Raw genomic sequence first — 72,089 nt, 5'->3', positions numbered from 1 at the left:
TAGCCCTACAAACTGACATCAGCAACCAGGACTGGTGAGTTTTCTTTCCCAGGGAAAATGGCCAAAGGATGTTCCCTGGGGCCCCTGGCACTCGGCTGGGACCTGACTGCAAAGAATCCCTCTATCGAAGGATGGATCGCAGACCAAACTGGTCCGCTCCTCAAATTTCTGCTGCCCAGATAGACCCAAGGGAGCCCTACAAACTGACATCAGGAACCTGGACTGGTGAGTTTTCTTTCCCAGGGAAAATGGCCAAAGGATGTTCCCTGGGGCCCCTGGCACTGGGCTGGGACCTGACTGCAAAGAATCCCTCTATCGAAGGGTGGATCGCAGACCAAATTGGTCCGCTCCTCAAATTTCTGCTGCCCAGATAGACCCAAGGGAGCCCTACAAACTGACATCAGGAACCTGGACTGCTGAGTGTTCTTTCCCAGGGAAAATGGCCAAAGGATGTGCCCGGGGGCCCCTGGCCCTGACTTCAAAAAATCCTTATATCGAAGGATGGACCCCACACCGAAGTTGTCCCCACCTCAAACTTGTGCTGCCCTGATAGACCCAAGGGAGCCCTACAAACTGACATCAGGAACCTGGACTGGTGAGTTTTCTTTCCCAGGGAAAATGGAAAAAGGATGTGCCCAGGGGCCCCTGGCCCTGGGCTGGGTCCTCACTGCAAAAAATCCTTATATCGAAGGAGGGACCCCACACCGAAGTTGTCCCCACCTCAAACTTGTGCTGCCCTGATAGACCCAAGGGAGCCCTACAAACTGACATCAGCAACCTGGACTGGTGAGTTTTCTTTCCTAGGGAAAATGGAAAAAGGATGTGCCCAGGGGCCCCTGGCCCTGGGCAGGGTCCTCACTGCAAAAAATCCTTATATCGAAGGATGGACCCCACACCGAAGTTGTCCCCACCTCAAACTTGTGCTGCCCTGATAGACCCAAGGGAGCCCTACAAACTGACATCCGGAACCTGGTCTGGTGAGTGTTCTTTTCCAGGGAAAATGGCCAAAGGATGTGCCCTGGGGACCCTGGCACTGGGCTGGGACCTGACTGCTAAAAATCCTTATATCGAAGGATGGACCCCAGACCGAAGTGGTCCGCTCCTGAAAGTTGTGCTACCCAGATAGACCCAAGGGAGCCCTACAAACTGGCATCAGCAACCTGGACTGGTGAGTTTTCTTTCCCAGGGAAAATGGCCAAAGGATGTGCCCAGGGGCCCCTGGCCCCTGGCTGGGGCCTGACTGTAAAGAATCCCTATATCGAAGGCTGGATTACAGATCAAAATTTTCCCCTCCTCGAAGTTGTGCTGCCCAGGTAGACCCAAGGTAGCCCTACAAACTGACATCAGCAACCTGGACTGGTGAGTTTTCTTTCCCAGGGAAAATGGCCAAAGGATGTTCCCTGGGGCCCCTGGCACTCGGCTGGGACCTGACTGCAAAGAATCCCTCTATCGAAGGATGGATCGCAGACCAAACTGGTCCGCTCCTCAAATTTCTGCTGCCCAGATAGACCCAAGGGAGCCCTACAAACTGACATCAGCAACCTGGACTGGTGAGTTTTCTTTCCCAGGGAAAATGGCCAAAGGATGTTCCCTGGGGCCACTGGCACTCGGCTGGGACCTGACTGCAAAGAATCCCTCTATCGAAGGATGGATCGCAGACCAAATTGTTCCGCTCCTCAAATTTCTGCTGCCCAGATAGACCCAAGGGAGCCCTACAAACTGACATCAGGTACCTGGACTGCTGAGTGTTCTTTCCCAGGGAAAATGGCCAAAGGATGTGCCCAGGGGCCCCTAGCCCTGGGCTGGGCCCTGAATGCAAAAAATACTTATATCGAAGGATGGACCCCAGACCGAAGTTGTCCCCATCTCATACTTGTGCTGCCCTGATAGACCCAAGGGAGCCCTACAAACTGACATCAGGAACCTGGACTGCTGAGTTTTCTTTCCTAGGAAAAATGGCCAAAGGATGTGCCCAGGGGCCCCTGGACCTGGGCTGGGACCTGTCTGCAAAGAATCCTTATATCGAAGGATGGATAACAGACCAAAATTGTCCGCTCCTCAAATTTCTGCTGCCCAGATAGACCCAAGGGAGCCCTACAAACTGACATCAGGAACCTGCACTGGTGAGTTTTCTTTTCCAGGGAAAATGGCCAAAGGATGTTCCCTGGGGACCTTGGCACTGGGCTCGGACCTGACTGCTAAAAATCCTTATATCGAAGGATGGACCCCACACCGAAGTTGTCCCCACCTCAAACTTGTGCTGCCCAGATAGACCCAAGGGAGCCCTACAAACTGACATCAGGAACCTGGACTGGTGAGTTTTCTTTCCCAGGGAAAATGGCCAAAGGTTGTGCCCGGGGGCCCCTGGCCCTGACTTCAAAAAATCCTTATATCGAAGGATGGACCCCACACCGAAGTTGTCCCCACCTCAAAATTGTGCTGCCCTGATAGACCCAAGGGAGCCCTACAAACTGACATCAGCAACCTGGACTGGTGAGTTTTCTTTCCCAGGGAAAATGGCCAAAGGATGTGCCCAGGGGCCCCTGGCCCCTGGCTGGGGCCTGACTGTAAAGAATCCATATATCGAAGGATGGATTACAGACCAAAATTATCCCCTCCTGAAAGTTGTGCTGCCCAGATAGACCCAAGGGAGCCCTACAAACTGACATCAGGAACCTGGATTGGTGAGTTTTCTTTCCCAGGGAAAATGGCCAAAGGATGTTCCCTGGGGCCCCTGGCACTCGGCTGTGACCTGACTGTAAAGAATCCTTATATCGAAGGATGGATAACAGACCAAAATTGTCCGCTCCTCAAATTTGTGCTGCCCAGATAGATCCAAGGGAGCCCTACAAACTGACATCAGGAACCTGGACTGGTGAGTTTTCTTTTCCAGGGAAAATGGCCAAAGGATGTGCCCTGGGGACCCTGGCACTGGGCTGGGACCTGACTGCTAAAAATCCTTATATCGAAGGATGGACCCCACACCGAAGTTGTCCCCACCTCAAAATTGTGCTTCCCAGATAGACCCAAGGGAGCCCTACAAACTGACATCATCAACATGGACTGCTGAGTTTTCTTTCCCAGGGAAAATGGAAAAAGGATGTGGCCAGGGGCCCCTGGCCCTGGGCAGGGTCCTCACTGCAAAAAATCCTTATATCGAAGGATGCACCCCACACCGAAGTTGTCCCCACCTCAAACTTGTGCTGCCCTGATAGACCCAAGGGAGCCCTACAAACTGACATCAGGAACCTGGACTGGTGAGTTTTCTTTCCCAGGGAAAATGGAAAAAGGATGTGCCCAGGGGCCCCTGGCCCTGGGCAGGGTCCTCACTGCAAAAAATCCTTATATCGAAGGATGCACCCCACACCGAAGTTGTCCCCACCTCAAACATGTGCTGCCCTGAGAGACCAAAGGGAGCCCTACAAAGTGACATCCGGAACCTGGACTGGTGCGTTTTCTTTCACAGGGAAAATAGCCAAAGGATGTGCCCAGGGGCCCCTGGCCCCTGGCTGGGGCCTGACTGTAAAGAATCCCTATATCGATGGCTGGATTACAGACCAGAATTGTCCCCTCCTCAAATTTCTGCTGCCCAGATAGACCCAAGGGAGCCCTACAAACTGACATCAGGAACCTGGACTGGTGAGTTTTCTTTCCCAGGGAAAATGGCCAAAGAATGTGCCCAGGGGCCCCTGGCCTTGGGCTGGGCTCTGAATGCAAAAAATACTTATATCGAAGGATGGACCCCAGACCGAAGTTGTCCCCATCTTATACTTGTGGTGCCCTGATAGACCCAAGGGAGCCCTACAAACTGACATCAGGAACCTGGACTGGTGAATTTTCTTTCCTAGGAAAAATGGCCAAAGGATGTGACCTGGGGCCCCTGGACCTGGGCGGGGTCCTGACTGTAAAGAATCCCTATATCGAAGGATGGACCCCAGACCGAAGTTGTCCCCTCCTAAAATTTCTGCTGCCCTGATAGACCCAAGGGAGCTTTACAAACTGACATCAGGAACCTGGACTGGTGAGTGTTCTTTCCCAGGGAAAATGGCCAAAGAATGTGCCCAGGGGCCCATGGCCCTCGGCTGGGCCTTGACGGCAAACAATCCTTATATCGAAGAATGGACCCCAGACTGAAGTTGTCCCCATCTCATACTTGTGCTGCCCAGATAGACCCAAGGGAGCCCTACAAACTGACATCAGCAACCTGGACTGGTGAGTTTTCTTTCCCAGGGAAAATGGCCAAAGGATGTGCCCAGGGGCCCCTGGCCCCTGGCTGGGGCCTGACTGTAAAGAATCCCTATATCGAAGGATTGATTACAGACCAAAATTGTCCCCTCCTCAAAGTTGTGCTGCCCAGATAGACCCAAGGGAGCCCTACAAACTGACATCAGCAACCTGGACTGGTGAGTTTTCTTTCCCAGGGGAAATGGCCAAAGGATGTTCCCTGGGGACTCTGGCACTCGGCTGGGACCTGTATGCAAAGAATCCTTATATCGAAGGATGGATAACAGACCAAAATTGTCCGCTCCTCAAATTTCTCCTGCCCAGATAGACCCAAGGGATCCCTACAAGCTGACATCAGGAACCTGGACTGCTGAGTTTTCTTTCCCAGGGAAAATGGCCAAAGGATGTGCCCGGGGGCCCCTGGCCCTGACTTCAAAAAATCCTTATATCGAAGGATGGACCCCACACCGAAGAGTTCCCCACCTCAAACTTGTGCTGCCCTGATAGACCCAAGGGAGCCCTACAAACTGACATAAGCAACCTGGACTGGTGAGTGTTCTTTCCCAGGGAAAATGGCCAAAGGTTGTGCCCAGGGGCCCCTGGCCCTGACTGCAAAAAATCCTTATATCGAAGGATGGACCCCATCCCAAAATTGTCCCCACCTCAAACTTGTGCTGCCCTGATAGACCCAAGGGAGCCCTACAAACTGACATCTGGAACCTGGACTGGTGAGTGTTCTTTTCCAGGGAAAATGGCCAAAGGTTGTGCCCTGGGGACCCTGGCACTGGGCTGGGACCTGACTGCTAAAAATCCTTATATCGAAGGATGGACCCCAGACCGAAGTGGTCCGCTCCTGAAAGTTGTGCTGCCCTGATAGACCCAAGGGAGCCCTACAAACTGGCATCAGCAACCTGGACTGGTGAGTTTTCTTTCCCAGGGAAAATGGCCAAAGGATGTGCCCAGGGGCCCCTGGGCCCTGGCTGGGGCCTGACTGTAAAGAATCCCTATATCGAAGGCTGGATTACAGATCAAAATTGTCCCCTCCTCGAAGTTGTGCTGCCCAGGTAGACCCAAGGTAGCCCTACAAACTGACATCAGCAACCTGGACTGGTGAGTTTTCTTTCCCAGGGAAAATGGCCAAAGGATGTTCCCTGGGGCCCCTGGCACTCGGCTGGGACCTGACTGCAAAAAATCCCTCTATCGAATGATGGATCGCAGACCAAACTGGTCCGCTCCTCAAATTTCTGCTGCCCAGATAGACCCAAGGGAGCCCTAGAAACTGACATCAGGAACCTGGACTGGTGAGTTTTCTTTCCCAGGGGAAATGGAAAAAGGATGTGCCCAGGGGCCCCTGGCCCTGGGCAGGGTCCTCACTGCAAAGAATCCTTATATCGATGGATGGACCCCACACCGAAGTTGTCCCAACCTCAAACTTGTGCTGCCCTGATAGACCTAAGGGAGCCCTACAAACTGACATCAGGAACCTGGACTGGTGAGTGTTCTTTCTCAGGGAAAATGGCCAAAGAATGTGCCCAGGGGCCCATGGCTCTCGGCTGGGCCTTGACTTCAAAGAATCCTTATATCGAAGGATGGACACCAGACTGAAGTTGTCCCCATCTCATACTTGTGGTGCCCTGATAGACACACGGGAGCCCTACAAACTGACATCAGCAACCTGGACTGGTGAATTTTCTTTCCCAGGGAAAATGGCCAAAGGATGTTCCCCGGGGCCCCTGGCACTCGGCTGACACCTGACTGCAAAGAATCCCAATATCGAAGGATGGATTGCAGACTAAAATTGTCCGCTCCTCAAATTTCTGCTGCCCAGATAGACCCAAGGGAGCCCTACAAACTGACATCAGGAACCTGGACTGGTGAGTTTTCTTTCCCAGGGAAAATGGAAAAAGGATGTGCCCAGGGGCCCCTGGCCCTGGGCAGGGTCCTCACTGAAAAAAATCCTTATATCGAAGGATGGACCCCACACCGAAGTTGTCCCCACCTCAAAATTGTGCTGCCCTGATAGACCTAAGGGAGCCCTAAAAACTGACATCAGGAACCTGGACTGGTGAGTTTTCTTTCCCAGGGAAAATGGAAAAAGGATGTGCCCAGGGGCCCCTGGCCCTGGGCTGGGTCCTCACTGCAAAGAATCCTAATATCGAAGGAGGGACCCCACACCGAAGTTGTCCCCACCTCAAACTTGTGCTGCCCTGATAGACCCAAGGGTGCCCTACAAACTTACATCAGGAACCTGGACTGGTGAGTTTTCTTTCCCAGGGAAAATGGAAAAAGGATGTGCCCAGGGGCCCCTGGCCCTGGGCAGGGTCCTCACTGCAAAAAATCCTTATATCGAAGGATGGACCCCACACCGAAGTTGTCCCCACCTCAAACTTGTGCTGCCCTGATAGACCCAAGGGAGCCCTACAAACTGACATCCGGAACCTGGACTGGTGAGTGTTCTTTTCCAGGGAAAATGGCCAAAGGTTGTGCCCTGGGGACCCTGGCACTGGGCTGGGACCTGACTGCTAAAAATCCTTATATCGAAGGATGGACCCCAGACAGAAGTGGTCCGCTCCTGAAAGTTGTGCTACCCAGATAGACCCAAGTGAGCCCTACAAACTGGCATCAGCAACCTGGACTGGTGAGTTTTCTTTCCCAGGGAAAATGGCCAAAGGATGTGCCCAGGGGCCCCTGGCCCCTGGCTGGGGCCTGACTGTAAAGATTCCCTATATCGAAGGCTGGATTACAGATCAAAATTGTCCCCTCCTCGAAGTTGTGCTGCCCAGGTAGACCCAAGGTAGCCCTACAAACTGACATCAGCAACCTGGACTGGTGAGTTTTCTTTCCCAGGGAAAATGGCCAAAGGATGTTCCCTGGGGCCCCTGGCACTCGGCTGGGACCTGACTGCAAAGAATCCCTCTATCGAAGGATGGATCACAGACCAAATTGGTCCGCTCCTCAAATTTCTGCTGCCCAGATAGACCCAAGGGAGCCCTACAAACTGACATCAGGAACCTGGACTGGTGAGTTTTCTTTTCCAGGGAAAATGGCCAAAGGATGTGCCCTGGGGACCCTGGCACTGGTCTGGGACCTGACTGCTAAAAATCCTTATATCGGAGGATGGACCCCACACCGAAGTTGTCCCCACCTCAAACTTGTGCTGCCCTGATAGACCCAAGGGAGCCCTACAAACTGACATCATCAACATGGACTGCTGAGTTTTCTTTCCCAGGGAAAATGGAAAAAGGATGTGTCCAGGGGCCCCTGGCCCTGGGCTGGGCCCTGAATGCAAAAAATACTTATATCGAAGGATGGACCCCACACCGAAGTTGTCCCCATCTCATACTTGTGCTGCCCTGATAGACCGAAGGGAGCCCTAAAAACTGACATCAGCAACCTGGACTGGTGAGTTTTCTTTCCCAGGGAAAATGGCCAAAGGATGTGCCCGGGGGCCCCTGGCCCTGACTTCAAAAAATCCTTATATCGAAGGATGGATCCCACACCGAAGTTGTCCCCACCTCAAACTTGTGCTGCCCTGATAGACCCAAGGGAGCCCTACAAACTGACATCAGGAACCTGGACTGCTGAGTTTTATTTCCCAGGGAAAATGGCCAAAGGATGTGCCCAGGGGCCCCTGGCCCTGACTGCAAAAAATCCTTATATCGAAGGATGGACCCCACCCCGAAATTGTCCCTACCTCAAACTTGTGCTGCCCTGATAGACCCAAGGGAGCCCTACAAACTGACATCAGCAACCTGGACTGGTGAGTTTTCTTTCCCAGGCAAAATGGCCAAAGGCTGTGCCCAGGGGCCCCTGGCACCGGGCTGGGGCCTGACTGTAAAGAATCCCTATATCGAAGGATGGATTACAGACCAAAATTATCCCCTCCTGAAAGTTGTGCTGCCCAGATAGACCCAAGGGAGCCCTACAAACTGACATCAGCAACCTGGACTGGTGAGTTTTCTTTCCCAGGGAAAATGGCCAAAGGATGTTCCCTGGGGCCCCTGGCACTCGGCTGGGACCTGACTGCAAAGAATCCCTCTATCGAAGGATGGATCGCGGACCAAATTGGTCCGCTCCTCAAACTTGTGGTGCCCTGATAGACCCAAGGGAGCCCTACAAACTGACATCAGGAACCTGGACTGGTGAGTTTTCTTTCCCAGGGTAAATGGCCAAAGGATATGCCCAGGGGCCCCTGGCCTTGGGCTGGGCCCTGAATCCAAAAAATACTTATATCGAAGGATGGACCCCAGACCGAAGTTGTCCCCATCTCATACTTGTGCTGCCCTGATAGACCCAAGGGAGCCCTACAAACTGACATCAGGAACCTGGACTGGTGAGTTTTCTTTCCCAGGGAAAATAGAAAAAGGATGTGCCCAGGGGCCCCTGGACCTGGGCGGGGTCCTGACTGTAAAGAATCCCTATATCGAAGGATGGACCCCAGACCGAAGTTGTCCCCTCCTAAAATTTCTGCTGCCCTGATAGACCCAAGGGAGCTTTACAAACTGACATCAGGAACCTGGACTGGTGAGTGTTCTTTCCCAGGGAACATGGCCAAAGAATGTGCCCAGGGGCCCATGGCCCTCGGCTGGGCCTTGACTGCAAACAATCCTTATATCGAAGGATGGACCCCAGACTGAAGTTGTCCCCATCTCATACTTGTGCTGCCCAGATAGACCCAAGGGAGCCCTACAAACTGACATCAGCAACCTGGACTGGTGAGTTTTCTTTCCCAGGGAAAATGGCCAAAGGTTGTGCCCAGGGGCCCCTGGCCCCTGGCTGGGGCCTGACTGTAAAGAATCCCTATATCGAAGGATGGATTACAGACCAAAATTGTCCCCTCCTCAAAGTTGTGCTGCCCAGATAGACCCAAGGGAGCCCTACAAACTGACATCAGGAACCTGGACTGGTGAGTTTTCTTTCCCAGGGGAAATGGCCAAAGGATGTTCCCTGGGGACTCTGGCACTCGGCTGGGACCTGTCTGCAAAGAATCCTTATATCGAAGGATGGATAACAGACCAAAATTGTCCGCTCCTCAAATTTCTTCTGCCCAGATAGACCCAAGGGAGCCCTACAAGCTGACATCAGGAACCTGGACTGCTGAGTTTTCTTTCCCAGGGAAAATGGCCAAAGGATGTGCCCAGGGGCCCCTGGCCCTGACTGCTAAAAATCCCTATATCGAAGGATGGAGCCCACCCCGAAATTGTCCCCACCTCACACTTGTGCTGCCCTGATAGACCCAAGGGAGCCCTACAAACTGACATCAGGAACCTGGACTGCTGAGTTTTCTTTCCCAGGGAAAATGGCCAAAGGATGTGCCCAGGGGCCCCTGGCCCTGGGCAGGGTCCTCACTGAAAAAAATCCTTATATCGAAGGATGCACCCCACACCGAAGTTGTCCCCACCTCAAACTTGTGCTGCCCTGATAGACCCAAGGGAGCCCTACAAACTGACATCAGCAACCTGGACTGCTGAGTTTTCTTTCCCAGGGAAAATGGAAAAAGGATGTGCCCAGGGGCCCCTGGCCCTGGGCAGGGTCCTCACTGCAAAGAATCCTTATATCGAAGGATGGACCCCACACCGAAGTTGTCCCCACCTCAAACTTGTGCTGCCCTGATAGACCTAAGGGAGCCCTACAAACTGACATCAGGAACCTGGACTGGTGAGTTTTCTTTCCCAGGGAAAATGGCCAAAGAATGTGCCCAGGGGCCCAAGGTTCTCGGCTGGGCCTTGACTTCAAAGAATCCTTATATCGAAGGATGGACACCAGACTGAAGTTGTCCCCATCTCATACTTGTGCTGCCCTGATAGACACACGGGAGCCCTACAAACTGACATCAGCAACCTGGACAGGTGAATTTTCTTTCCCAGGGAAAATGGCCAAAGGATGTTCTCTGGGGCCCCTGGCACTCGGCTGACACCTGACTGCAAAGAATCCCAATATCGAAGGATGGATCGCAGACTAAAATTGTCCGCTCCTCAAATTTCTGCTGCCCAGATAGACCCAAGGGAGCCCTACAAAGTGACATCAGGAACCTGGACTGCTGAGTTTTCTTTTCCAGGGAAAATGGCCAAAGGATGTGCCCTCGGGACCCTGGCACTGGGCTGGGACCTGAATGCAAAAAATCCTTATATCGAAGGATGGACCCCACACCGAAGTTGTCCCCACCTCAAATTTGTGCTGCCCTGATAGACCCAAGGGAGCCCTACAAACTGACATCATCAACCTCGACTGCTGACTTTTCTTTCCCAGGGAAAATGGCCAAAGGATGTGCCCGGGGGCCCCTGGCCCTGACTGCAAAAAATCCCTATATCGAAGGATGGACCCCACACCGAAGTTGTCCCCACCTCAAAGTTGTGCTGCCCAGATAGACCCAAGGGAGCCTTACAAACTGACATCAGGAACCTGGACTGGTGAGTTTTCTTTCCCAGGGGAAATGGCCGAAGGATGTTCCCTGGGGCCCCTGGCACTCGGCTGGGACCTGTCTGCAAAGAATCCTTATACCGAAGGATGGATAACAGACCAAAATTTTCTGCTCCTCAAATTTCTGCTGCCCAGATAGACCCAAGGGAGCCCTACAAACTGACATCAGGAACCTGGACTGGTGAGTTTTCTTTTCCAGGGAAAATGGCCAAAGGATGTGCCCTGGGGACCCTGGCACTGGACTGGGACCTGACTGCTAAAAATCCTTATATCGAAGGATGGACCCCACCCCGAAATTGTCCCCACCTCAAACTTGTGCTGCCCTGATAGACCCAAGGGAGCCCTACAAACTGACATCAGGAACCTGGACTGGTGAGTTTTCTTTCCCAGGGAAAATAGAAAAAGGATGTGCCCAGGGGCCCCTGGCCCTGGGCAGGGTCCTCACTGAAAAATATCCTTATATCGAAGGATGCACCCCACACCGAAGTTGTCCCCACCTCAAACTTGTGCTGCCCTGATAGACCCAAGGGAGCCCTACAAACTGACATCAGGAACATGGACTGGTGAGTTTTCTTTCCCAGGGAAAATGGAAAAAGGATGTGCCCAGGCGCCCCTGGCCCTGGGCAGGGTCCTCACTGCAAAGAATCCTTATATCGAAGGATGGACCCCACCCCGAAATTGTCCCCACCTCAAACTTGTGCTGCCCTGATAGACCCAAGGGAGCCCTACAAACTGACATCAGGAACCTGGACTGGTGAGTTTTCTTTCCCAGGGAAAATAGAAAAAGGATGTGCCCAGGGGCCCCTGGCCCTGGGCAGGGTCCTCACTGAAAAATATCCTTATATCGAAGGATGCACCCCACACCGAAGTTGTCCCCACCTCAAACTTGTGCTGCCCTGATAGACCCAAGGGAGCCCTACAAACTGACATCAGCAACCTGGACTGCTGAGTTTTCTTTCCCAGGGAAAATGGAAAAAGGATGTGCCCAGGGGCCCCTGGCCCTGGGCAGGGTCCTCACTGCAAAGAATCCTTATATCGAAGGATGCACCCCACCCCGAAATTGTCCCCACCTCAAACTTGTGCTGCCCTGATAGACCCAAGGGAGCCCTACAAACTGACATCAGGAACCTGGACTGGTGAGTTTTCTTTCCCAGGGAAAATGGAAAAAGGATGTGCCCAGGGGCCCCTGGCCCTGGGCAGGGTCCTCACTGCAAAAAATCCTTATATCGAAGGATGGACCCCACACCGAAATTGTCCCCACCTCAAACTTCTGCTGCCCTGATAGACCTAAGGGAGCCCTACAAACTGACATCAGGAACCTGGACTGGTGAGTTTTCTTTCCCAGGGAAAATGGCCAAAGAATGTGCCCAGGGGCCCATGGCTCTCGGCTGGGCCTTGACTTCAAAGAATCCTTATATCGAAGGATGGACACCAGACTGAAGTTGTCCCCATCTCATACTTGTGCTGCCCTGATAGACCCAAGGGAGCCCTACAAACTGACATCAGCAACCTGGACTGGTGAATTTTCTTTCCCAGGGAAAATGTCCAAAGGATGTTCCCTGGGGCCCCTGGCACTCGGCTGGGACCTGTCTGCAAAGAATCCTTATATCGAAGGATGGATAACAGACCAAAATTGTCCGCTCCTCAAATTTCTGCTGCCCAGATAGACCCAAGGGAGCCCTACAAACTGACATCAGGAACCTGGACTGGTGAGTTTTCTTTCCTAGGAAAAATGGCCAAACGATGTGCCCAGGGGCCCCTGGACCTGGGCGGGGTCCTGACTGTAAAGAATCCCTATATCGAAGGATGGACCGCAGACCGAAGTTGTCCCCTCCTAAAATTTCTGCTGCCCTGATAGACCCAAGGGAGCTTTACAAACTGACATCAGGAACCTGGACTGGTGAGTGTTCTTTCCCAGGGAAAATGGCCAAAGAATGTGCCCAGGGGCCCATGGCCCTCGGCTGGGCCTTGACTGCAAACAATCCTTATATCGAAGGATGGACACCAGACTGAAGTTGTCCCCATCTCATACTTGTGCTGCCCTGATAGACACACGGGAGCCCTACAAACTGACATCAGCAACCTGGACAGGTGAATTTTCTTTCCCAGGGAAAATGGCCAAAGGATGTTCTCTGGGGCCCCTGGCACTCGGCTGACACCTGACTGCAAAGAATCCCAATATCGAAGGATGGATCGCAGACTAAAATTGTCCGCTCCTCAAATTTCTGCTGCCCAGATAGACCCAAGGGAGCCCTACAAGCTGACATCAGGAACCTGGACTGCTGAGTTTTCTTTCCCAGGGAAAATGGCCAAAGGATGTGCCCAGGGGCCCCTGGCCCTGACTGCTAAAAATCCCTATATCGAAGGATGGAGCCCACCCCGAAATTGTCCCCACCTCAAACTTGTGCTGCCCTGATAGACCCAAGGGAGCCCTACAAACTGACATCAGGAACCTGGACTGCTGAGTTTTCTTTCCCAGGGAAAATGGCCAAAGGATGTGCCCAGGGGCCCCTGGCCCTGGGCAGGGTCCTCACTGAAAAAAATCCTTATATCGAAGGATGCACCCCACACCGAAGTTGTCCCCACCTCAAACTTGTGCTGCCCTGATAGACCCAAGGGAGCCCTACAAACTGACATCAGCAACCTGGACTGCTGAGTTTTCTTTCCCAGGGAAAATGGAAAAAGGATGTGCCCAGGGGCCCCTGGCCCTGGGCAGGGTCCTCACTGCAAAGAATCCTTATATCGAAGGATGGACCCCACACCGAAGTTGTCCCCACCTCAAACTTGTGCTGCCCTGATAGACCTAAGGGAGCCCTACAAACTGACATCAGGAACCTGGACTGGTGAGTTTTCTTTCCCAGGGAAAATGGCCAAAGAATGTGCCCAGGGGCCCAAGGTTCTCGGCTGGGCCTTGACTTCAAAGAATCCTTATATCGAAGGATGGACACCAGACTGAAGTTGTCCCCATCTCATACTTGTGCTGCCCTGATAGACACACGGGAGCCCTACAAACTGACATCAGCAACCTGGACAGGTGAATTTTCTTTCCCAGGGAAAATGGCCAAAGGATGTTCTCTGGGGCCCCTGGCACTCGGCTGACACCTGACTGCAAAGAATCCCAATATCGAAGGATGGATCGCAGACTAAAATTGTCCGCTCCTCAAATTTCTGCTGCCCAGATAGACCCAAGGGAGCCCTACAAACTGACATCAGCAACCTGGACTGCTGAGTTTTCTTTCCCAGGGAAAATGGAAAAAGGATGTGCCCTCGGGACCCTGGCACTGGGCTGGGACCTGAATGCAAAAAATCCTTATATCGAAGGATGGACCCCACACCGAAGTTGTCCCCACCTCAAATTTGTGCTGCCCTGATAGACCCAAGGGAGCCCTACAAACTGACATCATCAACCTCGACTGCTGACTTTTCTTTCCCAGGGAAAATGGCCAAAGGATGTGCCCGGGGGCCCCTGGCCCTGACTGCAAAAAATCCCTATATCGAAGGATGGACCCCACACCGAAGTTGTCCCCACCTCAAAGTTGTGCTGCCCAGATAGACCCAAGGGAGCCTTACAAACTGACATCAGGAACCTGGACTGGTGAGTTTTCTTTCCCAGGGGAAATGGCCGAAGGATGTTCCCTGGGGCCCCTGGCACTCGGCTGGGACCTGTCTGCAAAGAATCCTTATACCGAAGGATGGATAACAGACCAAAATTTTCTGCTCCTCAAATTTCTGCTGCCCAGATAGACCCAAGGGAGCCCTACAAACTGACATCAGGAACCTGGACTGGTGAGTTTTCTTTTCCAGGGAAAATGGCCAAAGGATGTGCCCTGGGGACCCTGGCACTGGACTGGGACCTGACTGCTAAAAATCCTTATATCGAAGGATGGACCCCACCCCGAAATTGTCCCCACCTCAAACTTGTGCTGCCCTGATAGACCCAAGGGAGCCCTACAAACTGACATCAGGAACCTGGACTGGTGAGTTTTCTTTCCCAGGGAAAATAGAAAAAGGATGTGCCCAGGGGCCCCTGGCCCTGGGCAGGGTCCTCACTGAAAAATATCCTTATATCGAAGGATGCACCCCACACCGAAGTTGTCCCCACCTCAAACTTGTGCTGCCCTGATAGACCCAAGGGAGCCCTACAAACTGACATCAGGAACATGGACTGGTGAGTTTTCTTTCCCAGGGAAAATGGAAAAAGGATGTGCCCAGGCGCCCCTGGCCCTGGGCAGGGTCCTCACTGCAAAGAATCCTTATATCGAAGGATGGACCCCACCCCGAAATTGTCCCCACCTCAAACTTGTGCTGCCCTGATAGACCCAAGGGAGCCCTACAAACTGACATCAGGAACCTGGACTGGTGAGTTTTCTTTCCCAGGGAAAATAGAAAAAGGATGTGCCCAGGGGCCCCTGGCCCTGGGCAGGGTCCTCACTGAAAAATATCCTTATATCGAAGGATGCACCCCACACCGAAGTTGTCCCCACCTCAAACTTGTGCTGCCCTGATAGACCCAAGGGAGCCCTACAAACTGACATCAGCAACCTGGACTGCTGAGTTTTCTTTCCCAGGGAAAATGGAAAAAGGATGTGCCCAGGGGCCCCTGGCCCTGGGCAGGGTCCTCACTGCAAAGAATCCTTATATCGAAGGATGCACCCCACCCCGAAATTGTCCCCACCTCAAACTTGTGCTGCCCTGATAGACCCAAGGGAGCCCTACAAACTGACATCAGGAACCTGGACTGGTGAGTTTTCTTTCCCAGGGAAAATGGAAAAAGGATGTGCCCAGGGGCCCCTGGCCCTGGGCAGGGTCCTCACTGCAAAAAATCCTTATATCGAAGGATGGACCCCACACCGAAATTGTCCCCACCTCAAACTTCTGCTGCCCTGATAGACCTAAGGGAGCCCTACAAACTGACATCAGGAACCTGGACTGGTGAGTTTTCTTTCCCAGGGAAAATGGCCAAAGAATGTGCCCAGGGGCCCATGGCTCTCGGCTGGGCCTTGACTTCAAAGAATCCTTATATCGAAGGATGGACACCAGACTGAAGTTGTCCCCATCTCATACTTGTGCTGCCCTGATAGACCCAAGGGAGCCCTACAAACTGACATCAGCAACCTGGACTGGTGAATTTTCTTTCCCAGGGAAAATGTCCAAAGGATGTTCCCTGGGGCCCCTGGCACTCGGCTGGGACCTGTCTGCAAAGAATCCTTATATCGAAGGATGGATAACAGACCAAAATTGTCCGCTCCTCAAATTTCTGCTGCCCAGATAGACCCAAGGGAGCCCTACAAACTGACATCAGGAACCTGGACTGGTGAGTTTTCTTTCCTAGGAAAAATGGCCAAACGATGTGCCCAGGGGCCCCTGGACCTGGGCGGGGTCCTGACTGTAAAGAATCCCTATATCGAAGGATGGACCGCAGACCGAAGTTGTCCCCTCCTAAAATTTCTGCTGCCCTGATAGACCCAAGGGAGCTTTACAAACTGACATCAGGAACCTGGACTGGTGAGTGTTCTTTCCCAGGGAAAATGGCCAAAGAATGTGCCCAGGGGCCCATGGCCCTCGGCTGGGCCTTGACTGCAAACAATCCTTATATCGAAGGATGGACCCCAGACTGAAGTTGTCCCCATCTCATACTTGTGCTGCCCAGATAGACCCAAGGGAGCCCTACAAACTGACATCAGCAACCTGGACTGGTGAGTTTTCTTTCCCAGGGAAAATGGCCAAAGGTTGTGCCCAGGGGCCCCTGGCCCCTGGCTGGGGCCTGACTGTAAAGAATCCCTATATCGAAGGATGGATTACAGACCAAAATTGTCCCCTCCTCAAAGTTGTGCTGCCCAGATAGACCCAAGGGAGCCCTACAAACTGACATCAGGAACCTGGACTGGTGAGTTTTCTTTCCCAGGGGAAATGGCCAAAGGATGTTCCCTGGGGACTCTGGCACTCGGCTGGGACCAGTCTGCAAAGTATCCTTATATCGAAGGATGGATAACAGACCAAAATTGTCCGCTCCTCAAATTTCTTCTGCCCAGATAGACCCAAGGGAGCCCTACAAACTGACATCAGTAACCTGGACTGGTGAGTTTTCTTTCCCAGGGAAAATGGCCAAAGGATGTGCCCAGGGGCCCCTGGCCCTGATTTCAAAAAATCCTTATATCGAAGGATGGACCCCACACCGAAGTTGTCCGCTCCTCAAACTTGTGCTGCCCTGATAGACCCAAGGGAGCCCTACAAACTGACATCAGGAACCTGGACTGCTGAGTTTTCTTTCCCAGGGAAAATGGCCAAAGGATGTGCCCAGGGGCCCCTGGCCCTGACTGCTAAAAATCCCTATATCGAAGGATGGAGCCCACCCCGAAATTGTCCCCACCTCAAACTTGTGCTGCCCTGATAGACCCAAGGGAGCCCTACAAACTGACATCAGGGACCTGGACTGCTGAGTTTTCTTTCCCAGGGAAAATGGCCAAAGGATGTGCCCAGGGGACCCTGGCACTGGGCAGGGTCCTCACTGAAAAAAATCCTTATATCGAAGGATGCACCCCACACCGAAGTTGTCCCCACCTCAAACTTGTGCTGCCCTGATAGACCCAAGGGAGCCCTACAAACTGACATCAGCAACCTGGACTGCTGAGTTTTCTTTCCCAGGGAAAATGGAAAAAGGATGTGCCCAGGGGCCCCTGGCCCTGGGCAGGGTCCTCACTGCAAAGAATCCTTATATCGAAGGATGGACCCCACACCGAAGTTGTCCCCACCTCAAACTTGTGCTGCCCTGATAGACCTAAGGGAGCCCTACAAACTGACATCAGGTACCTGGACTGGTGAGTGTTCTTTCCCAGGGAAAATGGCCAAAGAATGTGCCCAGGGGCCCATGGCTCTCGGCTGGGCCTTGACTTCAAAGAATCCTTATATCGAAGGATGGACACCAGACTGAAGTTGTCCCCATCTCATACTTGTGGTGCCCTGATAGACACACGGGAGCCCTACAAACTGACATCAGCAACCTGGACTGGTGAATTTTCTTTCCCAGGGAAAATGGCCAAAGGATGTTCCCTGGGGCCCCTGGCACTCGGCTGACACCTGACTGCAAAGAATCCCAATATCGAAGGATGGATCGCAGACTAAAATTGTCCGCTCCTCAAATTTCTGCTGCCCAGATAGACCCAAGGGAGCCCTACAAACTGACATCAGGAACCTGGACTGCTGAGTTTTCTTTTCCAGGGAAAATGGCCAAAGGATGTGCCCTCGGGACCCTGGCACTGGGCTGGCCCCTGACTGCAAAAAATCCTTATATTGAAGGATGGACCCCACACCGAAGTTGTCCCCACCTCAAAGTTGTGCTGCCCAGATAGACCCAAGGGAGCCTTACAAACTGACATCAGGAACCTGGACTGGTGAGTTTTCTTTCCCAGGGAAAATGGAAAAAGGATGTTCCCTGGGGCCCCTGGCACTCGGCTGGGACCTGTCTGCAAAGAATCCTTATACCGAAGGATGGATAACAGACCAAAATTTTCTGCTCCTCAAATTTCTGCTGCCCAGATAGACCCAAGGGAGCCCTACAAACTGACATCAGGAACCTGGACTGGTGAGTTTTCTTTTCCAGGGAAAATGGCCAAAGGATGTGCCCTGGGGACCCTGGCACTGGACTGGGACCTGACTGCTAAAAATCCTTATATCGAAGGATGGACCCCACCCCGAAATTGTCCCCACCTCAAACTTGTGCTGCCCTGATAGACCCAAGGGAGCCCTACAAACTGACATCAGGAACCTGGACTGGTGAGTTTTCTTTCCCAGGGAAAATAGAAAAAGGATGTGCCCAGGGGCCCCTGGCCCTGGGCAGGGTCCTCACTGAAAAATATCCTTATATCGAAGGATGCACCCCACACCGAAGTTGTCCCCACCTCAAACTTGTGCTGCCCTGATAGACCCAAGGGAGCCCTACAAACTGACATCAGCAACCTGGACTGCTGAGTTTTCTTTCCCAGGGAAAATGGAAAAAGGATGTGCCCAGGGGCCCCTGGCCCTGGGCAGGGTCCTCACTGCAAAGAATCCTTATATCGAAGGATGGACCCCACACCGAAGTTGTCCCCACCTAAAGTTGTGGTGCCCTGATAGACCCAAGGGAGCCCTACAAACTGACATCAGGAACCTGGACTGGTGAGTTTTCTTTCCCAGGGAAAATGGAAAAAGGATGTGCCCAGGGGCCCCTGGCCCTGGGCAGGGTCCTCACTGCAAAAAATCCTTATATCGAAGGATGGACACCACACCGAAATTGTCCCCACCTCAAACTTCTGCTGCCCTGATAGACCTAAGGGAGCCTTACAAACTGACATCAGGAACCTGGACTGGTGAGTTTTCTTTCCCAGGGAAAATGGCCAAAGAATGTGCCCAGGGGCCCATGGCTCTCGGCTGGGCCTTGACTTCAAAGAATCCTTATATCGAAGGATGGACACCAGACTGAAGTTGTCCCCATCTCATACTTGTGCTGCCCTTATAGACCCAAGGGAGCCCTACAAACTGACATCAGCAACCTGGACTGGTGAATTTTCTTTCCCAGGGAAAATGGCCAAAGGATGTTCCCTGGGGCCCCTGGCACTCGGCTGGGACCTGTCTGCAAAGAATCCTTATATCGAAGGATGGATAACAGACCAAAATTGTCCGCTCCTCAAATTTCTGCTGCCCAGATAGACCCAAGGGAGCCCTACAAACTGACATCAGCAACCTGGACTGGTGAGTTTTCTTTACCAGGGAAAATGGCCAAAGGTTGTGCCCAGGGGCCCCTGGCCCCTGGCTGGGGCCTGACTGTAAAGAATCCCTATATCGAAGGATGGATTACAGACCAAAATTGTCCCCTCCTCAAAGTTGTGCTGCCCAGATAGACCCAAGGGAGCCCTACAAACTGACATCAGGAACCTGGACTGGTGAGTTTTCTTTCCCAGGGAAAATGGCCAAAGGATGTTCCCTGGGGACTCTGGCACTCGGCTGGGACCTGTCTGCAAAGTATCCTTATATCGAAGGATGGATAACAGACCAAAATTGTCCGCTCCTCAAATTTCTTCTGCCCAGATAGACCCAAGGGAGCCCTACAAACTGACATCAGTAACCTGGACTGGTGAGTTTTCTTTCCCAGGGAAAATGGCCAAAGGATGTGCCCAGGGGCCCCTGGCCCTGATTTCAAAAAATCCTTATATCGAAGGATGGACCCCACACCGAAGTTGTCCGCTCCTCAAACTTGTGCTGCCCTGATAGACCCAAGGGAGCCCTACAAACTGACATCAGGAACCTGGACTGCTGAGTTTTCTTTCCCAGGGAAAATGGCCAAAGGATGTGCCCAGGGGCCCCTGGCCCTGACTGCTAAAAATCCCTATATCGAAGGATGGAGCCCACCCCGAAATTGTCCCCACCTCAAACTTGTGCTGCCCTGATAGACCCAAGGGAGCCCTACAAACTGACATCAGGGACCTGGACTGCTGAGTTTTCTTTCCCAGGGAAAATGGCCAAAGGATGTGCCCAGGGGACCCTGGCACTGGGCAGGGTCCTCACTGAAAAAAATCCTTATATCGAAGGATGCACCCCACACCGAAGTTGTCCCCACCTCAAACTTGTGCTGCCCTGATAGACCCAAGGGAGCCCTACAAACTGACATCAGCAACCTGGACTGCTGAGTTTTCTTTCCCAGGGAAAATGGAAAAAGGATGTGCCCAGGGGCCCCTGGCCCTGGGCAGGGTCCTCACTGCAAAGAATCCTTATATCGAAGGATGGACCCCACACCGAAGTTGTCCCCACCTCAAACTTGTGCTGCCCTGATAGACCTAAGGGAGCCCTACAAACTGACATCAGGAACCTGGACTGGTGAGTGTTCTTTCCCAGGGAAAATGGCCAAAGAATGTGCCCAGGGGCCCATGGCTCTCGGCTGGGCCTTGACTTCAAAGAATCCTTATATCGAAGGATGGACACCAGACTGAAGTTGTCCCCATCTCATACTTGTGGTGCCCTGATAGACACACGGGAGCCCTACAAACTGACATCAGCAACCTGGACTGGTGAATTTTCTTTCCCAGGGAAAATGGCCAAAGGATGTTCCCTGGGGCCCCTGGCACTCGGCTGACACCTGACTGCAAAGAATCCCAATATCGAAGGATGGATCGCAGACTAAAATTGTCCGCTCCTCAAATTTCTGCTGCCCAGATAGACCCAAGGGAGCCCTACAAACTGACATCAGGAACCTGGACTGGTGAGTTTTCTTTTCCAGGGAAAATGGCCAAAGGATGTGCCCTCGGGACCCTGGCACTGGGCTGGGACCTGAATGCAAAAAATCCTTATATTGAAGGATGGACCCCACACCGAAGTTGTCCCCACCTCAAATTTGTGCTGCCCTGATAGACCCAAGGGAGCCCTACAAACTGACATCATCAACCTCGACTGCTGACTTTTCTTTCCCAGGGAAAATGGCCAAAGGATGTGCCCGGGGGCCCCTGGCCCTGACTGCAAAAAATCCTTATATCGAAGGATGGACCCCACACCGAAGTTGTCCCCACCTCAAAGTTGTGCTGCCCAGATAGACCCAAGGGAGCCTTACAAACTGACATCAGGAACCTGGACTGGTGAGTTTTCTTTCCCAGGGGAAATGGCCGAAGGATGTTCCCTGGGGCCCCTGGCACTCGGCTGGGACCTGTCTGCAAAGAATCCTTATACCGAAGGATGGATAACAGACCAAAATTTTCTGCTCCTCAAATTTCTGCTGCCCAGATAGACCCAAGGGAGCCCTACAAACTGACATCAGGAACCTGGACTGGTGAGTTTTCTTTTCCAGGGAAAATGGCCAAAGGATGTGCCCTGGGGACCCTGGCACTGGACTGGGACCTGACTGCTAAAAATCCTTATATCGAAGGATGGACCCCACCCCGAAATTGTCCCCACCTCAAACTTGTGCTGCCCTGATAGACCCAAGGGAGCCCTACAAACTGACATCAGGAACCTGGACTGGTGAGTTTTCTTTCCCAGGGAAAATAGAAAAAGGATGTGCCCAGGGGCCCCTGGCCCTGGGCAGGGTCCTCACTGAAAAATATCCTTATATTGAAGGATGCACCCCACACCGAAGTTGTCCCCACCTCAAACTTGTGCTGCCCTGATAGACCCAAGGGAGCCCTACAAACTGACATCAGGAACCTGGACTGGTGAGTTTTCTTTCCCAGGGAAAATGGAAAAAGGATGTGCCCAGGGGCCCCTGGCCCTGGGCAGGGTCCTCACTGCAAAGAATCCTTATATCGAAGGATGGACCCCACCCCGAAATTGTCCCCACCTCAAACTTGTGCTGCCCTGATAGACCCAAGGGAGCCCTACAAACTGACATCAGGAACCTGGACTGGTGAGTTTTCTTTCCCAGGGAAAATAGAAAAAGGATGTGCCCAGGGGCCCCTGGCCCTGGGCAGGGTCCTCACTGAAAAAAATCCTTATATCGAAGGATGCACCCCACACCGAAGTTGTCCCCACCTCAAACTTGTGCTGCCCTGATAGACCCAAGGGAGCCCTACAAACTGACATCAGGAACCTGGACTGGTGAGTGTTCTTTCCCAGGGAAAATGGAAAAAGGATGTGCCCAGGGGCCCCTGGCACTGGGCAGGGTCCTCACTGCAAAGAATCCTTATATCGAAGGATGGACCCCACACCGAAGTTGTCCCCACCTCAAGTTGTGGTGCCCTGATAGACCCAAGGGAGCCCTACAAACTGACATCAGCAACCTGGACTGGTGAGTTTTCTTTCCCAGGGAAAATGGAAAAAGGATGTGCCCAGGGGCCCCTGGCCCTGGGCAGGATCCTCACTGCAAAAATTCCTTATATCGAAGGATGGAACCCACAACGAAATTGTCCCCACCTCAAACTTCTGCTGCCCTGATAGACCTAAGGGAGCCCTACAAACTGACATCAGGAACCTGGACTGGTGAGTTTTCTTTCCCAGGGAAAATGGCCAAAGAATGTGCCCAGGGGCCCATGGCTCTCGGCTGGGCCTTGACTTCAAAGAATCCTTATATCGAAGGATGGACACCAGACTGAAGTTGTCCCCATCTCATACTTGTGCTGCCCTGATAGACCCAAGGGAGCCCTACAAACTGACATCAGGAACCTGGACTGGTGAGTTTTCTTTCCCAGGGAAAATGGCCAAAGGATGTGCCCAGGGGCCCCTGGACCTGGGCGGGGTCCTGACTGTAAAGAATCCCTATATCGAAGGATGGACCCCAGACCGAAGTTGTCCCCTCCTAAAATTTCTGCTGCCCTGATAGACCCAAGGGAGCTTTACAAACTGACATCAGGAACCTGGACTGGTGAGTGTTCTTTCCCAGGGAAAATGGCCAAAGAATGTGCCCAGGGGCCCATGGCCCTCGGCTGGGCCTTGACTGCAAACAATCCTTATATCGAAGGATGGACCCCAGACTGAAGTTGTCCCCATCTCATACTTGTGCTGCCCTGATAGACCCAAGGGAGCCCTACAAACTGACATCAGCAACCTGGACTGGTGAGTTTTCTTTCCCAGGGTAAATGGCCAAAGGTTGTGCCCAGGGGCCCCTGGCCCCTGGCTGGGACCTGACTGTAAAGAATCCCTATATCGAAGGATGGATTACATACCAAAATTGTCCCCTCCTCAAAGTTGTGCTGCCCAGATAGACCCAAGGGAGCCCTACAAACTGACATCAGGAACCTGGACTGGTGAGTTTTCTTTCCCAGGGGAAATGGCCAAAGGATGTTCCCTGGGGACTCTGGCACTCGGCTGGGACCTGTCTGCAAAGTATCCTTATATCGAAGGATGGATAACAGACCAAAATTGTCCGCTCCTCAAATTTCTTCTGCCCAGATAGACCCAAGGGAGCCCTACAAACTGACATCAGTAACCTGGACTGGTGAGTTTTCTTTCCCAGGGAAAATGGCCAAAGGATGTGCCCAGGGGCCCCTGGCCCTGATTTCAAAAAATCCTTATATCGAAGGATGGACCCCACACCGAAGTTGTCCGCTCCTCAAACTTGTGCTGCCCTGATAGACCCAAGGGAGCCCTACAAACTGACATCAGGAACCTGGACTGCTGAGTTTTCTTTCCCAGGGAAAATGGCCAAAGGATGTGCCCAGGGGCCCCTGGCCCTGACTGCTAAAAATCCCTATATCGAAGGATGGAGCCCACCCCGAAATTGTCCCCACCTCAAACTTGTGCTGCCCTGATAGACCCAAGGGAGCCCTACAAACTGACATCAGGGACCTGGACTGCTGAGTTTTCTTTCCCAGGGAAAATGGCCAAAGGATGTGCCCAGGGGACCCTGGCACTGGGCAGGGTCCTCACTGAAAAAAATCCTTATATCGAAGGATGCACCCCACACCGAAGTTGTCCCCACCTCAAACTTGTGCTGCCCTGATAGACCCAAGGGAGCCCTACAAACTGACATCAGCAACCTGGACTGCTGAGTTTTCTTTCCCAGGGAAAATGGAAAAAGGATGTGCCCAGGGGCCCCTGGCCCTGGGCAGGGTCCTCACTGCAAAGAATCCTTATATCGAAGGATGGACCCCACACCGAAGTTGTCCCCACCTCAAACTTGTGCTGCCCTGATAGACCTAAGGGAGCCCTACAAACTGACATCAGGAACCTGGACTGGTGAGTGTTCTTTCCCAGGGAAAATGGCCAAAGAATGTGCCCAGGGGCCCATGGCTCTCGGCTGGGCCTTGACTTCAAAGAATCCTTATATCGAAGGATGGACACCAGACTGAAGTTGTCCCCATCTCATACTTGTGGTGCCCTGATAGACACACGGGAGCCCTACAAACTGACATCAGCAACCTGGACTGGTGAATTTTCTTTCCCAGGGAAAATGGCCAAAGGATGTTCCCTGGGGCCCCTGGCACTCGGCTGACACCTGACTGCAAAGAATCCCAATATCGAAGGATGGATCGCAGACTAAAATTGTCCGCTCCTCAAATTTCTGCTGCCCAGATAGACCCAAGGGAGCCCTACAAACTGACATCAGGAACCTGGACTGGTGAGTTTTCTTTTCCAGGGAAAATGGCCAAAGGATGTGCCCTCGGGACCCTGGCACTGGGCTGGGACCTGAATGCAAAAAATCCTTATATCGAAGGATGGACCCCACACCGAAGTTGTCCCCACCTCAAATTTGTGCTGCCCTGATAGACCCAAGGGAGCCCTACAAACTGACATCATCAACCTCGACTGCTGACTTTTCTTTCCCAGGGAAAATGGCCAAAGGATGTGCCCGGGGGCCCCTGGCCCTGACTGCAAAAAATCCTTATATCGAAGGATGGACCCCACACCGAAGTTGTCCCCACCTCAAAGTTGTGCTGCCCAGATAGACCCAAGGGAGCCTTACAAACTGACATCAGGAACCTGGACTGGTGAGTTTTCTTTCCCAGGGAAAATGGAAAAAGGATGTTCCCTGGGGCCCCTGGCACTCGGCTGGGACCTGTCTGCAAAGAATCCTTATACCGAAGGATGGATAACAGACCAAAATTTTCTGCTCCTCAAATTTCTGCTGCCCAGATAGACCCAAGGGAGCCCTACAAACTGACATCAGGAACCTGGACTGGTGAGTTTTCTTTTCCAGGGAAAATGGCCAAAGGATGTGCCCTGGGGACCTTGGCACTGGACTGGGACCTGACTGCTAAAAATCCTTATATCGAAGGATGGACCCCACCCCGAAATTGTCCCCACCTCAAACTTGTGCTGCCCTGATAGACCCAAGGGAGCCCTACAAACTGACATCAGGAACCTGGACTGGTGAGTTTTCTTTCCCAGGGAAAATAGAAAAAGGATGTGCCCAGGGGCCCCTGGCCCTGGGCTGGGTCCTCACTGAAAAATATCCTTATATCCAAGGATGCACCCCACACCGAAGTTGTCCCCACCTCAAACTTGTGCTGCCCTGATAGACCCAAGGGAGCCCTACAAACTGACATCAGGAACCTGGACTGGTGAGTTTTCTTTCCCAGGGAAAATGGAAAAAGGATGTGCCCAGGGGCCCCTGGCCCTGGGCAGGGTCCTCACTGCAAAGAATCCTTATATCGAAGGATGGACCCCACACCGAAGTTGTCCCCACCTCAAGTTGTGGTGCCCTGATAGACCCAAGGGAGCCCTACAAACTGACATCAGGAACCTGGACTGGTGAGTTTTCTTTCCCAGGGAAAATGGAAAAAGGATGTGCCCAGGGGCCCCTGGCCCTGGGCAGGGTCCTCACTGCAAAAAATCCTTATATCGAAGGATGGACCCCACACCGAAATTGTCCCCACCTCAAACTTCTGCTGCCCTGATAGACCTAAGGGAGCCCTACAAACTGACATCAGGAACCTGGACTGGTGAGTTTTCTTTCCCAGGGAAAATGGCCAAAGAATGTGCCCAGGGGCCCCTGGACCTGGGCGGGGTCCTGACTGTAAAGAATCCCTATATCGAAGGATGGACCCCAGACCGAAGTTGTCCCCTCCTAAAATTTCTGCTGCCCTGATAGACCCAAGGGAGCTTTACAAACTGACATCAGGAACCTGGACTGGTGAGTGTTCTTTCCCAGGGAAAATGGCCAAAGAATGTGCCCAGGGGCCCATGGCCCTCGGCTGGGCCTTGACTGCAAACAATCCTTATATCGAAGGATGGACCCCAGACTGAAGTTGTCCCCATCTCATACTTGTGCTGCCCTGATAGACCCAAGGGAGCCCTACAAACTGACATCAGCAACCTGGACTGGTGAGTTTTCTTTCCCAGGGTAAATGGCCAAAGGTTGTGCCCAGGGGCCCCTGGCCCCTGGCTGGGACCTGACTGTAAAGAATCCCTATATCGAAGGATGGATTACATACCAAAATTGTCCCCTCCTCAAAGTTGTGCTGCCCAGATAGACCCAAGGGAGCCCTACAAACTGACATCAGGAACCTGGACTGGTGAGTTTTCTTTCCCAGGGGAAATGGCCAAAGGATGTTCCCTGGGGACTCTGGCACTCGGCTGGGACCTGTCTGCAAAGAATCCTTATATCGAAGGATGGATAACAGACCAAAATTGTCCGCTCCTCAAATTTCTTCTGCCCAGATAGACCCAAGGGAGCCCTACAAACTGACATCAGTAACCTGGACTGGTGAGTTTTCTTTCCCAGGGAAAATGGCCAAAGGATGTGCCCAGGGGCCCCTGGCCCTGACTTCAAAAAATCCTTATATCGAAGGATGGACCCCACACCGAAGTTGTCCCCACCTCAAACTTGTGCTGCCCTGATAGACCCAAGGGAGCCCTACAAACTGACATCAGTAACCTGGACTGCTGAGTTTTCTTTCCCAGGGAAAATGGCCAAAGGATGTGCCCAGGGGCCCCTGGCCCTGACTGCTAAAAATCCCTATATCGAAGGATGGAGCCCACCCCGAAATTGTCCCCACCTCAAACTTGTGCTGCCCTGATAGACCCAAGGGAGCCCTACAAACTGACATCAGGGACCTGGACTGCTGAGTTTTCTTTCCCAGGGAAAATGGCCAAAGGATGTGCCCAGGGGACCCTGGCACTGGGCAGGGTCCTCACTGAAAAAAATCCTTATATCGAAGGATGCACCCCACACCGAAGTTGTCCCCACCTCAAACTTGTGCTGCCCTGATAGACCCAAGGGAGCCCTACAAACTGACATCAGCAACCTGGACTGCTGAGTTTTCTTTCCCAGGGAAAATGGAAAAAGGATGTGCCCAGGGGCCCCTGGCCCTGGGCAGGGTCCTCACTGCAAAGAATCCTTATATCGAAGGATGGACCCCACACCGAAGTTGTCCCCACCTCAAACTTGTGCTGCCCTGATAGACCTAAGGGAGCCCTACAAACTGACATCAGGAACCTGGACTGGTGAGTGTTCTTTCCCAGGGAAAATGGCCAAAGAATGTGCCCAGGGGCCCATGGCTCTCGGCTGGGCCTTGACTTCAAAGAATCCTTATATCGAAGGATGGACACCAGACTGAAGTTGTCCCCATCTCATACTTGTGGTGCCCTGATAGACACACGGGAGCCCTACAAACTGACATCAGCAACCTGGACTGGTGAATTTTCTTTCCCAGGGAAAATGGCCAAAGGATGTTCCCTGGGGCCCCTGGCACTCGGCTGACACCTGACTGCAAAGAATCCCAATATCGAAGGATGGATCGCAGACTAAAATTGTCCGCTCCTCAAATTTCTGCTGCCCAGATAGACCCAAGGGAGCCCTACAAACTGACATCAGGAACCTGGACTGGTGAGTTTTCTTTTCCAGGGAAAATGGCCAAAGGATGTGCCCTCGGGACCCTGGCACTGGGCTGGGACCTGAATGCAAAATATCCTTATATCGAAGGATGGACCCCACACCGAAGTTGTCCCCACCTCAAATTTGTGCTGCCCTGATAGACCCAAGGGAGCCCTACAAACTGACATCATCAACCTCGACTGCTGACTTTTCTTTCCCAGGGAAAATGGCCAAAGGATGTGCCCGGGGGCCCCTGGCCCTGACTGCAAAAAATCCTTATATCGAAGGATGGACCCCACACCGAAGTTGTCCCCACCTCAAAGTTGTGCTGCCCAGATAGACCCAAGGGAGCCTTACAAACTGACATCAGGAACCTGGACTGGTGAGTTTTCTTTCCCAGGGGAAATGGCCGAAGGATGTTCCCTGGGGCCCCTGGCACTCGGCTGGGACCTGTCTGCAAAGAATCCTTATACCGAAGGATGGATAACAGACCAAAATTTTCTGCTCCTAAAATTTCTGCTGCCCAGATAGACCCAAGGGAGACCTACAAACTGACATCAGGAACCTGGACTGGTGAGTTTTCTTTTCCAGGGAAAATGGCCAAAGGATGTGCCCTGGGGACCTTGGCACTGGACTGGGACCTGACTGCTAAAAATCCTTATATCGAAGGATGGACCCCACCCCGAAATTGTCCCCACCTCAAACTTGTGCTGCCCTGATAGACCCAAGGGAGCCCTACAAACTGACATCAGGAACCTGGACTGGTGAGTTTTCTTTCCCAGGGAAAATAGAAAAAGGATGTGCCCAGGGGCCCCTGGCCCTGGGCAGGGTCCTCACTGAAAAATATCCTTATATCGAAGGATGCACCCCACACCGAAGTTGTCCCCACCTCAAATTTCTGCTGCCCAGATAGACCCAAGGGAGCCCTACAAACTGACATCAGGAACCTGGACTGGTGAGTTTTCTTTCCCAGGGAAAATGGAAAAAGGATGTGCCCAGGGGCCCCTGGCCCTGGGCAGGGTCCTCAGTGCAAAGAATCCTTATATCGAAGGATGGACCCCACACTGAAATTGTCCCCACCTCAAACTTGTGCTGCCCTGATAGACCCAAGGGAGCCCTACAAACTGACATCAGGAACCTGGACTGGTGAGTTTTCTTTCCCAGGGAAAATAGAAAAAGGATGTGCCCAGGGGCCCCTGGCCCTGGGCAGGGTCCTCACTGAAAAATATCCTTATATCGAAGGATGCACCCCACACCGAAGTTGTCCCCACCTCAAACTTGTGCTGCCCTGATAGACCCAAGGGAGCCCTACAAACTGACATCAGGAACCTGGACTGGTGAGTTTTCTTTCCCAGGGAAAATGGAAAAAGGATGTGCCCAGGGGCCCCTGGCCCTGGGCAGGGTCCTCACTGCAAAGAATCCTTATATCGAAGGATGGACCCCACACCGAAATTGTCCCCACCTCAAGTTGTGGTGCCCTGATAGACCCAAGGGAGCCCTACAAACTGACATCAGGAACCTGGACTGGTGAGTTTTCTTTCCCAGGGAAAATGGAAAAAGGATGTGCCCAGGGGCCCCTGGCCCTGGGCAGGGTCCTCACTGCAAAAAATCCTTATATCGAAGGATGGACCCCACACCGAAATTGTCCCCACCTCAAACTTCTGCTGCCCTGATAGACCTAAGGGAGCCCTACAAACTGACATCAGGAACCTGGACTGGTGAGTTTTCTTTCCCAGGGAAAATGGCCAAAGAATGTGCCCAGGGGCCCCTGGACCTGGGCGGGGTGCTGACTGTAAAGAATCCCTATATCGAAGGATGGACCCCAGACCGAAGTTGTCCCCTCCTAAAATTTCTGCTGCCCTGATAGACCCAAGGGAGCCTTACAAACTGACATCAGGAACCTGGACTGGTGAGTGTTCTTTCCCAGGGAAAATGGCCAAAGAATGTGCCCAGGGGCCCATGGCCCTCGGCTGGGCCTTGACTGCAAACAATCCTTATATCGAAGGATGGACCCCAGACTGAAGTTGTCCCCATCTCATACTTGTGCTGCCCTGATAGACCCAAGGGAGCCCTACAAACTGACATCAGCAACCTGGACTGGTGAGTTTTCTTTCCCAGGGTAAATGGCCAAAGGTTGTGCCCAGGGGCCCCTGGCCCCTGGCTGGGGCCTGACTGTAAAGAATCCCTATATCGAAGGATGGATTACAGACCAAAATTGTCCCCTCCTCAAAGTTGTGCTGCCCAGATAGACCCAAGGGAGCCCTACAAACTGACATCAGGAACCTGGACTGGTGAGTTTTCTTTCCCAGGGGAAATGGCCAAAGGATGTTCCCTGGGGACTCTGGCACTCGGCTGGGACCTGTCTGCAAAGAATCCTTATATCGAAGGATGGATAACAGACCAAAATTGTCCGCTCCTCAAATTTCTTCTGCCCAGATAGACCCAAGGGAGCCCTACAAACTGACATCAGTAACCTGGACTGGTGAGTTTTCTTTCCCAGGGAAAATGGCCAAAGGATGTGCCCAGGGGCCCCTGGCCCTGACTTCAAAAAATCGTTATATCGAAGGATGGACCCCACACCGAAGTTGTCCCCACCTCAAACTTGTGCTGCCCTGATAGACCCAAGGGAGCCCTACAAACAGACATCAGGAACCTGGACTGCTGAGTTTTCTTTCCAAGGGAAAATGGCCAAAGGATGTGCCCAGGGGCGCCTGGCCCTGACTGCTAAAAATCCCTATATCGAAGGATGGAGCCCACCCCGAAATTGTCCCCACCTCAAACTTGTGCTGCCCTGATAGACCCAAGGGAGCCCTACAAACTGACATCAGGGACCTGGACTGCTGAGTTTTCTTTCCCAGGGAAAATGGCCAAAGGATGTGCCCAGGGGCCCCTGGCCCTGGGCAGGGTCCTCACTGAAAAAAATCCTTATATCGAAGGATGCACCCCACACCGAAGTTGTCCCCACCTCAAACTTGTGCTGCCCTGATAGACCCAAGGGAGCCCTACAAACTGACATCAGCAACCTGGACTGCTGAGTTTTCTTTCCCAGGGAAAATGGAAAAAGGATGTGCCCAGGGGCCCCTGGCCCTGGGCAGGGTCCTCACTGCAAAGAATCCTTATATCGAAGGATGGACCCCACACCGAAGTTGTCCCCACCTCAAACTTGTGCTGCCCTGATAGACCTAAGGGAGCCCTACAAACTGACATCAGGAACCTGGACTGGTGAGTGTTCTTTCCCAGGGAAAATGGCCAAAGAATGTGCCCAGGGGCCCATGGCTCTCGGCTGGGCCTTGACTTCAAAGAATCCTTATATCGAAGGATGGACACCAGACTGAAGTTGTCCCCATCTCATACTTGTGGTGCCCTGATAGACACACGGGAGCCCTACAAACTGACATCAGCAACCTGGACTGGTGAATTTTCTTTCCCAGGGAAAATGGCCAAAGGATGTTCCCTGGGGCCCCTGGCACTCGGCTGACACCTGACTGCAAAGAATCCCAATATCGAAGGATGGATCGCAGACTAAAATTGTCCGCTCCTCAAATTTCTGCTGCCCAGATAGACCCAAGGGAGCCCTACAAACTGACATCAGGAACCTGGACTGGTGAGTTTTCTTTTCCAGGGAAAATGGCCAAAGGATGTGCCCTCGGGACCCTGGCACTGGGCTGGGACCTGAATGCAAAAAATCCTTATATCGAAGGATGGACCCCACACCGAAGTTGTCCCCACCTCAAATTTGTGCTGCCCTGATAGACCCAAGGGAGCCCTACAAACTGACATCATCAACCTCGACTGCTGACTTTTCTTTCCCAGGGAAAATGGCCAAAGTATGTGCCCGGGGGCCCCTGGCCCTGACTGCAAAAAATCCTTATATCGAAGGATGGACCCCACACCGAAGTTGTCCCCACCTCAAAGTTGTGCTGCCCAGATAGACCCAAGGGAGCCTTACAAACTGACATCAGGAACCTGGACTGGTGAGTTTTCTTTCCCAGGGGAAATGGCCGAAGGATGTTCCCTGGGGCCCCTGGCACTCGGCTGGGACCTGTCTGCAAAGAATCCTTATACCGAAGGATGGATAACAGACCAAAATTTTCTGCTCCTCAAATTTCTGCTGCCCAGATAGACCCAAGGGAGCCCTACAAACTGACATCAGGAACCTGGACTGGTGAGTTTTCTTTTCCAGGGAAAATGGCCAAAGGATGTGCCCTGGGGACCTTGGCACTGGACTGGGACCTGACTGCTAAAAATCCTTATATCGAAGGATGGACCCCACCCCGAAATTGTCCCCACCTCAAACTTGTGCTGCCCTGATAGACCCAAGGGAGCCCTACAAACTGACATCAGGAACCTGGACTGGTGAGTTTTCTTTCCCAGGGAAAATAGAAAAAGGATGTGCCCAGGGGCCCCTGGCCCTGGGCAGGGTCCTCACTGAAAAATATCCTTATATCGAAGGATGCACCCCACACCGAAGTTGTCCCCACCTCAAACTTGTGCTGCCCTGATAGACCCAAGGGAGCCCTACAAACTGACATCAGGAACCTGGACTGGTGAGTTTTCTTTCCCAGGGAAAATGGAAAAAGGATGTGCCCAGGGGCCCCTGGCCCTGGGCAGGGTCCTCACTGCAAAGAATCCTTATATCGAAGGATGGACCCCACCCCGAAATTGTCCCCACCTCAAACTTGTGCTGCCCTGATAGACCCAAGGGAGCCCTACAAACTGACATCAGGAACCTGGACTGGTGAGTTTTCTTTCCCAGGGAAAATAGAAAAAAGATGTGCCCAGGGGCCCCTGGCCCTGGGCAGGGTCCTCACTGAAAAATATCCTTATATCGAAGGATGCACCCCACACCGAAGTTGTCCCCACCTCAAACTTGTGCTGCCCTGATAGACCCAAGGGAGCCCTACAAACTGACATCAGGAACCTGGACTGGTGAGTTTTCCTTCCCAGGGAAAATGGAAAAAGGATGTGCCCAGGGGCCCCTGGCCCTGGGCAGGGTCCTCACTGCAAAGAATCCTTATATCGAAGGATTGGCCCCACACCGAAGTTGTCCCCACCTCAAACTTGTGCTGCCCTGATAGACCCAAGGGAGCCCTACAAACTGACATCAGGAACCTGGACTGGTGAGTTTTCTTTCCCAGGGAAAATGGAAAAAGGATGTGCCCAGGGGCCCCTGGCCCTGGGCAGGGTCCTCACTGCAAAAAATCCTTATATCGAAGGATGGACCCCACACCGAAATTGTCCCCACCTCAAACTTCTGCTGCCCTGATAGACCTAAGGGAGCCCTACAAACTGACATCAGGAACCTGGACTGGTGAGTTTTCTTTCCCAGGGAAAATGGCCAAAGAATGTGCCCAGGGGCCCATGGCTCTCGGCTGGGCCTTGACTTCAAAGAATCCTTATATCGAAGGATGGACACCAGACTGAAGTTGTCCCCATCTCATACTTGTGCTGCCCTGATAGACCCAAGGGAGCCCTACAAACTGACATCAGCAACCTGGACTGGTGAATTTTCTTTCCCAGGGAAAATGGCCAAAGGATGTTCCCTGGGGCCCCTGGCACTCGGCTGGGACCTGTCTGCAAAGAATCCTTATATCGAAGGATGGATAACAGACCAAAATTGTCCGCTCCTCAAATTTCTTCTGCCCAGATAGACCCAAGGGAGCCCTACAAACTGACATCAGGAACCTGGACTGTTGAGTTTTCTTTTCCAGGGAAAATGGCCAAAGGATGTGCCCTGGGGACCCTGGCACTGGGCTCGGACCTGACTGCTAAAAATCCTTATATCGAAGGATGGACCCCACACCGAAGTTGTCCCCACCTCAACCTTGTGCTGCCCAGATAGACCCAAGGGAGCCCTACAAACTGACATCAGTAACCTGGACTGGTGAGTTTTCTTTCCCAGGGAAAATGGCCAAAGGATGTGCCCGGGGGCCCCTGGCCCTGACTTCAAAAAATCCTTATATCGAAGGATGGACCCCACACCGAAGTTGTCCCCACCTCAAACTTGTGCTGCCCTGATAGACCTAAGGGAGCCCTACAAACTGACATCATCAACATGGACTGCTGAGTTTTCTTTCCCAGGGAAAATGGCCAAAGGATGTGCCCAGGGGCCCCTGGCCCTGACTGCAAAAAATCCTTATATCGAAGGATGGACCCCACCCCGAAATTGTCCCTACCTCAAACTTGTGCTGCCCTGATAGACCCAAGGGAGCCCTACAAACTGACATCCGGAACCTGGACTGGTGAGTGTTCTTTTCCAGGGAAAATGGCCAAAGGATGTGCCCAGGGGCCCCTGGCACCTGGCTGGGGCCTGACTGTAAAGAATCCCTATATCGAAGGATGGATTACAGACCAAAATTATCCCCTCCTGAAAGTTGTGCTGCCCAGATAGACCCAAGGGAGCCCTACAAACTGACATAAGCAACCTGGACTGGTGAGTTTACTTTCCCAGGGAAAATGGCCAAAGGATGTTCCCTGGGGCCCCTAGCTCTCGGCTGGGACCTGACTGCAAAGAATCCTTATATCGAAGGATGGATAACAGACCAAAATTGTCCGCTCCTCAAATTTATGCTGCCCAGATAGACCCAAGGGAGCCCTACAAACAGACATCAGGAACTTGGACTGGTGAGTTTTCTTTTCCAGGGAAAATGGCCAAAGGATGTGCCCTGGGGACCCTGGCACTGGGCTGGGACCTGACTGCTAAAAATTCTTATATCGAAGGATGGACCCCACACCGAAGCTGTCCCCACCTCAAACTTGTGGTGCCCTGATAGACCCAAGGGAGCCCTACAAACTGACATCATCAACATGGAGTGCTGAGTTTTCTTTCCCAGGGAAAATAGAAAAAGGATGTGCCCAGGGGCCCCTGGCTCTCGGCTGGGCCTTGACTTTAAAGAATCCTTATATCGAAGGATGGACACCAGACTGAAGTTGTCCCCATCTCATACTTGTGCTGCCCTGATAGACACACGGGAGCGCTACAAACTGACATCAGCAACCTGGACTGGTGAATTTTCTTTCCCAGGGGAAATGGCCAAAGGATGTTCCCCGGGGCCCCTGGCACTCGGCTGACACCTGACTGCAAAGAATCCCAATATCGAAGGATGGATCGCAGACTAAAATTGTCCGCTCCTCAAATTTCTGCTGCCCAGATAGACCCAAGGGAGCCCTACAAACTGACATCAGGAACCTGGACTGGTGAGTTTTCTTTTCCAGGGAAAATGGCCAAAGGATGTGCCCTCGGGACCCTGGCACTGGGCTGGGACCTGAATGCAAAATATCCTTATATCGAAGGATGGACCCCACACCGAAGTTGTCCGCTCCTCAAATTTCTGCTGCCTTGATAGACCCAAGGGAGCCCTACAAACTGACATCATCAACCTCGACTGCTGACTTTTCTTTCCCAGGGAAAATGGCCAAAGGATGTGCCCGGGGGCCCCTGGCCCTGACTGCAAAAAATCCTTATATCGAAGGATGGACCCCACACCGAAGTTGTCCCCACCTCAAAGTTGTGCTGCCCAGATAGACCCAAGGGAGCCTTACAAACTGACATCAGGAACCTGGACTGGTGAGTTTTCTTTCCCAGGGGAAATGGCCGAAGGATGTTCCCTGGGGCCCCTGGCACTCGGCTGGGACCTGTCTGCAAAGAATCCTTATACCGAAGGATGGATAACAGACCAAAATTTTCTGCTCCTCAAATTTCTGCTGCCCAGATAGACCCAAGGGAGCCCTACAAACTGACATCAGGAACCTGGACTGGTGAGTTTTCTTTTCCAGGGAAAATGGCCAAAGGATGTGCCCTGGGGACCTTGGCACTGGACTGGGACCTGACTGCTAAAAATCCTTATATCGAAGGATGGACCCCACCCCGAAATTGTCCCCACCTCAAACTTGTGCTGCCCTGATAGACCCAAGGGAGCCCTACAAACTGACATCAGGAACCTGGACTGGTGAGTTTTCTTTCCCAGGGAAAATAGAAAAAGGATGTGCCCAGGGGCCCCTGGCCCTGGGCAGGGTCCTCACTGAAAAATATCCTTATATCGAAGGATGCACCCCACACCGAAGTTGTCCCCACCTCAAACTTGTGCTGCCCTGATAGACCCAAGGGAGCCCTACAAACTGACATCAGGAACCTGGACTGGTGAGTTTTCTTTCCCAGGGAAAATGGAAAAAGGATGTGCCCAGGGGCCCCTGGCCCTGGGCAGGGTCCTCACTGCAAAGAATCCTTATATCGAAGGATGGACCCCACACTGAAATTGTCCCCACCTCAAGTTGTGGTGCCCTGATAGACCCAAGGGAGCCCTACAAACTGACATCAGGAACCTGGACTGGTGAGTTTTCTTTCCCAGGGAAAATGGAAAAAGGATGTGCCCAGGGGCCCCTGGCCCTGGGCAGGGTCCTCACTGCAAAAAATCCTTATATCGAAGGATGGACCCCACACCGAAATTGTCCCCACCTCAAACTTCTGCTGCCCTGATAGACCTAAGGGAGCCCTACAAACTGACATCAGGAACCTGGACTGGTGAGTTTTCTTTCCCAGGGAAAATGGCCAGAGAATGTGCCCAGGGGCCCCTGGACCTGGGCGGGGTGCTGACTTTAAAGAATCCCTATATCGAAGGATGGACCCCAGACCGAAGTTGTCCCCTCCTAAAATTTCTGCTGCCCTGATAGACCCAAGGGAGCCTTACAAACTGACATCAGGAACCTGGACTGGTGAGTGTTCTTTCCCAGGGAAAATGGCCAAAGAATGTGCCCAGGGGCCCATGGCCCTCGGCTGGGCCTTGACTGCAAACAATCCTTATATCGAAGGATGGACCCCAGACTGAAGTTGTCCCCATCTCATACTTGTGCTGCCCTGATAGACCCAAGGGAGCCCTACAAACTGACATCAGCAACCTGGACTGGTGAGTTTTCTTTCCCAGGGTAAATGGCCAAAGGTTGTGCCCAGGGGCCCCTGGCCCCTGGCTGGGGCCTGACTGTAAAGAATCCCTATATCGAAGGATGGATTACAGACCAAAATTGTCCCCTCCTCAAAGTTGTGCTGCCCAGATAGACCCAAGGGAGCCCTACAAACTGACATCAGGAACCTGGACTGGTGAGTTTTCTTTCCCAGGGGAAATGGCCAAAGGATGTTCCCTGGGGACTCTGGCACTCGGCTGGGACCTGTCTGCAAAGAATCCTTATATCGAAGGATGGATAACAGACCAAAATTGTCCGCTCCTCAAATTTCTTCTGCCCAGATAGACCCAAGGGAGCCCTACAAACTGACATCAGTAACCTGGACTGGTGAGTTTTCTTTCCCAGGGAAAATGGCCAAAGGATGTGCCCAGGGGCCCCTGGCCCTGACTTCAAAAAATCGTTATATCGAAGGATGGACCCCACACCGAAGTTGTCCCCACCTCAAACTTGTGCTGCCCTGATAGACCCAAGGGAGCCCTACAAACAGACATCAGGAACCTGGACTGCTGAGTTTTCTTTCCCAGGGAAAATGGCCAAAGGATGTGCCCAGGGGCGCCTGGCCCTGACTGCTAAAAATCCCTTTATCGAAGGATGGAGCCCACCCCGAAATTGTCCCCACCTCAAACTTGTGCTGCCCTGATAGACCCAAGGGAGCCCTACAAACTGACATCAGGGACCTGGACTGCTGAGTTTTCTTTCCCAGGGAAAATGGCCAAAGGATGTGCCCAGGGGCCCCTGGCCCTGGGCAGGGTCCTCACTGAAAAAAATCCTTATATCGAAGGATGCACCCCACACCGAAGTTGTCCCCACCTCAAACTTGTGCTGCCCTGATAGACCCAAGGGAGCCCTACAAACTGACATCAGGAACCTGGACTGGTGAGTTTTCTTTCCCAGGGAAAATGGAAAAAGGATGTGCCCAGGGGCCCCTGGCCCTGGGCAGGGTCCTCACTGCAAAGAATCCTTATATCGAAGGATGGACCCCACACCGAAGTTGTCCCCACCTCAAACTTGTGCCGCCCAGATAGACCTAAGGGAGCCCTACAAACTGACATCAGGAACCTGGACTGGTGAGTGTTCTTTCCCAGGGAAAATGGCCAAAGAATGTGCCCAGGGGCCCATGGCTCTCGGCTGGGCCTTGACTTCAAAGAATCCTTATATCGAAGGATGGACACCAGACTGAAGTTGTCCCCATCTCATACTTGTGGTGCCCTGATAGACACACGGGAGCCCTACAAACTGACATCAGCAACCTGGACTGGTGAATTTTCTTTCCCAGGGAAAATGGCCAAAGGATGTTCCCTGGGGCCCCTGGCACTCGGCTGACACCTGACTGCAAAGAATCCCAATATCGAAGGATGGATCGCAGACTAAAATTGTCCGCTCCTCAAATTTCTGCTGCCCAGATAGACCCAAGGGAGCCCTACAAACTGACATCAGGAACCTGGACTGGTGAGTTTTCTTTTCCAGGGAAAATGGCCAAAGGATGTGCCCTCGGGACCCTGGCACTGGGCTGGGACCTGAATGCAAAAAATCCTTATATCGAAGGATGGACCCCACACCGAAGTTGTCCCCACCTCAAATTTGTGCTGCCCTGATAGACCCAAGGGAGCCCTACAAACTGACATCATCAACCTCGACTGCTGACTTTTCTTTCCCAGGGAAAATGGCCAAAGTATGTGCCCGGGGGCCCCTGGCCCTGACTGCAAAAAATCCTTATATCGAAGGATGGACCCCACACCGAAGTTGTCCCCACCTCAAAGTTGTGCTGCCCAGATAGACCCAAGGGAGCCTTACAAACTGACATCAGGAACCTGGACTGGTGAGTTTTCTTTCCCAGGGGAAATGGCCGAAGGATGTTCCCTGGGGCCCCTGGCACTCGGCTGGGACCTGTCTGCAAAGAATCCTTATACCGAAGGATGGATAACAGACCAAAATTTTCTGCTCCTCAAATTTCTGCTGCCCAGATAGACCCAAGGGAGCCCTACAAACTGACATCAGGAACCTGGACTGGTGAGTTTTCTTTTCCAGGGAAAATGGCCAAAGGATGTGCCCTGGGGACCTTGGCACTGGACTGGGACCTGACTGCTAAAAATCCTTATATCGAAGGATGGACCCCACCCCGAAATTGTCCCCACCTCAAACTTGTGCTGCCCTGATAGACCCAAGGGAGCCCTACAAACTGACATCAGGAACCTGGACTGGTGAGTTTTCTTTCCCAGGGAAAATAGAAAAAGGATGTGCCCAGGGGCCCCTGGCCCTGGGCAGGGTCCTCACTGAAAAATATCCTTATATCGAAGGATGCACCCCACACCGAAGTTGTCCCCACCTCAAACTTGTGCTGCCCTGATAGACCCAAGGGAGCCCTACAAACTGACATCAGGAACCTGGACTGGTGAGTTTTCTTTCCCAGGGAAAATGGAAAAAGGATGTGCCCAGGGGCCCCTGGCCCTGGGCAGGGTCCTCACTGCAAAGAATCCTTATATCGAAGGATGGACCCCACCCCGAAATTGTCCCCACCTCAAACTTGTGCTGCCCTGATAGACCCAAGGGAGCCCTACAAACTGACATCAGCAACCTGGACTGCTGAGTTTTCTTTCCCAGGGAAAATAGAAAAAAGATGTGCCCAGGGGCCCCTGGCCCTGGGCAGGGTCCTCACTGAAAAATATCCTTATATCGAAGGATGCACCCCACACCGAAGTTGTCCCCACCTCAAACTTGTGCTGCCCTGATAGACCCAAGGGAGCCCTACAAACTGACATCAGGAACCTGGACTGGTGAGTTTTCTTTCCCAGGGAAAATGGAAAAAGGATGTGCCCAGGGGCCCCTGGCCCTGGGCAGGGTCCTCACTGCAAAGAATCCTTATATCGAAGGATGGACCCCACACCGAAGTTGTCCCCACCTCAAGTTGTGGTGCCCTGATAGACCCAAGGGAGCCCTACAAACTGACATCAGGAACCTGGACTGGTGAGTTTTCTTTCCCAGGGAAAATGGAAAAAGGATGTGCCCAGGGGCCCCTGGCCCTGGGCAGGGTCCTCACTGCAAAAAATCCTTATATCGAAGGATGGACCCCACACCGAAATTGTCCCCACCTCAAACTTCTGCTGCCCTGATAGACCTAAGGGAGCCCTACAAACTGACATCAGGAACCTGGACTGGTGAGTTTTCTTTCCCAGGGAAAATGGCCAAAGAATGTGCCCAGGGGCCCATGGCTCTCGGCTGGGCCCTGACTTCAAAGAATCCTTATATCGAAGGATGGACACCAGACTGAAGTTGTCCCCATCTCATACTTGTGCTGCCCTGATAGACCCAAGGGAGCCCTACAAACTGACATCAGAAACCTGGACTGGTGAATTTTCTTTCCCAGGGAAAATGGCCAAAGGATGTTCCCTGGGGCCCCTGGCACTCGGCTGGGACCTGTCTGCAAAGAATCCTTATATCGAAGGATGGATAACAGACCAAAATTGTCCGCTCCTCAAATTTCTTCTGCCCAGATAGACCCAAGGGAGCCCTACAAACTGACATCAGGAACCTGGACTGTTGAGTTTTCTTTTCCAGGGAAAATGGCCAAAGGATGTGCCCTGGGGACCCTGGCACTGGGCTCGGACCTGACTGCTAAAAATCCTTATATCGAAGGATGGACCCCACACCGAAGTTGTCCCCACCTCAAACTTGTGCTGCCCAGATAGACCCAAGGGAGCCCTACAAACTGACATCAGTAACCTGGACTGGTGAGTTTTCTTTCCCAGGGAAAATGGCCAAAGGATGTGCCCGGGGGCCCCTGGCCCTGACTTCAAAAAATCCTTATATCGAAGGATGGACCCCACACCGAAGTTGTCCCCACCTCAAACTTGTGCTGCCCTGATAGACCTAAGGGAGCCCTACAAACTGACATCATCAACATGGACTGCTGAGTTTTCTTTCCCAGGGAAAATGGCCAAAGGATGTGCCCAGGGGCCCCTGGCCCTGACTGCAAAAAATCCTTATATCGAAGGATGGACCCCACCCCGAAATTGTCCCTACCTCAAACTTGTGCTGCCCTGATAGACCCAAGGGAGCCCTACAAACTGACATCCGGAACCTGGACTGGTGAGTGTTCTTTTCCAGGGAAAATGGCCAAAGGATGTGCCCAGGGGCCCCTGGCACCTGGCTGGGGCCTGACTGTAAAGAATCCCTATATCGAAGGATGGATTACAGACCAAAATTATCCCCTCCTGAAAGTTGTGCTGCCCAGATAGACCCAAGGGAGCCCTACAAACTGACATAAGCAACCTGGACTGGTGAGTTTACTTTCCCAGGGAAAATGGCCAAAGGATGTTCCCTGGGGCCCCTAGCACTCGGCTGGGACCTGACTGCAAAGAATCCTTATATCGAAGGATGGATAACAGACCAAAATTGTCCGCTCCTCAAATTTATGCTGCCCAGATAGACCCAAGGGAGCCCTACAAACAGACATCAGGAACTTGGACTGGTGAGTTTTCTTTTCCAGGGAAAATGGCCAAAGGATGTGCCCTGGGGACCCTGGCACTGGGCTGGGACCTGACTGCTAAAAATTCTTATATCGAAGGATGGACCCCACACCGAAGCTGTCCCCACCTCAAACTTGTGGTGCCCTGATAGACCCAAGGGAGCCCTACAAACTGACATCATCAACATGGACTGCTGAGTTTTCTTTCCCAGGGAAAATAGAAAAAGGATGTGCCCAGGGGCCCCTGGCTCTCGGCTGGGCCTTGACTTTAAAGAATCCTTATATCGAAGGATGGACACCAGACTGAAGTTGTCCCCATCTCATACTTGTGCTGCCCTGATAGACACACGGGAGCGCTACAAACTGACATCAGCAACCTGGACTGGTGAATTTTCTTTCCCAGGGGAAATGGCCAAAGGATGTTCCCCGGGGCCCCTGGCACTCGGCTGACACCTGACTGCAAAGAATCCCAATATCGAAGGATGGATCGCAGACTAAAATTGTCCGCTCCTCAAATTTCTGCAGCCCAGATAGACCCAAGGGAGCGCTACAAACTGACATCAGGAACCTGGACTGGTGAGTTTTCTTTTCCAGGGAAAATGGCCAAAGGATATGGCCTGGGGACCCTGGCACTGGGCTGGGACCTGAATGCAAAAAATCCTTATATCGAAGGATGGACCCCACACCGAAGTTGTCCCCACCTCAAATTTGTGCTGCCCTGATAGACCCAAGTGAGCCCTACAAACTCACATCAGGGACCTGGACTGCTGAGTTTTCTTTCCCAGGGAAAATGGCCAAAGGATGTGCCCAGGGGCCCCTGGCCCTGGGCAGGGTCCTCACTGAAAAAAATCCTTATATCGAAGGATGCACCCCACACCGAAGTTGTCCCCACCTCAAACTTGTGCTGCCCTGATAGACCCAAGGGAGCCCTACAAACTGACATCAGCAACCTGGACTGCTGAGTTTTCTTTCCCAGGGAAAATGGAAAAAGGATGTGCCCAGGGGCCCCTGGCCCTGGGCAGGGTCCTCACTGCAAAGAATCCTTATATCGAAGGATGGACCCCACACCGAAGTTGTCCCCACCTCAAACTTGTGCTGCCCAGATAGACCTAAGGGAGCCCTACAAACTGACATCAGGAACCTGGACTGGTGAGTGTTCTTTCCCAGGGAAAATGGCCAAAGAATGTGCCCAGGGGCCCATGGCTCTCGGCTGGGCCTTGACTTCAAAGAATCCTTATATCGAAGGATGGACACCAGACTGAAGTTGTCCCCATCTCATACTTGTGGTGCCCTGATAGACACACGGGAGCCCTACAAACTGACATCAGCAACCTGGACTGGTGAATTTTCTTTCCCAGGGAAAATGGCCAAAGGATGTTCCCTGGGGCCCCTGGCACTCGGCTGACACCTGACTGCAAAGAATCCCAATATCGAAGGATGGATCGCAGACTAAAATTGTCCGCTCCTCAAATTTCTGCTGCCCAGATAGACCCAAGGGAGCCCTACAAACTGACATCAGGAACCTGGACTGGTGAGTTTTCTTTTCCAGGGAAAATGGCCAAAGGATGTGCCCTCGGGACCCTGGCACTGGGCTGGGACCTGAATGCAAAAAATCCTTATATCGAAGGATGGACCCCACACCGAAGTTGTCCCCACCTCAAATTTGTGCTGAGCTGATAGACCCAAGGGAGCCCTACAAACTGACATCCTCAACCTCGACTGCTGACTTTTCTTTCCCAGGGTAAATGGCCAAAGGATGTGCCCGGGGGCCCCTGGCCCTGACTGCAAAAAATCCTTATATCGAAGGATGGACCCCACACCGAAGTTGTCCCCACCTCAAAGTTGTGCTGCCCAGATAGACCCAAGGGAGCCTTACAAACTGACATCAGGAACCTGGACTGGTGAGTTTTCTTTCCCAGGGGAAATGGCCGAAGGATGTTCCCTGGGGCCCCTGGCACTCGGCTGGGACCTGTCTGCAAAGAATCCTTATACCGAAGGATGGATAACAGACCAAAATTTTCTGCTCCTCAAATTTCTGCTGCCCAGATAGACCCAAGGGAGCCCTACAAACTGACATCAGGAACCTGGACTGGTGAGTTTTCTTTTCCAGGGAAAATGGCCAAAGGATGTGCCCTGGGGACCTTGGCACTGGACTGGGACCTGACTGCTAAAAATCCTTATATCGAAGGATGGACCCCACCCCGAAATTGTCCCCACCTCAAACTTGTGCTGCCCTGATAGACCCAAGGGAGCCCTACAAACTGACATCAGGAACCTGGACTGGTGAGTTTTCTTTCCCAGGGAAAATAGAAAAAGGATGTGCCCAGGGGCCCCTGGCCCTGGGCAGGATCCTCACTGAAAAATATCCTTATATCGAAGGATGCACCCCACACCGAAGTTGTCCCCACCTCAAACTTGTGCTGCCCTGATAGACCCAAGGGAGCCCTACAAACTGACATCAGGAACCTGGACTGGTGAGTTTTCTTTCCCAGGGAAAATGGAAAAAGGATGTGCCCAGGGGCCCCTGGCCCTGGGCAGGGTCCTCACTGCAAAGAATCCTTATATCGAAGGATGGACCCCACCCCGAAATTGTCCCCACCTCAAACTTGTGCTGCCCTGATAGACCCAAGGGAGCCCTACAAACTGACATCAGGAACCTGGACTGGTGAGTTTTCTTTCCCAGGGAAACTAGAAAAAGGTTGTGCCCAGGAGCCCCTGGCCCTGGGCAGGATCCTCACTGAAAAATATCCTTATATCGAAGGATGGACCCCACACCGAAGTTGTCCCCACCTCAAACTTGTGCTGCCCTGATAGACCCAAGGGAGCCCTACAAACTGACATCAGGAACCTGGACTGGTGAGTTTTCTTTCCCAGGGAAAATGGAAAAAGGATGTGCCCAGGGGCCCCTGGCCCTGGGCAGGGTCCTCACTGCAAAAAATCCTTATATCGAAGGATGGACCCCACACCGAAATTGTCCCCACCTCAAACTTCTGCTGCCCTGATAGACCTAAGGGAGCCCTACAAACTGACATCAGGAACCTGGACTGGTGAGTTTTCTTTCCCAGGGAAAATGGCCAAAGAACGTGCCCAGGGGCCCATGGCTCTCGGCTGGGCCTTGACTTCAAAGAATCCTTATATCGAAGGATGGACACCAGACTGAAGTTGTCCCCATCTCATACTTGTGCTGCCCTGATAGACCCAAGGGAGCCCTACAAACTGACATCAGCAACCTGGACTGGTGAATTTTCTTTCCCAGGGAAAATGGCCAAAGGATGTTCCCTGGGGCCCCTGGCACTCGGCTGGGACCTGTCTGCAAAGAATCCTTATATCGAAGGATGGATAACAGACCAAAATTGTCCGCTCCTCAAATTTCTGCCGCCCAGATAGACCCAAGGGAGCCCTACAAACTGACATCAGGAACCTGGACTGTTGAGTTTTCTTTTCCAGGGAAAATGGCCAAAGGATGTGCCCTGGGGACCCTGGCACTGGGCTCGGACCTGACTGCTAAAAATCCTTATATCGAAGGATGGACCCCACACCGAAGTTGTCCCCACCTCAAACTTGTGCTGCCCTGATAGACCCAAGGGAGCCCTACAAACTGACATCAGGAACCTGGACTGGTGAGTTTTCTTTCCCAGGGAAAATGGCCAAAGGATGTGCCCGGGGGCCCCTGGCCCTGACTTCAAAAAATCCTTATATCGAAGGATGGACCCCACACCGAAGTTGTCCCCACCTCAAACTTGTGCTGCCCTGATAGACCTAAGGGAGCCCTACAAACTGACATCATCAACATGGACTGCTGAGTTTTCTTTCCCAGGGAAAATGGCCAAAGGATGTGCCCAGGGGGCCCTGGCCCTGACTGCAAAAAATCCTTATATCGAAGGATGGACCCCACCCCGAAATTGTCCCTACCTCAAACTTGTGCTGCCCTGATAGACCCAAGGGAGCCCTACAAACTGACATCCGGAACCTGGACTGGTGAGTGTTCTTTTCCAGGGAAAATGGCCAAAGGATGTGCCCAGGGGCCCCTGGCACCTGGCTGGGGCCTGACTGTAAAGAATCCCTATATCGAAGAATGGATTACAGACCAAAATTATCCCCTCCTGAAAGTTGTGCTGCCCAGATAGACCCAAGGGAGCCCTACAAACTGACATCAGGAACCTGGACTGGTGAGTTTTCTTTCCCAGGGAAAATGGCCAAAGGATGTTCCCTGGGGCCCCTGGCACTCGGCTGGGACCTGACTGCAAAGAATCCTTATATCGAAGGATGGATAACAGACCAAAATTGTCCGCTCCTCAAATTTATGCTGCCCAGATAGACCCAAGGGAGCCCTACAAACTGACATCAGGAACTTGGACTGGTGAGTTTTCTTTTCCAGGGAAAATGGCCAAAGGATGTGCCCTGGGGACCCTGGCACTGGGCTGGGACCTGACTGCTAAAAATCCTTATATCGAAGGATGGACCCCACACCGAAGCTGTCCCCACCTCAAACTTGTGGTGCCCTGATAGACCCAAGGGAGCCCTACAAACTGACATCAGGAACCTGGACTGGTGAGTTTTCTTTCCCAGGGAAAATAGAAAAAGGATGTGCCCAGGGGCCCCTGGCCCTGGGCAGGGTCCTCACTGAAAAATATCCTTATATCGAAGGATGCACCCCACACCGAAGTTGTCCCCACCTCAAACTTGTGCTGCCCTGATAGACCCAAGGGAGCCCTACAAACTGACATCAGGAACCTGGACTGGTGAGTTTTCTTTCCCAGGGAAAATGGAAAAAGGATGTGCCCAGGGGCCCCTGGCCCTGGGCAGGGTCCTCACTGCAAAGAATCCTTATATCGAAGGATGGACCCCACCCCGAAATTGTCCCCACCTCAAACTTGTGCTGCCCTGATAGACCCAAGGGAGCCCTACAAACTGACATCAGGAACCTGGACTGGTGAGTTTTCTTTCCCAGGGAAACTAGAAAAAGGTTGTGCTCAGGAGCCCCTGGCCCTGGGCAGGATCCTCACTGAAAAATATCCTTATATCGAAGGATGGACCCCACACCGAAGTTGTCCCCACCTCAAACTTGTGCTGCCCTGATAGACCCAAGGGAGCCCTACAAACTGACATCAGGAACCTGGACTGGTGAGTTTTCTTTCCCAGGGAAAATGGAAAAAGGATGTGCCCAGGGGCCCCTGGCCCTGGGCAGGGTCCTCACTGCAAAAAATCCTTATATCGAAGGATGGACCCCACACCGAAATTGTCCCCACCTCAAACTTCTGCTGCCCTGATAGACCTAAGGGAGCCCTACAAACTGACATCAGGAACCTGGACTGGTGAGTTTTCTTTCCCAGGGAAAATGGCCAAAGAACGTGCCCAGGGGCCCATGGCTCTCGGCTGGGCCTTGACTTCAAAGAATCCTTATATTGAAGGATGGACACCAGACTGAAGTTGTCCCCATCTCATACTTGTGCTGCCCTGATAGACCCAAGGGAGCCCTACAAACTGACATCAGCAACCTGGACTGGTGAATTTTCTTTCCCAGGGAAAATGGCCAAAGGATGTTCCCTGGGGCCCCTGGCACTCGGCTGGGACCTGTCTGCAAAGAATCCTTATATCGAAGGATGGATAACAGACCAAAATTGTCCGCTCCTCAAATTTCTGCCGCCCAGATAGACCCAAGGGAGCCCTACAAACTGACATCAGGAACCTGGACTGTTGAGTTTTCTTTTCCAGGGAAAATGGCCAAAGGATGTGCCCTGGGGACCCTGGCACTGGGCTCGGACCTGACTGCTAAAAATCCTTATATCGAAGGATGGACCCCACACCGAAGTTGTCCCCACCTCAAACTTGTGCTGCCCTGATAGACCCAAGGGAGCCCTACAAACTGACATCAGGAACCTGGACTGGTGAGTTTTCTTTCCCAGGGAAAATGGCCAAAGGATGTGCCCGGGGGCCCCTGGCCCTGACTTCAAAAAATCCTTATATCGAAGGATGGACCCCACACCGAAGTTGTCCCCACCTCAAACTTGTGCTGCCCTGATAGACCTAAGGGAGCCCTACAAACTGACATCATCAACATGGACTGCTGAGTTTTCTTTCCCAGGGAAAATGGCCAAAGGATGTGCCCAGGGGCCCCTGGCCCTGACTGCAAAAAATCCTTATATCGAAGGATGGACCCCACCCCGAAATTGTCCCTACCTCAAACTTGTGCTGCCCTGATAGACCCAAGGGAGCCCTACAAACTGACATCCGGAACCTGGACTGGTGAGTGTTCTTTTCCAGGGAAAATGGCCAAAGGATGTGCCCAGGGGCCCCTGGCACCTGGCTGGGGCCTGACTGTAAAGAATCCCTATATCGAAGAATGGATTACAGACCAAAATTATCCCCTCCTGAAAGTTGTGCTGCCCAGATAGACCCAAGGGAGCCTTACAAACTGACATCAGCAACCTGGACTGGTGAGTTTTCTTTCCCAGGGAAAATGGCCAAAGGATGTTCCCTGGGGCCCCTGGCACTCGGCTGGGACCTGACTGCAAAGAATCCTTATATCGAAGGATGGATAACAGACCAAAATTGTCCGCTCCTCAAATTTATGCTGCCCAGATAGACCCAAGGGAGCCCTACAAACTGACATCAGGAACTTGGACTGGTGAGTTTTCTTTTCCAGGGAAAATGGCCAAAGGATGTGCCCTGGGGACCCTGGCACTGGGCTGGGACCTGACTGCTAAAAATCCTTATATCGAAGGATGGACCCCACACCGAAGCTGTCCCCACCTCAAACTTGTGGTGCCCTGATAGACCCAAGGGAGCCCTACAAACTGACATCATCAACATGGACTGCTGAGTTTTCTTTCCCAGGGAAAATAGAAAAAGGATGTGCCCAGGGGCCCCTGGCTCTCGGCTGGGCCTTGACTTTAAAGAATCCTTATATCGAAGGATGGACACCAGACTGAAGTTGTCCCCATCTCATACTTGTGGTGCCCTGATAGACACACGGGAGCGCTACAAACTGACATCAGCAACCTGGACTGGTGAATTTTCTTTCCCAGGGGAAATGGCCAAAGGATGTTCCCCGGGGCCCCTGGCACTCGGCTGACACCTGACTGCAAAGAATCCCAATATCGAAGGATGGATCGCAGACTAAAATTGTCCGCTCCTCAAATTTCTGCAGCCCAGATAGACCCAAGGGAGCCCTACAAACTGACATCAGGAACCTGGACTGGTGAGTTTTCTTTTCCAGGGAAAATGGCCAAAGGATATGCCCTGGGGACCCTGGCACTGGGCTGGGACCTGAATGCAAAAAATCCTTATATCGAAGGATGGACCCCACACCGAAGTTGTCCCCACCTCAAATTTGTGCTGCCCTGATAGACCCAAGTGAGCCCTACAAACTGACATCAGGAACCTGGACTGGTGAGTTTTCTTTCCCAGGGAAAATGGAAAAAGGATGTGCCCAGGGGCCCCTGGCCCTGGGCAGGGTCCTCACTGAAAAAAATCCTTATATCGAAGGATGGACCCCACACCGAAGTTGTCCCCACCTCAAAATTGTGCTGCCCTGATAGACCTAAGGGAGCCCTACAAACTGACATCAGCAACCTGGACTGGTGAGTTTTCTTTCCCAGGGAAAATGGAAAAAGGATGTGCCCAGGGGCCCCAGGCCCTGGGCAGGGTCCTCACTGCAAAGAATCCTTATATCGAAGGAGGGACCCCACACCGAAGTTGTCCCCACCTCAAACTTGTGCTGCCCTGATAGACCCAAGGGAGCCCTACAAAGTGACATCCGGAACCTGGACTGGTGAGTTTTCCTTCACAGGGAAAATAGCCAAAGGATGTGCCCTGGGGACCCTGGCACTTGGCTCGGACCTGACTGCTAAAAATCCTTATATCGAAGGATGGACCCCACACCGAAGTTGTCCCCACCTCAAACTTGTGCTGCCCTGATAGACCCAAGGGAGCCCTACAAACTGACATCAGGAACCTGGACTGGTGAGTTTTCTTTCCCAGGGAAAATGGCCAAAGGATGTGCCCGGGGGCCCCTGGCCCTGACTTCAAAAAATCCTTATATCGAAGGATGGACCCCACACCGAAGTTGTCCCCACCTCAAACTTGTGCTGCCCTGATAGACCTAAGGGAGCCCTACAAACTGACATCATCAACATGGACTGCTGAGTTTTCTTTCCCAGGGAAAATGGCCAAAGGATGTGCCCAGGGGCCCCTGGCCCTGACTGCAAAAAATCCTTATATCGAAGGATGGACCCCACCCCGAAATTGTCCCTACCTCAAACTTGTGCTGCCCTGATAGACCCAAGGGAGCCCTACAAACTGACATCCGGAACCTGGACTGGTGAGTGTTCTTTTCCAGGGAAAATGGCCAAAGGATGTGCCCAGGGGCCCCTGGCACCTGGCTGGGGCCTGACTGTAAAGAATCCCTATATCGAAGAATGGATTACAGACCAAAATTATCCCCTCCTGAAAGTTGTGCTGCCCAGATAGACCCAAGGGAGCCCTACAAACTGACATCAGCAACCTGGACTGGTGAGTTTTCTTTCCCAGGGAAAATGGCCAAAGGATGTTCCCTGGGGCCCCTGGCACTCGGCTGGGACCTGACTGCAAAGAATCCTTATATCGAAGGATGGATAACAGACCAAAATTGTCCGCTCCTCAAATTTATGCTGCCCAGATAGACCCAAGGGAGCCCTACAAACTGACATCAGGAACTTGGACTGGTGAGTTTTCTTTTCCAGGGAAAATGGCCAAAGGATGTGCCCTGGGGACCCTGGCACTGGGCTGGGACCTGACTGCTAAAAATCCTTATATCGAAGGATGGACCCCACACCGAAGCTGTCCCCACCTCAAACTTGTGGTGCCCTGATAGACCCAAGGGAGCCCTACAAACTGACATCATCAACATGGACTGCTGAGTTTTCTTTCCCAGGGAAAATAGAAAAAGGATGTGCCCAGGGGCCCCTGGCTCTCGGCTGGGCCTTGACTTTAAAGAATCCTTATATCGAAGGATGGACACCAGACTGAAGTTGTCCCCATCTCATACTTGTGGTGCCCTGATAGACACACGGGAGCGCTACAAACTGACATCAGCAACCTGGACTGGTGAATTTTCTTTCCCAGGGGAAATGGCCAAAGGATGTTCTCCGGGGCCCCTGGCACTCGGCTGACACCTGACTGCAAAGAATCCCAATATCGAAGGATGGATCGCAGACTAAAATTGTCCGCTCCTCAAATTTCTGCAGCCCAGATAGACCCAAGGGAGCCCTACAAACTGACATCAGGAACCTGGACTGGTGAGTTTTCTTTTCCAGGGAAAATGGCCAAAGGATATGCCCTGGGGACCCTGGCACTGGGCTGGGACCTGAATGCAAAAAATCCTTATATCGAAGGATGGACCCCACACCGAAGTTGTCCCCACCTCAAATTTGTGCTGCCCTGATAGACCCAAGTGAGCCCTACAAACTGACATCAGGAACCTGGACTGGTGAGTTTTCTTTCCCAGGGAAAATGGAAAAAGGATGTGCCCAGGGGCCCCTGGCCCTGGGCAGGGTCCTCACTGAAAAAAATCCTTATATCGAAGGATGGACCCCACACCGAAGTTGTCCCCACCTCAAAATTGTGCTGCCCTGATAGACCTAAGGGAGCCCTACAAACTGACATCAGCAACCTGGACTGGTGAGTTTTCTTTCCCAGGGAAAATGGAAAAAGGATGTGCCCAGGGGCCCCAGGCCCTGGGCAGGGTCCTCACTGCAAAGAATCCTTATATCGAAGGAGGGACCCCACACCGAAGTTGTCCCCACCTCAAACTTGTGCTGCCCTGATAGACCCAAGGGAGCCCTACAAAGTGACATCCGGAACCTGGACTGGTGAGTTTTCCTTCACAGGGAAAATAGCCAAAGGTTGTGCCCTGGGGACCCTGGCACTGGGCTGCGACCTGACTGCTAAAAATCCTCATATCGAACGATGGACCCCAGACCGAAGTTGTCCACTCCTGAAAGTTGTGCTGCCCAGATAGACCCAAGTGAGCCCTACCAACTGGCATCAGCAACCTGGACTGGTGAGTTTTCTTTCCCAGGGAAAATGGCCGAAGGATGTGCCCAGGGACCCCTGGCCCCTGGCTGGGGCCTGACTGTAAAGAATCCCTATATCGAAGGCTGGATTACAGACCAAAATTGTCCCCTCCTCAAAGTTGTGCTGCCCAGGTAGACCCAAGGTAGCCCTACAAACTGACATCAGCAACCTGGACTGGTGAGTTTTCTTTCCCAGGGAAAATGGCCAAAGGATGTGCCCAGGGGCCCCTGGCCCCTGGCTGCGGCCTGACTGTAAAGAATCGCTATATCTAAGGATGGATTACAGACCAAAATTGTCCCCTCCTCAAAGTTGTGCTGCCCAGATAGACCCAGGGGAGCCCTACAAACTGACATCAGGAACCTGGACTGGTGAGTTTTCTTTCCCAGGGAAAATGGCCAAAGGATGTGCCCGGGGGACCCTGGCCCTGACTGCAAAAAATCCTTATATCGAAGGATGGACCCCACACCGAAGTTGTCCCCACCTCAAACTTGTCCTGCCCTGATAGACCCAAGGGAACCCTACAAACTGACATCAGGAACCTGGACTGCTGAGTTTTCTTTCCCAGGGAAAATGGAAAAATGATGTGCCCAGGGGCCCCTGGCCCTGGGCAGGGTCCTCACTGCAAAAAATCCTTATATCGAAGGATGCACCCCACACCGAAGTTGTCCCCACCTCAAAATTTTGCTGCCCCGATAGACCTAAGGGAGCCTTACAAACTGACATCAGGAACCTGGACTGGTGAGTTTTCTTTCCCAGGGAAAATGGAAAAAGGATGTGCCCAGGGGCCCCTGGCCCAGGGCTGGGTCCTCACTGCAAAGAATCCTTATATCGAAGGAGGGACCCCACACCGAAGTTGTCCCCACCTCAAACTTGTGCTGCCCTGATAGACCCAAGGGAGCCCTACAAACTGACATCAGCAACCTGGACTGGTGAGTTTTCTTTCCCAGGGAAAATGGAAAAAGGATGTGCCCAGGGGCCCCTGGCCCTGGGCAGGGTCCTCACTGCAAAAAATCCTTATATCGAAGGATGGACCCCACACTGAAATTGTCCCCACCTCAAACTTGTGCTGCCCTGATAGACCCAAGGGAGCCCTACAAACTGACATCCGGAACCTGGACTGGTGAGTGTTCTTTTCCAGGGAAAATGGCCAAAGGTTGTGCCCTGGGAACCCTGGCCCTGGGCTGGGTCCTGACTGTTAAAAATCCTTATATCGAAGGATGGGCCCAAGACCGAAGTGGTCCGCTCCTGAAAGTTGTGCTACCCAGATAGACCCAAGTGAGCCCTACAAACTGGCATCAGCAACCTGGACTGGTGAGTTTTCTTTCCCAGGGAAAATGGCCAAAGGATGTTCCCTGGGGCCCCTGGCACTCGGCTGGGACCTGACTGCAAAGGATCCCTCTATCGAAGGATGGATCGCAGACTAAACTGGTCCGCTCCTCAAATTTCTGCTGCCCAGATAGACCCAAGGGAGCCCTACAAACTGACATCAGCAACCTGGACTGGTGAGTTTTCTTTCCCAGGGAAAATTGCCAAAGGATGTGCCCAGGGGCCCCTGGCCCCTGGCTGGGGCCTGACTGTAAAGAATCCCTATATCGAAGGATGGATTACAGAAAAAAATTGTCCCCTCCTCAAAGTTGTGCTGCCCAGATAGACCGAAGGGAGCCTTACAAACTGACATCAGCAACCTGGACTGGTGAGTTTTCTTTCCCTGGGGAAATGGCCGAAGGATGTTCCCTGGGGCCCCTGGCACTCGGCTGGGACCTGTCTGCAAAGAATCCTTATACCGAAGGATGGATAACAGACCAAAATTTTCCGCTCCTCAAATTTCTGCTGCCCAGATAGACCCAAGGGAGCCCTACAAACTGACATCAGGAACCTGGACTGGTGAGTTTTCTTTTCCAGGGAAAATGGCCAAAGGATGTGCCCTGGGGGCCCTGGCACTGGACTGGGACCTGACTGCTAAAAATCCTTATATAGAAGGATGGACCCCACCCCGAAATTGTCCCCACCTCAAACTTGTGCTGCCCTGATAGACCCAAGGGAGCCCTACAAACTGACATCAGGAACCTGGACTGGTGAGTTTTCTTTCCCAGGGAAAATGGAAAAAGGATGTGCCCAGGGGCCCCTGGCCCTGGGCAGGGTCCTCACTGCAAAATATCCTTATATCGAAGGATGGACCCCACACCGAAGTTGTCCCCACCTCAAACTTGTGGTGCCCTGATAGACCCAAGGGAGCCCTACAAACTGACATCAGGAACCTGGACTGGTGAGTTTTCTTTCCCAGGGAAAATGGAAAAAGGATGTGCCCAGGGGCCCCTGGCCCTGGGCAGGGTCCTCACTGCAAAGAATCCTTATATCGAAGGATGGACCCCACACCGAAGTTGTCCCCACCTCAAACTTGTGGTGTCCTGATAGACCCAAGGGAGCCCTACAAACTGACATCAGCAACCTGGACTGGTGAGTTTTCTTTCCCAGGGAAAATGGCCAAAGGATGTGCCCAGAGGCCCCTGGCCCTGGGCAGGGTCCTCACTGCAAAAAATCCTTATATCGAAGGATGGACCCCACACCGAAATTGTCCCCACCTCAAACTTGTGCTGCCCTGATAGACCCAAGGGAGCCCTACAAACTGACATCAGGAACCTGGACTGGTGAGTTTTCTTTCCCAGGGAAAATGGCCAAAGAATGTGCCCAGGGGCCCATGGCTCTCGGCTGGGCCTTGACTTCAAAGAATCCTTATATCGAAGGAAGGACACCAGACTGAAGTTGTCCCCATCTCATACTTGTGCTGCCCTGATAGACCCAAGGGAGCCCTACAAACTGACATCAGCAACCTGGACTGGTGAATTTTCTTTCCCAGGGAAAATGGCCAAAGGATGTTCCCTGGGGTCCCTGGCACTCGGCTGACACCTGACTCCAAGGAATCCCAATATTGAAGGATGGATCGCAGACCAAAATTGTCCGCTCCTCAAATTTCTGCTGCCCAGATAGACCCAAGGGAGCCCTACAAACTGACATCCGGAACCTGGACTGGTGAGTGTTCTTTTCCAGGGAAAATGGCCAAAGGATGTGCCCTGGGGACCCTGGCACTCGGCTGACACCTGACTGCAAAGAATCCCTCTATCGAAGGATGGATCGCAGACCAAACTGGTCCGCTCCTCAAATTTCTGCTGCCCAGATAGACCCAAGGCAGCCCTACAAACTGACATCAGGAACCTGGACTGGTGAGTTTTCTTTCCCAGGGAAAATGGCCAAAGGATGTGCCCAGGGGCCCCTGGCCCCTGGCTGGGTCCTGACTGTAAAGAATCCCTATGTCGAAGGATGGACCCCAGACCAAAATTGTCCCCACCTCAAACTTGTGGTGCCCTGATAGACCCAAGGGAGCCCTACAAACTGACATCAGGAACCTGGACTGGTGAGTTTTCTTTCCCAGGGAAAATGGCCAAAGGTTGTGCCCTCGGGACCCTGGCACTGGGCTGGGACCTGAATGCAAAAAATCCTTATGTCGAAGGATGGACCCCACACCGAAGTTGTCCCCACCTCAAACTTGTGCTGCCCTGATAGACCCAAGGGAGCCCTACAAACTGACATCATCAACATGGACTGCTGAGTTTTCTTTCCCAGGGAAAATGGAAAAAGGATGTGTCCAGGGGCCCCTGGCCCTGGGCTGGGCCCTGAATGCAAAAAATACTTATATCGAAGGATGGACCCCACACCGAAGTTGTCCCCATCTCATACTTGTGCTGCCCTGATAGACCCAAGGGAGCCCTACAAACTGACATCAGGAACCTGGACTGGTGAATTTTCTTTCCTAGGAAAAATGGCCAAAGGATGTGCCCACGGCCCCCTGGACCTGGGCTGGGTCCTGACTGTAAAGAATCCCTATATCGAAGGATGGACCCCAGACCGAAGTTGTCCCCTCCTAAAATTTCTGCTGCCCTGATAGACCCAAGGGAGCCCTACAAACTGACATCAGGAACCTGGACTGGTGAGTGTTCTTTCCCAGGGAAAATGGCCAAAGAATGTGCCCAGGGGCCCATGGCCCTCGGCAGGGCATTGACTGCAAACAATCCTTATATCGAAAGATGGACCCCAGACTGAAGTTGTCCCCATCTCATACTTGTGCTGCCCAGATAGACCCAAGGGAGCCCTACAAACTGACATCAGCAACCTGGACTGGTGAGTTTTCTTTCCCAGGGAAAATGGCCAAAGGATGTGCCCAGGGGCCCCTGGCCCCTGGCTGCGGCCTGACTGTAAAGAATCCCTATATCGAAGGATGGATTACAGACCAAAATTGTCCGCTCCTCAAATTTCTGCTGCCCAGATAGACCCAAGGGAGCCCTACAAACTGGCATCAGCAACCTGGACTGGTGAGTTTTCTTTTCCAGGGAAAATGGCCAAAGGATGTGCCCTCGGGGCCCTGGCACTGGGCTGAGACCTGAATGCAAAAAATCCTTATATCGAAGGATGGACCCCACACCGAAGTTGTCCCCACCTCAAACTTGTGGTGCCCTGATAGACCCAAGGGAGCCCTACAAACTGACATCATCAACATGGACTGCTGAGTTTTCCTTCCCAGGGAAAATGGCCAAAGGATGTTCCCTGGGGCCCCTGGCACTCGGCTGGGACCTGACTGCAAAAAATACATATATCGAAGAATGGATAACAGACCAAAATTGTCCGCTCCTCAAATTTCTGCTGCCCAGATAGACCCAAGGGAGCCCTACAAACTGACATCAGCAACCTGGACTGGTGAGTTTTCTTTTCCAGGGAAAATGGCCAAAGGATGTGCCCTCGGGACCCTGGCACTGGGCTGGGACCTGAATGCAAAAAATCCTTATATCGAAGGATGGACCCCACCCCGAAATTGTCCCCACCTCAAACTTGTGCTGCCCTGATAGACCCAAGGGAGCCCTACAAACTGACATCAGGAACCTGGACTGGTGAGTTTTCTTTCCCAGGGAAAATGGAAAAAGGATGTGCCCAGGGGCCCCTGGCCCTGGGCAGGGTCCTCACTGAAAAATATCCTTATATCGAAGGATGCACCCCACACCGAAGTTGTCCCCACCTCAAACTTGTGCTGCCCTGATAGACCCAAGGGAGCCCTACAAACTGACATCAGGAACCTGGACTGGTGAGTTTTCTTTCCCAGGGAAAATGGAAAAAGGATGTGCCCAGGGGCCCCTGGCCCTGGGCAGGGTCCTCACTGCAAAGAATCCTTATATCGAAGGATGGACCCCACACCGAAGTTGTCCCCACCTCAAACTTGTGCTGCCCTGATAGACCTAAGGGAGCCCTACAAACTGACATCAGGAACCTGGACTGGTGAGTGTTCTTTCCCAGGGAAAATGGCCAAAGAATGTGCCCAGGGGCCCCTGGGTCTCGGCTGGGCCTTGACTTCAAAGAATCCTTATATCGAAGGATGGACACCAGACTGAAGTTGTCCCCATCTCATACTTGTGCTGCCCTGATAGACCCAAGGGAGCCCTACAAACTGACATCAGCAACCTGGACTGGTGAATTTTCTTTCCCAGGGAAAATGGCCAAAGGATGTTCCCTGGGGCCCCTGGCACTCGGCTGACACCTGACTGCAAAGAATCCCAATATCGAAGGATGGATCGCAGACCAAACTGGTCCGCTCCTCAAATTTCTGCTGCCCAGATAGACCCAAGGCAGCCCTACAAACTGACATCAGCAACCTGGACTGGTGAGTTTTCTTTCCCAGGGAAAATGGCCAAAGGATGTGCCCAGGGGCCCCTGCCCCCTGGCTGGGTCCTGACTGTAAAGAATCCCTATATCGAAGGATGGACCCCAGACTGAAGTTGTCCCCATCTCATACTTGTGCTGCCCAGATAGACCCAAGGGAGCCCTACAAACTGACATCAGCAACCTGGACTGGTGAGTTTTCTTTCCCAGGGAAAATGGAAAAAGGATATGCCCAGGGGTCCCTGGCCCCTGGCTGGGGCCTGACTGTAAAGAATCCCTATATCGAAGGATGGATTACAGACCAAAATTGTCCGCTCCTCAAATTTCTGCTGCCCAGATAGACCCAAGGGAGCCCTCGAAACTGACATCAGGAACCTGGACTGGTGAGTTTTCTTTTCCAGGGAAAATGGCCAAAGGATGTGCCCTCGGGGCCCTGGCACTGGGCTGAGACCTGAATGCAAAAAATCCTTATATCGAAGGATGGACCCCACACCGAAGTTGTCCCCACCTCAAACTTGTGGTGCCCTGATAGACCCAAGGGAGCCCTACAAACTGACAACATCAACATGGACTGCTGAGTTTTCTTTCCCAGGGAAAATGGCCAAAGGATGTTCCCTGGGGCCCCTCGCACTCGGCTGGGACCTGACTGCAAAAAATACTTATATCGAAGGATGGATAACAGACCAAAATTGTCCGCTCCTCAAATTTCTGCTGCCCAGATAGACCCAAGGGAGCCCTACAAACTGACATCAGGAACCTGGAATGGTGAGTTTTCTTTTCCAGGGAAAATGGCCAAAGGATGTGCCCTCGGGACCCTGGCACTGGTCTGGGACCTGAATGCAAAAAATCCTTATATCGAAGGATGGACCCCACACCGAAGTTGTCCCCACCTCAAACTTGTGGTGCCCTGATAGACCCAAGGGAGCCCTACAAACTGACATCATCAACATGGACTGCTGAGTTTTCTTTCCCAGGGAAAATGGAAAAAGGATGTGTCCAGGGGCCCCTGGCCCTGGGCTGGGCCCTGAATGCAAAAAATACTTATATCGAAGGATGGACCCCACACCGAAGTTGTCCCCATCTCATACTTGTGCTGCCCTGATAGACCCAAGGGAGCCCTACAAACTGACATCAGGAACCTGGACTGGTGAATTTTCTTTCCTAGGAAAAATGGCCAAAGGATGTGCCCACGGCCCCCTGGACCTGGGCTGTGTCCTGACTGTAAAGAATCCCTATATCGAAGGATGGATTACAGACCAAAATTGTCCGCTCCTCAAATTTCTGCTGCCCTGATAGACCCAAGGGAGCCCTACAAACTGACATCAGCAACCTGGACTGGTGAGTTTTCTTTCCCAGGGGAAATGGCTGAAGGATGTTCCCTGGGGCCCCTCGCACTCGGCTGGGACCTGTCTGCAAAGAATCCTTATACCGAAGGATGGATAACAGACCAAAATTTTCCGCTCCTCAAATTTCTGCTGCCCAGATAGACCCAAGGGAGCCCTACAAACTGACATCAGGAACCTGGACTGGTGAGTTTTCTTTTCCAGGGAAAATGGCCAAAGAATGTGCCCTGGGGACCCTGACACTGGACTGGGACCTGACTGCTAAAAATCCTTATATCGAAGGATGGACCCCACCCCGAAATTGTCCCCACCTCAAACTTGTGCTGCCCTGATAGACCCAAGGGAGCCCTACAAACTGACATCAGGAACCTGGACTGGTGAGTTTTCTTTCCCAGGGAAAATGGAAAAAGGATGTGCCCAGGGGCCCCTAGCCCTGGGCTGGGTCCTCACTGAAAAATATCCTTATATCGAAGGATGGACCCCACACCGAAGTTGTCCCCACCTCAAACTTGTGGTGCCCTGATAGACCCAAGGGAGCCCTACAAACTGACATCAGGAACCTGGACTGGTGAGTTTTCTTTCCCAGGGAAAATGGAAAAAGGATGTGCCCAGGGGCCCCTGGCCCTGGGCAGGGTCCTCACTGCAAAGAATCCTTATATCGAAGGATGGACCCCACACCGAAGTTGTCCCAACCTCAAACTTGTGGTGCCCTGATAGACCCAAGGGAGCCCTACAAACTGACATCAGCAACCTCGACTGGTGAGTTTTCTTTCCCAGGGAAAATGGCCAAAGGATGTGCCCAGGGGCCCCTGGCCCTGGGCAGGGTCCTCACTGCAAAAACTCCTTATATCGAAGGATGGACCCCACACCGAAGTTGTCCCCACCTCAAACTTGTGCTGCCCTGATAGACCTAAGGGAGCCCTACAAACTGACATCAGCAACCTGGACTGGTGAGTGTTCTTTCCCAGGGAAAATGGCCAAAGAATGTGCCCAGGGGCCCATGGCTCTCGGCTGGGCCTTGACTTCAAAGAATCCTTATATCGAAGGATGGACACCAGACTGAAGTTGTCCCCATCTCATACTTGTGCTGCCCTGATAGACCCAAGGGAGCCCTACAAACTGACATCAGCAACCTGGACTGGTGAATTTTCTTTCCCAGGGAAAATGGCCAAAGGATGTTCCCAGGGGCCCCTGGCACTCGGCTGACACCTGACTGCTAAAAATCCCAATATCGAAGGATGGATCGCAGAACAAAATTGTCCGCTCCTCAAATTTCTGCTGCCCAGATAGACCCAAGTGAGCCCTACAAACTGACATCCGGAACCTGGACTGGTGAGTGTTCTTTTCCAGAGAAAATGGCCAAAGGATGTGCCCTGGGGACCCTGGCACTCGGCTGGGACCTGACTGCAAAGAATCCGTCTATCGAAGGATGGATCGCAGACCAAACTGGTCCGCTCCTCAAATTTCTGCTGCCCAGATAGACCCAGGGCAGCCCTACAAACTGACATCAGCAACCTGGACTGGTGAGTTTTCTTTCCCAGGGAAAATGGCCAAAGGATGTGCCCAGGGGGCCCTGGCCCCTGGCTGGGTCCTGACTGTAAAGAATCCCTACATCGAAGGATGGACACCAGACCAAAATTGTCCCCACCTCAAACTTGTGGTGCCCTGATAGACCCAAGGGAGCCCTACAAACTGACATCAGGAACCTGGACTGGTGAGTTTTCTTTCCCAGGGAAAATGGCCAAAGGATGTTCCCTGGGGCCCCTGGCACTCGGCTGGGACCTGACTGCAAAGAATCCTTATATCGAAGGATGGATAACAGACCAAAATTGTCCGCTCCTCAAATTTCTGCTGCCCAGATAGACCCAAGGGAGCCCTACAAACTGACATCAGGAACCTGGACTGGTGAGTTTTCTTTCCCAGGGAAAATGGCCAAAGGATGTGCCCTCGGGACCCTGGCACTGGGCTGGGACCTGAATGCAAAAAATCCTTATATCGAAGGATGGACCCCACACCGAAGTTGTCCCCACCTCAAACTTGTGCTGCCCTGATAGACCCAAGGGAGCCCTACAAACTGACATCATCAACATGGACTGCTGAGTTTTCTTTCCCAGGGAAAATGGAAAAAGGATGTGTCCAGGGGCCCCTGGCCCTGGGCTGGTCCCTGAATGCAAAAAATCCTTATATCGAAGGATGGACCCCACACCGAAGTTGTCCCCATTTCATACTTGTGCTGCCCTGATAGACCCAAGGGAGCCCTACAAACTGACATCGGGAACCTGGACTGGCGAATTTTCTTTCCTAGGAAAAATGGCCAAAGGATGTGCCCACGGCCTGCTGGATCTGGGCTGGGACCTGACTGTAAAGAATCCCTATATCGAAGGATGGACCCCAGACCGAAGTTGTCCCCTCCTAAAATTTCTGCTGCCCTGATAGACCCAAGGGAGCCCTACAAACTGACATCAGGAACCTGGACTGGTGAGTGTTCTTTCCCAGGGAAAATGGCCAAAGAATGTGCCCAGGGGCCCCTGGCCCTGGGCTGGGGCATGATTGCAAAAAATCCGTATATATCGAAGGATGGACCCCAGACCGAAATTGTCCGCATCTCATACTTGTGCTGCCCCGATAGACGCAAGGGAGCCCTACAAACTGGCATCAGCAACCTGGACTGGTGAGTTTTCTTTCCCAGGGAAAATGGCCAAAGGATGTGCCCAGAGGTCCCTGGCCCCTGGCTGGGGCCTGACTGTAAAGAATCCCTATATCGAAGGATGGATTACAGACCAAAATTGTCCCCTCCTCAAAGTTGTGCTGCCCAGATAGACCCAAGGCAGCCCTACAAACTGACATCAGCAACCTGGACTGGTGAGTTTTCTTTTCCAGGGAAAATGGCCAAAGGATGTGCCCTGGGGACCCTGGCACTGGGCTGGGACCTGACTGCTAAAAATCCTTATATCGAAGGATGGACCCCACACCGAAGTTGTCCCCACCTCAAACTTGTGGTGCCCTGATAGACCCAAGGGAGCCCTACACACTGACATCAGGAACCTGGTCTGCTGAGTTTTCTTTCCCAGGGAAAATGGCCAAAGGATGTGCCCGGGTGCCCCTGGCCCTGACTTCAAAAAATCCTTATATCGAAGGATGGACCCCACACCGAAGTTGTCCCCACCTCAAACTTGTGCTGCCCTGATAGACCCAAGGGAGCCCTACAAACTGACATCAGGAATCTGGACTTGTGAGTTTTCTTTCCCAGGGAAAATGGCCAAAGGATGTTCCCTGGGGACCCTGGCACTCGGCTGACACCTGACTGCAAAGAATCCCAATATCGAAGGATGGATAACAGACCAAAATTGTTTGCTCCTCAAATTTCTGCTGCCCAGATAGACCCAAGGGAGCCCTACAAAGTGACATCAGGAACCTGGACTGGTGAGTTTTCTTTTCCAGGGAAAATGGCCAAAGGATGTGCCCTCGGGGCCCTGGCACTGGGCTGGGACCTGAATGCAAAAAATCCTTATATCGAACGATGGACCCCACACCGAAGTTGTCCCCACCTCAAACTTGTGGTGCCCTGATAGACCCAAGGGAGCCCTGCAAACTGACATCATCAACATGGACTGCTGAGTTTTCTTTCCCAGGGAAAATGGCCAAAGGATGTTCTCTGGGGCCCCTGCACTCGGCTGGGACCTGACTGCAAAAAATACTTATATCGAAGGATGGATAACAGACCAAAATTGTCCGCTCCTCAAATTTCTGCTGCCCAGATAGACCCAAGGGAGCCCTACAAACTGACATCAGGAACCTGGACTGGTGAGTTTTCTTTCCCAGGGAAAATGGCCAAAGGATGTGCCCTCGGGACCCTGGCACTGGGCTGGGACCTGAATGCAAAAAATCCTTATATCGAAGGATGGACCCCACACCGAAGTTGTCCCCACCTCAAACTTGTGCTGCCCTGATAGACCCAAGGGAGCCCTACAAACTGACATCAGGAACCTGGACTGGTGAGTTTTCTTTCCCAGCGAAAATGGAAAAAGGATGTGCCCAGGGGCCCCTGGCCCTGGGCAGGGTCCTCACTGAAAAAAATCCTTATATCGAAGGACGCACCCCACACCGAAGTTGTCCCCACCTCAAACTTGTGGTGCCCTGAGAGACCCAAGGGAGCCCTACAAACTGACATCAGGAACCTGGACTGGTGAGTTTTCTTTCCCAGGGAAAATGGAAAAAGGATGTGCCCAGGGGCCCCTGGCCCTGGGCAGGTTCCTCACTGCAAAGAATCCTTATATCGAAGGATGCACCGCACACCGAAGTTGTCCCCACCTCAAACTTGTGGTGCCCTGATAGACCCAAGGGAGCCCTACAAACTGACATCAGCAACCTGGACTTGTGAGTTTTCTTTCCCAGGGAAAATGGCCAAAGGATGCGCCCAGGGGCCCATGGCTCTCGGCTGGGCCTTGACTTCAAAGAATCCTTATATCGAAGGATGGACCCCACACCGAAGTTGTCCCCACCTCAAACTTGTGCTGCCCTGATAGACCCAAGGGAGTCCTACAAACTGACATCAGCAACCTGGACTGGTGAGTTTTCTTTCCCAGGGAAAATGGCCAAAGGATGTGCCCTGGGGTCCCTGGCCCTGACTGCAAAAAATCCTTATATCGAAGGATGGACCCCACACCGAAGTTGTCCCCACCTCAAACTTGTGCTGCCCTGATAGACCCAAGGGAGCCCTACAAACTGACATCAGCAACCTGGACTGGTGACTTTTCTATCCCAGGGAAAATGGAAAAAGGATGTGCCCAGGGGCCCCTGGTCCTGGGCAGGGTCCTCACTGAAAAAAATCCTTATATCGAAGGATGCACCCCACACCGAAGTTGTCCCCACCTCAAACTTGTGGTGCCCTGATAGACCCAAGGGAGCCCTACAAACTGACATCAGGAACCCGGGCTGCTGAGTTTTCTTTCCCAGGGAAAATGGAAAAAGGATGTGCCCAGGGGCCCCTGGCCCTGGGCAGGGTCCTCACTTGAAAGAATCCTTATATCGAAGGATGGACCCCACACCGAAGTTGTCCCCACCTCAAACTTGTGCTGCCCTGATAGACCCAAGGGAGCCCTACAAACTGACATCATCAGCATGGACTGGTGAGTTTTCTTTCCCAGGGAAAATGGCCAAAGGATGTGCCCAGTGTCCCCTGGCCCCTGGCTGGGGCTTGACTGTAAAGAATCCCTATATCGACGGCTAGATTACAGACCAAAATTGTCCCCTCCTCAAAGTTGTGCTGCCCAGGTAGACCCAAGGGAGCCCTGCAAACTGACATCAGGAACCTGGACTGGTGAGTTTTCTTTCCCAGGGAAAATGCCAAAGGATGTGCCTGGGGGCCACTGGCCCTGACTGCAAAAAATCCTTATATCGAAGGATGGACCCCACACCGAAGTTGTCCCCACCTCAAACTTGTGCTGCCCTGATAGACCCAAGGGAGCCCTACAAACTGACATCAGCAACCTGGACTGCTGAGTTTTCTTTCCCAGGGAAAATGGAAAAAGGATGTGCCCAGGGGCCCCTAGCCCCGGGCAGGGTCCTCACTGAAAAAAATCCTTATATCGAAGGATGGACCCCACACCGAAGTTGTCCCCACCTCAAACTTTTGCTGCCCTGATAGACCTAAGGGAGCCCTACAAACTGACATCAGCAACCTGGACTGGTGACTTTTCTTTCCCAGGGAAAATGGAAAAAGGATGTGCCCAGGGGCCCCTGGCCCTGGGCAGGGTCCTCACTGAAAAAAATCCTTATATCGAAGGATGCACCCCACACCGAAGTTGTCCCCACCTCAAACTTGTGGTGCCCTGAGAGACCCAAGGGAGCCCTACAAACTGACATCAGCAACCTGGACTGGTGAGTGTTCTTTCCCAGGGAAAATGGCCAAAGGATGTGCCCTGGGGACCTTGGCACTGGGCTGGGTCCTGACTGCTAAAAATCCTTATATCGAAGGATGGACCCCAGACTGAAATTGTCCCCATCTCAAACTTGTGCTGCCCTGATAGACCCAAGGGAGCCCTACAAACTGACATCTGGAACCTGGACTGGCGAGTTTTCTTTCACAGGGAAAATAGCCAAAGGTTGTGCCCTGGGGACCCTTGCACTGGGCTGCGACATGACTGTTAAAAATCCTTATATCGAACGATGGACCCCAGACCGAAGTTGTCCGCTCCTGAAAGTTGTGCTACCCAGATAGACCCAAGTGAGCCCTACAAACTGGCATCAGCAACCTGGACTGGTGAGTTTTCTTTACCAGGGAAAATGGCCAAAGGATGTGCCCAGTGGCCCCTGGCCCCTGGCTGGGGCTTGACTGTAAAGAATCCCTATATTGAAGGCTGGATTACAGACCAAAATTGTCCCCTCCACAAAGTTGTGCTGCCCAGGGAGACCCAAGGGAGCCCTGCAAACTGACATCAGGAACCTGGACTGGTGAGTTTTCTTTCCCAGGGAAAATGGCCAAAGGATGTTCCCTGGGGCCCCTGGCATTCCGCTGGGACCTGACTGCAAAGAATCCCTGTATCGAAGGATGGATCGCAGACCAAACTGGTCCGCTCCTCAAATATCTGCTGCCCAGATAGACCCAAGGGAGCCCTACAAACTGACATCAGCAACCTGGACTGGTGAGTTTTCTTTCCCAAAGAAAATGGCCAAAGGATGTGCCCAGGGGCCCCTGGCCCTGGGCTGGGGCATGATTGCAAAAAATCCGTATATATCGAAGGATGGACCCCAGACCGAAGTTGTCCCCATCTCATACTTGTGCTGCCCAGATAGACGCAAGGGAGCCCTACAAACTGACATCAGCAACCTGGACTGGTGAGTTTTCTTTCCCAGGGAAAATGGCCAAAGGATGTGCCCAGGGGCCCCTGGCCCCTGGCTGGGGCCTGACTGTAAAGAATCCCTATATCGAAGGATGCATTACAGAACAAAATTGTCCCCTCCTAAAATTTCTGCTGCCCAGATAGACCCAAGGGAGCCCTACAAACTGACATCGTCAACATGCACTGCTGAGTTTTCTTTCCCAGGGAAAATGGAAAAAGGATGTGCCCAGGGGCCCCTGGCCCTGGGCAGGGTCCTCACTGAAAAAAATCCTTATATCGAAGGATGCACCCCACACCGAAGTTGTCCCCACCTCAAACTTGTGGTGCCCTGATAGACCCAAGGGAGCCCTAAAAACTGACATCAGGAACCTGGACTGCTGAGTTTTCTTTCCCAGGGAAAATGGCCAAAGGATGTTCCCTGGGGCCCCTGGCACTCCGCTGGGACCTGACTGCAAAGAATCCTTATATCGACGGATGGATAACAGACCAAAATTGTCCGCTCCTCAAATTTCTGCTGCCCAGATAGACCCAAGGGAGCCCTACAAACTGACATCAGGAACCTGGACTGGTGAGTTTTCTTTTCCAGGGAAAATGGCCAAAGGATGTGCCCTCGGGACCCTGGCACTGGTCTGGGACATGAATGCAAAAAATCCTTATATCGAAGGATGGACCCCACACCGAAGTTGTCCCCACCTCAAACTTGTGCTGCCCTGATAGACCCAAGGGAGCCCTACAAACTGACATCATCAACATGGACTGCTGAGTTTTCTTTCCCAGGGAAAATGGAAAAAGGATGTGTCCAGGGGCCCCTGGCCCTGGGCTGGTCCCTGAATGCAAAAAATACTTATATCGAAGGATGGACCCCACACCGAAGTTGTCCCCATCTCATACTTGTGCTGCCCTGATAGACCCAAGGGAGCCCTACAAACTTACATCAGGAACCTGGACTGGTGAATTTTCTTTCCTAGGAAAAATGGCCAAAGGATGTGCCCAGGACCCCCTGGACCTGGGCTGGGTCCTGACTCTAAAGAATCCCTATATCGAAGGATGGACCCCAGACCGAAGTTGTCCCCTCCTAAAATTTCTGCTGCCCTGATAGACCCAAGGGAGCCCTACAAACTGACATCAGGAACCTGGACTGGTGAGTGTTCTTTCCCAGGGAAAATGGCCAAAGAATGTGCCCAGGGGCCCATGGCCCTCGGCTGGGCCTTGACTGCAAACAATCCTTATATCGAAGGATGGACCCCAGACTGAAGTTGTCCCCATCTCATACTTGTGCTGCCCAGATAGACCCAAGGGAGCCCTACAAACTGACATCAGCAACCTGGACTGGTGAGTTTTCTTTCCCAGGGAAAATGGCCAAAGGATGTGCCCAGGGGCCCCTGGCCCCTGGCTGGGGCCTGACTGTAAAGAATCCTTATATCGAAGGATGGATTACAGACCAAAATTGTCCCCTCCTCAAAGTTGTGCTGCCCAGATAGACCCAAGGGAGCCCTACAAACTGACATCTGGAACCTGGACTGGCGAGTTTTCTTTCACAGGGAAAATAGCCAAAGGTTGTGCCCTGGGGACCCTTGCACTGGGCTGCGACATGACTGTTAAAAATCCTTATATCGAACGATGGACCCCAGACCGAAGTTGTCCGCTCCTGAAAGTTGTGCTACCCAGATAGACCCAAGTGAGCCCTACAAACTGGCATCAGCAACCTGGACTGGTGAGTTTTCTTTACCAGGGAAAATGGCCAAAGGATGTGCCCAGTGGCCCCTGGCCCCTGGCTGGGGCTTGACTGTAAAGAATCCCTATATTGAAGGCTGGATTACAGACCAAAATTGTCCCCTCCACAAAGTTGTGCTGCCCAGGGAGACCCAAGGGAGCCCTGCAAACTGACATCAGGAACCTGGACTGGTGAGTTTTCTTTCCCAGGGAAAATGGCCAAAGGATGTTCCCTGGGGCCCCTGGCACTCCGCTGGGACCTGACTGCAAAGAATCCCTGTATCGAAGGATGGATCGCAGACCAAACTGGTCCGCTCCTCAAATATCTGCTGCCCAGATAGACCCAAGGGAGCCCTACAAACTGACATCAGCAACCTGGACTGGTGAGTTTTCTTTCCCAAAGAAAATGGCCAAAGGCTGTGCCCAGGGGCCCCTGGCCCTGGGCTGGGGCATGATTGCAAAAAATCCGTATATATCGAAGGATGGACCCCAGACCGAAGTTGTCCCCATCTCATACTTGTGCTGCCCAGATAGACGCAAGGGAGCCCTACAAACTGACATCAGCAACCTGGACTGGTGAGTTTTCTTTCCCAGGGAAAATGGCCAAAGGATGTGCCCAGGGGCCCCTGGCCCCTGGCTGGGGCCTGACTGTAAAGAATCCCTATATCGAAGGATGGATTACAGAACAAAATTGTCCCCTCCTAAAATTTCTGCTGCCCAGATAGACCCAAGGGAGCCCTACAAACTGACATCGTCAACATGCACTGCTGAATTTTCTTTCCCAGGGAAAATGGAAAAAGGATGTGCCCAGGGGCCCCTGGCCCTGGGCAGGGTCCTCACTGAAAAAAATCCTTATATCGAAGGATGCACCCCACACCGAAGTTGTCCCCACCTCAAACTTGTGGTGCCCTGATAGACCCAAGGGAGCCCTAAAAACTGACATCAGGAACCTGGACTGCTGAGTTTTCTTTCCCAGGGAAAATGGCCAAAGGATGTTCCCTGGGGCCCCTGGCACTCCGCTGGGACCTGACTGCAAAGAATCCTTATATCGACGGATGGATAACAGACCAAAATTGTCCGCTCCTCAAATTTCTGCTGCCCAGATAGACCCAAGGGAGCCCTACAAACTGACATCAGGAACCTGGACTGGTGAGTTTTCTTTTCCAGGGAAAATGGCCAAAGGATGTGCCCTCGGGACCCTGGCACTGGTCTGGGACATGAATGCAAAAAATCCTTATATCGAAGGATGGACCCCACACCGAAGTTGTCCCCACCTCAAACTTGTGCTGCCCTGATAGACCCAAGGGAGCCCTACAAACTGACATCAGGAACCTGGTCTGCTGAGTTTTCTTTCCCAGGGAAAATGGCCAAAGGATGTGCCCGGGGGCCCCTGGCCCTGACTTCAAAAAATCCTTATATCGAAGGATGGACCCCACACCGAAGTTGTCCCCACCTCAAACTTGTGCTGCCCTGATAGACCCAAGGGAGCCCTACAAACTGACATCAGGAATCTGGACTGCTGAGTTTTCTTTCCCAGGGAAAATGGCCAAAGGATGTGCCCAGGGGCCCCTGGCCCTGACTGCAAAAAATCCTTATATCGAAGGATGGACCCCACCCCGAAATTGTCCCCACCTCAAACTTGTGCTGCCCTGATAGACCCAAGGGAGCCCTACAAACTGACATCAGGAACCTGGACTGGTGAGTTTTCTTTCCCAGCGAAAATGGAAAAAGGATGTGCCCAGGGGCCCCTGGCCCTGGGCAGGGTCCTCACTGAAAAAAATCCTTATATCGAAGGACGCACCCCACACCGAAGTTGTCCCCACCTCAAACTTGTGGTGCCCTGAGAGACCCAAGGGAGCCCTACAAACTGACATCAGGAACCTGGACTGGTGAGTTTTCTTTCCCAGGGAAAATGGAAAAAGGATGTGCCCAGGGGCCCCTGGCCCTGGGCAGGTTCCTCACTGCAAAGAATCCTTATATCGAAGGATGCACCGCACACCGAAGTTGTCCCCACCTCAAACTTGTGGTGCCCTGATAGACCCAAGGGAGCCCTACAAACTGACATCAGCAACCTGGACTTGTGAGTTTTCTTTCCCAGGGAAAATGGCCAAAGGATGCGCCCAGGGGCCCATGGCTCTCGGCTGGGCCTTGACTTCAAAGAATCCTTATATCGAAGGATGGACCCCACACCGAAGTTGTCCCCACCTCAAACTTGTGCTGCCCTGATAGACCCAAGGGAGTCCTACAAACTGACATCAGCAACCTGGACTGGTGAGTTTTCTTTCCCAGGGAAAATGGCCAAAGGATGTGCCCTGGGGTCCCTGGCCCTGACTGCAAAAAATCCTTATATCGAAGGATGGACCCCACACCGAAGTTGTCCCCACCTCAAACTTGTGCTGCCCTGATAGACCCAAGGGAGCCCTACAAACTGACATCAGCAACCTGGACTGGTGACTTTTCTATCCCAGGGAAAATGGAAAAAGGATGTGCCCAGGGGCCCCTGGTCCTGGGCAGGGTCCTCACTGAAAAAAATCCTTATATCGAAGGATGCACCCCACACCGAAGTTGTCCCCACCTCAAACTTGTGGTGCCCTGATAGACCCAAGGGAGCCCTACAAACTGACATCAGGAACCCGGGCTGCTGAGTTTTCTTTCCCAGGGAAAATGGAAAAAGGATGTGCCCAGGGGCCCCTGGCCCTGGGCAGGGTCCTCACTTGAAAGAATCCTTATATCGAAGGATGGACCCCACACCGAAGTTGTCCCCACCTCAAACTTGTGCTGCCCTGATAGACCCAAGGGAGCCCTACAAACTGACATCATCAGCATGGACTGGTGAGTTTTCTTTCCCAGGGAAAATGGCCAAAGGATGTGCCCAGTGTCCCCTGGCCCCTGGCTGGGGCTTGACTGTAAAGAATCCCTATATCGACGGCTAGATTACAGACCAAAATTGTCCCCTCCTCAAAGTTGTGCTGCCCAGGTAGACCCAAGGGAGCCCTGCAAACTGACATCAGGAACCTGGACTGGTGAGTTTTCTTTCCCAGGGAAAATGCCAAAGGATGTGCCTGGGGGCCACTGGCCCTGACTGCAAAAAATCCTTATATCGAAGGATGGACCCCACACCGAAGTTGTCCCCACCTCAAACTTGTGCTGCCCTGATAGACCCAAGGGAGTCCTACAAACTGACATCAGCAACCTGGACTGCTGAGTTTTCTTTCCCAGGGAAAATGGAAAAAGGATGTGCCCAGGGGCCCCTAGCCCCGGGCAGGGTCCTCACTGAAAAAAATCCTTATATCGAAGGATGGACCCCACACCGAAGTTGTCCCCACCTCAAACTTGTGCTGCCCTGATAGACCTAAGGGAGCCCTACAAACTGACATCAGCAACCTGGACTGGTGACTTTTCTTTCCCAGGGAAAATGGAAAAAGGATGTGCCCAGGGGCCCCTGGCCCTGGGCAGGGTCCTCACTGAAAAAAATCCTTATATCGAAGGATGCACCCCACACCGAAGTTGTCCCCACCTCAAACTTGTGGTGCCCTGAGAGACCCAAGGGAGCCCTACAAACTGACATCAGCAACCTGGACTGGTGAGTGTTCTTTCCCAGGGAAAATGGCCAAAGGATGTGCCCTGGGGACCTTGGCACTGGGCTGGGTCCTGACTGCTAAAAATCCTTATATCGAAGGATGGACCCCAGACTGAAATTGTCCCCATCTCAAACTTGTGCTGCCCTGATAGACCCAAGGGAGCCCTACAAACTGACATCTGGAACCTGGACTGGCGAGTTTTCTTTCACAGGGAAAATAGCCAAAGGTTGTGCCCTGGGGACCCTTGCACTGGGCTGCGACATGACTGTTAAAAATCCTTATATCGAACGATGGACCCCAGACCGAAGTTGTCCGCTCCTGAAAGTTGTGCTACCCAGATAGACCCAAGTGAGCCCTACAAACTGGCATCAGCAACCTGGACTGGTGAGTTTTCTTTACCAGGGAAAATGGCCAAAGGATGTGCCCAGTGGCCCCTGGCCCCTGGCTGGGGCTTGACTGTAAAGAATCCCTATATTGAAGGCTGGATTACAGACCAAAATTGTCCCCTCCACAAAGTTGTGCTGCCCAGGGAGACCCAAGGGAGCCCTGCAAACTGACATCAGGAACCTGGACTGGTGAGTTTTCTTTCCCAGGGAAAATGGCCAAAGGATGTTCCCTGGGGCCCCTGGCATTCCGCTGGGACCTGACTGCAAAGAATCCCTGTATCGAAGGATGGATCGCAGACCAAACTGGTCCGCTCCTCAAATATCTGCTGCCCAGATAGACCCAAGGGAGCCCTACAAACTGACATCAGCAACCTGGACTGGTGAGTTTTCTTTCCCAAAGAAAATGGCCAAAGGATGTGCCCAGGGGCCCCTGGCCCTGGGCTGGGGCATGATTGCAAAAAATCCGTATATATCGAAGGATGGACCCCAGACCGAAGTTGTCCCCATCTCATACTTGTGCTGCCCAGATAGACGCAAGGGAGCCCTACAAACTGACATCAGCAACCTGGACTGGTGAGTTTTCTTTCCCAGGGAAAATGGCCAAAGGATGTGCCCAGGGGCCCCTGGCCCCTGGCTGGGGCCTGACTGTAAAGAATCCCTATATCGAAGGATGGATTACAGAACAAAATTGTCCCCTCCTAAAATTTCTGCTGCCCAGATAGACCCAAGGGAGCCCTACAAACTGACATCGTCAACATGCACTGCTGAGTTTTCTTTCCCAGGGAAAATGGAAAAAGGATGTGCCCAGGGGCCCCTGGCCCTGGGCAGGGTCCTCACTGAAAAAAATCCTTATATCGAAGGATGCACCCCACACCGAAGTTGTCCCCACCTCAAACTTGTGGTGCCCTGATAGACCCAAGGGAGCCCTAAAAACTGACATCAGGAACCTGGACTGCTGAGTTTTCTTTCCCAGGGAAAATGGCCAAAGGATGTTCCCTGGGGCCCCTGGCACTCCGCTGGGACCTGACTGCAAAGAATCCTTATATCGACGGATGGATAACAGACCAAAATTGTCCGCTCCTCAAATTTCTGCTGCCCAGATAGACCCAAGGGAGCCCTACAAACTGACATCAGGAACCTGGACTGGTGAGTTTTCTTTTCCAGGGAAAATGGCCAAAGGATGTGC

This window comes from Lonchura striata, chromosome 4 (genome assembly GCF_046129695.1).
Source record: "Lonchura striata isolate bLonStr1 chromosome 4, bLonStr1.mat, whole genome shotgun sequence".
Classification (NCBI taxonomy): domain Eukaryota; kingdom Metazoa; phylum Chordata; class Aves; order Passeriformes; family Estrildidae; genus Lonchura; species Lonchura striata.
The sequence above is the reverse complement of the archived record's forward strand: the minus strand, read 5'-3'. Positions refer to the sequence as shown.